We start from the raw sequence: 68,167 nt of genomic DNA, 5'->3' as shown, positions 1-68,167 counted from the left end.
TGGCCCTGCGACAGACTGGTGACCTGTCTAGGGTGTCCCCTGCCTTCACCTGAGTCAGCTGGGATAGGCTCCAGCCCCCCCCCCCCGCGACCCTAATGAGGATTAAGCGGTGTATAGATAATGGATGGATGGATTATTCTACTTATGTCTGTCTATATATCTATATTTTTGGTGCTGTTCATATTTCTGCATGTAGCATAAGGAATTTCCCCTCGGGGATCAATAAAGTATTTCTGATTCTGGAAAAAAAAAGAGAGAAAAAAACTCTGTACAGAGCTTACTATATTAACCTCCAGGGATGTGCTTTTTTTTTTTTTTTATTACTTTAGCACCTATTTGCCAATGATGGCTGATATATTTTAAACCTCCTGTTGTCTTCATCTACGGGCACCAAAAAATATTGTTTCTTTGTCTGAAAAAAATCCCCAAATTGAGCAAAACATTCCCCAAACTTCTGAAAATTTGCAAAACCTTCAGGAAGAAAATTCAAATAATTCCTTAAAAGTTTCCCTTTAAAAGTTTTATATATATAAAAAAGAAAAACAAACAAATTTGGCAAGAAAATTCTTGTAAATATTTTCAAAAAATTGAGTAAAAATCTTCCAAAAATCCTAAAAATATCTAAAGTGATTACACATACATCAGTAAAACTTTTAATATTTTCTTTAAGAACATTCACAAAAATTTTTTTGTTTTTGCGAATGTTCTTAAAGAAACATTTTTTTACATTTCTTTTTTTCCACCAAAAAAATGTTAAAAAATATCCCCAAAATTTTGAAAACGTGGACAGCAGACGTTTCACTGTGAAAATGTTTTTTTTCCCCCAATTTTTCAACTTTAAAATGGGTCAATTTGACCCACAGGACGACACAAGGGTTAATTGAATGTAATATAGCTGAAGATAACTATTTATCCAACTTTAATTATGTATTTCTGCTTTGTTACAAACTTCTTACACATCCTGTCTGGTTACACACCACGTCCTCTTTTCACCTCTTTATGGCCTACATACTTTTCATCATCTCTTGGGTTTTCTGTGAAATCTATGAAAACACCACATCATCCTCAGGGCAGATGTTTCCAGCGTTGAACGAGGACACGTAAACAGGTACATTTTCAGAAATGTGAATAACCTAAATTTCTGGAACACACATGCACTAGACACACACACTCCTCAGTCACGCCCCACCCAGGGTGTCTGCTCAGTTCCGGGCCGTGGGGCAATTAGCAGTAATGGCAGGAAGCTAGTTAGCGTTATCTGCTGCCACGGCGGCCTCCACTGGCACTGACAGACTCTGGACCGGTCACGTAGAGACACAGACAGACAGTCAGTCAGACAGGCAGCCTGGAAGGGAGGAAGAGGAGGTGGACCAGGCAGCAAACCCTCAGTGCAAATGGCCTGAGAGAGCATCTATACTCGTCACCTGCTGAGCTGCATCTTAGAGCAGAAAACAGACTTGAGGAACCAGGAAGAGCTGTCCCATTGAGTCGAATTTTACACGTTTAATAATCATCAATCAAGTCGGCACAAAGGATTCCCCAAATTTCGTGCGTTCCCTACAAGAAGAATGACCTATTGTCTCATCCGTGTGCCACTGGCTTGTCTGCATCGTGGCTCCTGGCTGCAGTTGAGATGCTTCTATTGTTTCAGCAGCACGTCTCTCTTCCTGTATGCATGACACTATACACATGCCTAGCACTGAGAGGGTGGGTGTGTTTTGTGGGGGACGACAGGGATGACGGTAGGAGCAGGGACGAAAAGCGTAAGAGGATGTGGTTAGGGAGGCCCAGAAAAGACTAAACAAAATAAACAGCAGAAATCCCTGCAGGAGGCTCAGACACAACAACAGACATGTAGGTTCTACCAGCTTCAGGTCACATCGTCAGACTGGCAGGCGCACAGAGCTGGCACAACTCAGGGGGATTGTATTAACGCAAGATTTAACATCCAGCAGCGTTGTTGGGATACAGCGTGCCAATTAACTTCAAAGAATTAATTAAAAGGAACAGTGATATTTGTTGGAACTCAGAAGGTGGCTGATCCCAAATGACTACATATAGTGGGACAATCTGGTTACTGTGCAATTTCATGTATAAATCACAAAATATTTTCTATTTGGAATGGTTAAAATTTAAAAAAAAATCATCCCTGTAGCCTAGATTTTCATAATATGTTTTGTTTCCAATCTGAACTTGTTTTATTTACACTTCAAATTATGGTTTTTGAATGAGCTATCATTTTAAAAGTCAATATGTAAAAGATAGTTAACATGTTTAGATGGAGAGCAACTGTAGTGGTGAATATTTTCTTTCATAAATGTGCACATGAAGAATGAAAGTAATGTTTTGTACCTATAGCTTTAGTCGACAAAATATGGCTAATCAATTTAGCTTATCTTTTTTGACGAGAATTTACAAAAAGAAAGACTTTTTTATGTCAAAGTGAAAAACCTCCCAAATTGGAATTCTCTTTTAGACAGCATCAAGGATTCTCTATGTTTTGCTGCATTGTTATTTTTTTCTAAGTTATTTTTTTGGCCTTTTTGCCTTTTTTATAGCACACAGTGGAGAGAGAGAGACAGGAAACATGAGGAGAAGAGTGAGGGAAAGACATGCAGTAAATGGCCATAGGTTGGACTTGAACCCATGCCTCAGTGACTGTAGTCCTTGTTAATGGGTCGCCTGCTCAACCTGTTGGTATTATGATCCTGCTCCAGCTTCTGCCCTCCTTTCCCCTTCTTCCCCATTTTTCCTCCTTTCTCCCTTGGGTTCCGATCTGTTTCTGTTTTGTCCTGTCTCTTTGGTTCACTCTGTCTGTCACCTCTCCCTCATGTCTCTCTCTCTCTCTCCCTGTTTCTCCTGCCTGCATTCTGCCATCAGCTAATTACTGTAATGAGTGTCAGTTGCAATAATCAGATCACTCCATTCACCTGTTCTCCACCTCACCTCCACCTATTTAAGCTCTGTTCTTTCATTCACTCCCCGCTGGATCATAGTTACCCACATGCCTTCATGGACTCTGTTTCCCTTCCACTGGATTTCCCTCACTTGGACTCATCAGTTCTTCTTCTGGATTCTCGCTAGCCCTGTTTTTGTCTCCAGCCAGTAGCTCCAGTCTCGTCTCCGTTCACCCCAGATTTCCTGAGCCTGCTTCCTTGCCCCTTTTGTTGTCAGTTCCCCCCATCTTGTAAGTACCCCTCCTTCGAGTAGTTCTAGTTTAGTGATCTTCCGTTTTTGAATTCATAGTGTTTGTTAGTAGTGGTTTGGTTTAGTTTTGTTTCCTCCCAGTTCAGTTCTCCATTTATGTATTGTTTTAGTTCTCTGGTGTAATAAAAGCCTTTGTGCAATGTTTGATGTCCATCAAACCTAGTGTCTCTGATGGCCAAAAAGCTCAATTTTGTGCTCATCAGACCAAAGAAGCTCCTTTCAGTTGACTTCTGAGTCTCCCACATGCCATCTGGTGAAAAAGTAAATACCATAAATCTTTAAGTGGTGAAGAACAGGCAACACTTGTTATGAACAGTCTCTCCCTTCTCAGCAGCAAGAGCTTGTAGCTCCTTCAGAGAGTCATAGGTGTCTTGGTGGCCTCCTTCACTGGTCTCTTTCTTGCTCGATCACTCAGTTTTTCAGGACAACTGGCTCTATGCAGATTTACCCATATGCTGTATCATTTCCATTTCCTAATGACTGATTTAATTGTACTCCAAGGGGTGTTCATGAACTCGGAAATTTTCTTCTATACATCCGTTCACTTATGCTTTTCAATACCCCTTTCACAGAGTTGCTTTAAGTGCTCTTTTGTCTTCATGGTGTAGTGGTAGCCAGGGTTATTGATTCACCAGTCACTGAACCTTCCAGATGCAGGTGTCTTTGTACTACACTCTCTAGAGATACATTTGATGCACTCAGATGAGCTCAATTTCATTAGTTGTGGAACTACTAGCACCAATTAGCTTGAATTATGTGAGACATTTTAAAGGGGTAAATACTTGTACAATCACTTATTTAATTAATTGATATTGTTTTGTAAAAATCCACTCTCATTTTGACTTATAAAAGGCTTTTTCTTTTTGTAAATTCTTGCCAAATTAAATTAATCATGTCCTTACATATTGAAAAGCAATCAAACCAGACACTTTATAGGCACCGAATTCAAAGATTTTCAATCCTCTAAACAGTAGCTCGCTGCTGTGGACCCAGATCTACTGTGTTAAGTGGACAATATTATTTATCTGAGTTAATCTGATAAGTTTATTGTGTGTGAGAGATGCGATAAAGAAAATGGCTTTACCGTATGTGTTTATGTGTGAAATCCTGTCTTTTCCCCTTCGTCATCTCCCCAAGGCAGCAGCTCAACAAAAGAAAAGGCCTCTGTCAACAGCAGAGGCTGAGATAAGACCTAATAAACACTCCAACAAACAACTTACAGTAATGCCGCATGGAGAGGGTACGTGACATTTTCTCAACACTTCCCAAACTCTACTCTGATCATTCCTGTCCCGACAGTGACTGACTTCTGGCACATAAATATATAAATGCACTAAAGCTGTTTTTGTTGTACACTTTGCAGAAATTTTAATGGGTTGACTTTCCAACCAGAGTCAGAACTCCAAAAGTTCCCTATTTATTCTTTAAAATACAGTGCATTTTCCTCACTCTTTGTACAGCAGAGCTAAATGAGAAGTTGTGTGTGTTTGGAAGAAAACATCCTTAACGGAAATTCTAGTAAAATGTCAGAGACTGGCAAAGAGCTTGCAGCCTGTTGCAGTGTTTGGACATGAATTCATTCACTCATGTGATGGCATGCAAAATAAACTATAAGTCAAATAAACAAGGCTCCATTCTGGTAAAGTGGTATTTGTTTTAGTAAGCTGGAATGGGGTCAACAATTTCCCCTGCAGTTCAGAATGTCACTGGTTATTTATATAGTTTATTGTCAACTCCAAGCAGTTTTTTTGTGTGTTTTGCTCCTGTCACATTTTTACTTGCCATCGATTTATTGTTTAATTGCAATATAAAATCCTGCAGCTGTATGGAAACAGTTTACAGAGGGAACTAACGTGTCTTTTGTCCAGTTATAGTTATGTAATCAACACATTTTATCAAGTTCCCACAGTGGCTCCACTAGCTATAGATATTTAATTATTTACATTTTTAGTTGTTTCCATACTTGTCTCGTCTCTGCTCTGTGTAAACACTGCCTGCAGTTCAACAGAAAAGTCACTACTAGCTGTTTGATTGTGTTGAGGAGCACAGATTGGTTTTGTTTGTTTGTTGTTGACAGAGTCCTTTTGGAGCTTTTTCACAAATTTTTAAATGAGACGTTTAGAATGAAGTAAATTTTATGAAAAATGTCAATTTTCAGCTTAAACTTGGTTGTTTTTCTTGACTGAATCTCATGTCACACACAATTAGCTCAAAGAGTGTCTGAAAGCAGGAAATCAATTGAATTCTTTCTACAGTTACTTGGTGTCATTTTGTCAACTTTTTGAAGATAATATACCTTTCAAATCTACCTGTGGGTTTTGGGGTTGAGACGGTTAAATAAATTGATTCTAAATGGTTTAATTTGAATCATGTCTGAACAAATTCGTCTAAGCCACATGTACAGAAAAAAAGGAGAGAAACTTTGTTCAGTAAGGACCAAACTGAATCCATGTACACAGAATGAGCTTGTCGGTTTGCTGATGCTCCTTTGCTTTTATGCAAAAAATAACTGATTAGTCTGAGGCCATATATAAAGATGATTAATTGTCGATAAACTGGCTGCAGCAGCCTACCATCTGTCTTCCTTCTATTGTTGCTGCTGATTGTATTTTGAATTTCAGTGACGTACGGTTACATTGACAGAGGCTGCCATAGTCTAATCAAACCACGGCAGCGTGGTTTCAGATGACAGACTGATGAAGAGGTGATGGAGTAAGGAAGAATACTAATTTTATCCCTTTTCTCTTCCACTTTTTAATTAGAAAGCAGCCCTCAGATGCTGACATCATTCAGCAGCAAACAACTCTATTTTTAAGCTGCTCACATTTTGGCACAGGAGCAGGTTTCCTTACCAGCAGCTCATCACCAGATCACGTCTACTTGATGTAAAATGGTGTAAATGTGCCAGCGGTGTGCTTTGCAGTGTTCAGTTCTCACACTCTGATGTTGCCGGCTGTATTTTAATCACAGCGAAGGAACATCAACAAGCTGGATCTGCCACAGCGGGTTTGGATGTTCTCGATGTTCAGATGAAAGATGTGGTAAGAGATTTAATGGCGACATTCAGGATTGTTTAGACTGTGCAGCTGTTTGATGAGGGACTTGGCGTTGGCCGAAAAAACATCTTTTTTCGAGCAGCACCGTACTTTCAGTCCTCACCATTTACATACGTACCTTTTTTTTTTGCAGTCATGAGGATGTCATTGGGGTGCCGTGACCCCTGAACTTTGACTTGCACAGCTGAGTCTTTTTTCCGACGTGCAGATGTTCAGAGAAAACCAAGCAAAAAGACAGATGGACTCGTCTACCACCTGTCTCTGTCCTCTGTTAACCCACTATGAGTTTCCTGTATGGCACAAGACGTCAGGAAGAGACAAGCACCGAGCAGGAAATAGTCAGAGCCACTCCCATTATTGAGTAAAGAAACGTGAAGGTACCGGGGTCTGGCTAAACGCTGCAGCAGTCCAGAATATCCACACGCAATGCACGCAAATGTGGTGTACAGGAGGACAACACACTGCAGGGTTTGTTTATTAGTTATTTATGTGACAACAATGGCTGGCGTAAACAGGTTTGGATGACCTCAGGCCGCCTCTCTTACTGTCTTTTCTGAGGATAAATATAAGGGGAATAAATATAGCAAGAAGCTGCATGTCTGTCACTTTCACACTGACAACAATAGAGAGAAAAGAGGAAATATTCCTTTTGTTTAGAGTCCGGTCTGTGGTTATTTTAGTAACAGTGATTATGTTACAGCACAAAACACGACTGGCTGCCAGGAATAAGCACAACTTTGCTTACTATGCTGGCAGTGATTATATCTTACTGTTATGCCACTAAATTTGCAATACTTAGAAAAGCTTAGCGCTGGTAGTGTGTTATAATTCATGAATTATAACACACTACCAGCATATTATATGAATATAATTCCTAATCAAGTAAACTGAAGAATGGGCAAAGGTCTTCTTCTGAAATGTTGCTTAAATGTGGGATTTTTATTTACTTTGGCACAGGAGATTTGTGGTTCAATTCCTGGTCAGGACGCAGTTGCCCAATGAGAACAAGGTCCTTAGTGCTACCACCTACCTACCTTGTGTTGTACCTACTCTCAGATGGACATCACTTTGGATAAAAATGTCTGCCAAATTAAATTGGAAGCTGTAATTGTAATTTAGGTTGTTTATAAACTGGAAATCTTCACTCATTTAACTACTTCTATCTGTCAAAAACAATATTTTAGAGATCTGAGCAGAGATAAGTGAAACTCAAAAATGAGCCGATGGTGTCGACATTCAGCCAAACAACATCAAAAACTTTTCTGGTGGATCTGGAAGAAAATGTATCCGTTACATCGCTCCCATGAATTTTGATTATTTCATAGATTTATTAAAATTCTTCTGGAAATAGGACAAAATCTGCTGGGTCAAAAACGGTATTTCGTATTCATGTCGGAACTGGTGGGTCCACGATTTACAATGTACGTCGTTTTATTGTTACTGGTAACGTGGAACTAATTGGTGAGCGAAGCGAACAAATTCGTTGTCATGCGGTTCTATAAGACGGCTTTGTTTACATTCTCTGGTTGTACGCTACCTTGGATTGTGCTACATTCGCTAAATTTTTGCCCTTTATTATGGCTCCCAAGCGTGACCAAGAAGATCAAACTGTAAAAACAGTGCAACATATTATGTCATCTTCTTGTAAAATGACTCATACATGCATGACAGTCATTGGTATTCATGACTTTCCGAAGAACCGATCAATATCGTGATGCACCTAATGGCATTGTTTACATTTTCGCTAAAGCTCGTCGTGGGGCCGTAGGAACAGAACTCTGACGTAAGTCGAGGACCCCTACAGAAAGCAATGCTAATATATGGTTGAATCTCTCTTGGTCATTTTCACGTCAGTTAGACTCTTTTGGTTGTATCTTGGATCACTCCTCTTCAACAATAATTCAAGTTGTATATTTTTGACTCAGAAGATTTCGTTATTTTTCCAGAAGAATTATAATAAGTCTATGAAAGAACCAAAATGCAGGATAGTTTTTCTGTGACAAAGACATATGTGTTTTAGTGATTCCATCATAGAAAATTTAGAGTTATAAAAGTCACTGGAAACTCAAGACTGCTGTGGTCTTTACACGTGACTGTATACGCATTGTGCGCATACAATAGTTCCTTTCAGGATTCTGCAGATAAGATTTGAGGATCCAAACAAGGACAAACAATAGTTTTCTCAGTAGATTACGAAAGATGGCAGCTGCCTTCACCCCAAGACACAGCATCGTTTAGGGTGAGAATGGAACAGGAACACAGTGAGGAAAAAATATAATGTAAAGTATAATATATAAGTATAATGTTTTGCTTCCCTTTCACTACCTGGCTAGTTTTAGACTGTATTGTTTACCGAGGATCCCGTTAAATAAACCAAGCTGAGCTCATGGTAAAGACACCAGAGAAGAAGCACAAACACACTGTTGGCTATGTTGTGTTCAGGGTGTGTCTGCTCCAGTCACAGAGTCTGTCTCTGTCTCTGCCTCCTTCCTGTCCGTCTCGTCCTCATGTCTTCACTGCTGCATTATTGTTGCTGTGTCACATTTTGTCCTCACACATTATGTAAATGGATTATACCATCATTATAACTAATTTTAAGTTCAATCAGCTCAGAAATTCTCCTGCTGATATAAAGACATGATGGGATGTGAACATTCAAGAAAGTTATCTTAAAGTGAATCGACTGTTTTGTCAAAGTAGTTGTTCAGTTTAAAGTATTTATTTAACATGGAGAAGTTACAGGTGTTGAATGCAATAAAATATGAGATGTTGCTCAATCACAGTAGCTGTGTTTCCATATAACTGTCAAACAAGTTTGAAGGAAAATTTTGAAACACCACAAAGAAAGAAAGAAAGAAAGAAAGAAAATTGCCACATCATGGATTGCTGTAGAGCAGAAAAAGCTAAAAAAAAAAAAAAAAAAAAACAGAAACAGTTATTTGGTAACTGCCAAGAAAACAAAAGGAGAAGAAGAAAAAAGGGAAAACAAATAAAACTTTTGCTGTGTATGCGAAAAAAAAAATGCCGAGAAGTCTTCAGGAGTTGATTAGATTTGCAAAAGCTAGTGTTGGAGAAAATGTCAAAAACATTGAAGTGCATAACTTCAAGGAAAGGAGAACTGAAACTGCAGGGAAAACTGCAAGGAAAGTTGTTTTGTAGAATTTTGCTGTTTTTACTTTTTCCAATGTGATATTAAAAATACGTGATGAAAACAGGTAGCGAGACCTAATGTCAGTCTTTTGTAAATAATCTATTATAAATATGACTGTAGTTGCATTAACATCTATTGAAGACACACAGTAAGTTTCCATCATGTCTGGTCAGTTTAGAGAAATATCCACAAATGAATATTGCACATACAAATGCATTACAGAAACATGGCTACAAAAGTACTGCCAAGTCAACAACTTGACTTTAGGGTTACTGTATTTCTTTAAACCAACACTAATAAAGTAAGTTATCAGACTTGACTGTGCCTGTCTTTAGGCTTGTGTTTGTGCATTTTAGGGTGTGTTGGAAGAGTTTGTGGCTGCATGGGCAGGTTCTGGCACGAAGAGCTCGGCCGATTGTTCTCATTTTGTTTATTTACTGACGACAAAGACAAAGACAGGGACACTCAGGCTCAGTGGTGGAAAGTTGTGTGTTTTTGTGTCGTGTGTCCTCATCCAAGAATGTCATCTTGGGTGAATAAATGCAAAAATGACAACAAATAGTGTTCCTGGCTCATGTTTTTAACTCAAGTAAATTCAGTGTGGCATGATATTAAAATCTGTCTGGTGCTACTTCCTTTTAGTTTCAGTGGAGCATGTTTTCCTTTTGATCTTCAATAATTATCAATAAAATTATACCTGATCTACAAATAGAAAGTTCTTGTCTTCACATAACTCAAGCCACTGTCTCAGTCAGGCTGCACAGGGAAAATTTAAAGCTGCATTATTCAGTATTTTTGGCCACTAAGGGGCCAATATTTATTCGGAGATGTGTTCTGGCCACCCAATGAATGTAAATTGCAACCATTATTTACTGTCTTTTTAGTCTTTCTTTTCAAGTTATGATGTTAATGCATTTGAGTTTAATAAATTAGTGTTTTAAGGATCGTATGCCTCAAAGTTCAAAAGTGGTGCGATAGCTAGCATCAGCTAACTAGTTCGCTAATGTCATAATTTAAATTTTGAAGCCTCTATGAGTCTCATGGTCTCTGTGTGACTATTTGAAGGTGTTTGATTACTTGCGATTTGTTGTTTTAGAGTCTCAACCTGCACTAGCATGCTGTTGACAGCCATATCAATTAAAACAAGAGTATTCTGTGAATTTTTCGTGTAAAAACAGCTGAAATGAATGAGCAGCTGTCGGTGCGTGCCCACCCTCGTTAATGGCCCTCATTATGAGCACACTCCGTTCTAATGAGCCATAATAACACCTCCTGATAATCAACCTGATAGGTGGCCCCTTTGGACTCTCTAACCCTTGGTTGGCTCGCTGGACGTTGGTGTGGGGACACTGATAGGCTATCAAGGGGAAGGTGGGAGGGGCCGGCTGGCTGTTGGCCAATGGAAATGATAGGACCCAGAGGAGCAAATGTGAGTGGCAGCAGACGCTAACACCATGTAGATGAAAGAGCAGTGACGTAAACTGAGTGTGCGTTTGGGTGTTTCAGTCTCAGAAAGGTCATCTGTGTTGACCTTTTAATCCCAGTCGAGTGTGAAGCATCAGTCATCATTACTTTGGATAATAATCCAAACGGATGTAAAGAGGATTGTGATTAACTTTGTTAGTATGAGCCACTCAGCAGTAAGTAATAAAATGAATAATATCTGAATTTCATTGAGTTCAATTCAGTTTTAGCTTCCTGCTGTGCATGCAGACTCCATGACTTCCCTTTCCTGACTATTTACAATACAGTAACTATATTAAGAGTAACTGAACATACGCTACATTTTATCTCCAAAATATTAAACTGAAGACGGGAAATTGTTCACGACCTAAATTTGAAAGACATTTACATTTTTACCTTTATAAAAATCTGGTTCAGTCTATTAAACTGTCTGGTTCTGTGCCATCAAAATCTTTTTGTGTGTTTATTCTCTGTACTGACAGCTCTGGGTCTCAGATGTTCACCATCAAAGCTCTAAACTGTAGTTAGATCATAGGTTTGTTGATAGATGACTGATCAGACAAAGCTACTGTACTACTGTTGGTCACCGCTGAGTCAGTCATGACTTCTCAGTTTTCTGGAGGAGCACAGAATGTTTTTTGTTTTTTTGCAGAATCTCATAAGAGCAAATTATTTATTTTTGGCAACATTTTTAATGAGACATGTAGGATAAATGTGCAGAAATGTACATCACAAATGATACGTTTAAGGACAAACAGAAAGTTAAAAATCCACAGGTTCTTTCTGTTTTTACAGTTTCTAGTTCAGATGATGGCGTTATTTTGGCTTTTAACAAAGTAACACACCTTTCAATCCTGCTAGTGGGTTTAGTTGTCAGAGGGTCAATGTTAATATTCTGTATTTTCTTATTTATGACTGTACTTTTATGTCTGCTGTGAAAAGTGTGTGTGGGACATGCTTGCATGTTGATGTGACAGTTACATGAAACAAAGTCATTTGTACAGGAAAAAAATTTGCCTTCAAATTCCACCTTGTTACTTTCTACACATCACTACCTTTGATCAAGTTTTACTTTGATTAAAGAGTGTTTTGAGTTGGCTCGCAATTGACTTCTTGCACAAAACCCTGGACTTGAATTACATGATGAAATGTACTTTGCCAGCAAGTAAATTGTCCTTCTTTTCTAATCACAGTGCACAACCTGTTTTGCAAAGTTAAGAAAATGTTTTCTTTGCAGTAGAGTGGACATCACTGAGGTTTGCTGATTTCAACATCCTGTAGGATGTATGGTTTTGGCAAATGCGAATGGTGACAGCGTGGTGATTCTGGCGTGCCGTATGTGCAGTTTGGTGCACGTGCTTGAGAAGAATGTGACCTCCTTTAAACGAGAGAGGAAAAAATGATGGAACGATAAAAATATCTTTCTCCATCTCCTCTTTCCCTGGAGGGCTGCCTCCCCTGCTTTCATCCGGTAGCCTGGAGGGAGAAACAGGGAACAGGGTGGAGAAGGTGAGAGAGAGGGGGAGAGAGGGGGAGGAAGAAAAGGAGAAGAAGCAAAAAGAAAACAAAAGCAGGTAAAAATCTAGAAAAACAGAGATCGAGACAATGGATCAGTAAAGGGACGACTGAGTGCAGAAAAGGAACAGGACAGGGATGATGTCATTCCGTCATCTTTCTCCTCATGAATGACCAGCAGTCACTGTTGGAATTAGAGACGACAGTTTTTTTCTCTTTACCCCACCCCTTCTCATTTCAGCTCCTCTTGTGCCCCTATATAACCTCTGATACAGACCCCCTTTCTGTCAGAGTTGTCTTAGTGGACCAGAAACAACAGGTGTCTAACAAGTGTGACACTGAGCTCCAGATATTTCAGATTCTTTTCTAATTTCTTACATTTTATTCGTTAATTAGTTTGAGTCGAGTATTCAGAGTTCCAGGATCAGTAACCTTCTGCCAGGTGAACATGACAAACCAATCGGCTCTCATCCTGAGGACGGCCTTGCTGCTCCTGCTGCTGGTGGTCAGAGCAGGTAAGATCTGTAGACAGTCTTCATGAGGTTTGTAAGAAATACAGTGTTGTAATGATATGTTTTGATACGCAACACATTTATGAAAGGCTGTGCACAAGTGTAAGCAGGAAATAATTCAGGAAATTGTCAGTATCAGATTGTCTTTGTCACAAATCCAAAGATTCTGTCCCTGTATAAACAGGGAAAACATCATTTTCAGCTAGATTCTGCCTGTTTAACAGCTGGAAAAAGAGAAACAGTTGACATCTTTTCAATTTTGGGACTCAAAAGTGTGATTTCTATTGAGTTCAAGATCTCACAAGACAAGAATTAAAACTCTTGTCTTGTCCACAACGTGTTGGAGAGATTCTGTGGGATTTTCCAGGGTGTTCAAGAGATTAGTACAGACAAATACTGTGGATGACAAAATGTTAGGCCAGAATGTCACAACCATTTACAGCCAATATCTCATACATATACAACTCCTGTTCTGTTCCCTTAGACGCTAAGATGGACATCATTTCCAGTAAGCAAGATGTTCAAGTGGGAGAAGAAATCTTACTGTTGTGCAAAGGTGAGTCAATTATATTTCACATGAATGAAAGCATTCAACTTAAACCTTTTCTGACTATCTATTCTAATCAGCTTTAACTTCTCGTTAATGTTTAAAAATAAACCTCCGCATTCGTTTTCTCTGATCTCTCTTCCCCCTAGCTGGTGGAGACGGAGATATAACGTGGCGTAAGGATGGAGAAGACATAGATGATGAGGACATTGTGCAGAAAGTGGATGAAACCTCCTCTAAGCTGTTGATTAAGAAGGCTACGATGCAGGATGCAGGCAGATACACCTGTCTGTGTGAGTTCGACAGCGGCCACAAAGATGACATCCAGACAATGCTGTATGTTTATGGTGAGCAACAGCAATAGTTTTATATCTAGACAAAAATCTTGTTAAACTGAGCATGTGAGGACGTTGTGCTTTACTGCATTAAGAGTAAGCATCCAAACCTTTTGCTTTATGGTCAGAGGGTCCATCATTTGGAAGCACCACGACCTACCATGAGTTTCTGGAGGGCACAGATGGGACGGTGCCCTGCCTGGTGGCCGGAGAGCCGGCGGTGGATGTTCACTGGCTTAAAGACAAGCAGGAAATCTCTTCTAATGGTAAGACCATAACTTATTATTATTTTATGTTTTTCCACACTTTGTGAGCTTTTTACTCCACAATAAATGTGACTATACGATAGAATCCAGTAAAGCCTGTGTTGGTTTTGTATTGAAGCTCCATTTAGTACTGTTGGATGCCTGATTATGTGGCTGATGCTTTTTAATGGATGGATGGATGGCTTTAAAGCTGGATCAATGTAAATGGCTCTAGTCTGTCCAGTTTATATCAATGCACCACAATATTCCATAACAGTAATGTAGTAAGTGGGTCATTCTCCTTCTTAAAGGTGAAAGAAATGAAGAAAATCTGTTTATAAAAAGCCTCACCATAACCTATGATACATGATTAAAAATGGTATCTAATACTCCAGCTTGTATTTGGTTAAGCACTTACTTTATATCCATACAGCACTGCTGTTTTCACACTCTGAGTAAGGGTGGAAAAAGAGCATCTAAGTGGATGTCAGCTGAGATATACTGAATGTTTCTGATGCGTATATCAGTGCAGCAATTTTATTTTTCTTGTGCAGCAGAAAGGATGCTGTTATTTTGTCCAGATGCAGTAACACCACTCAAAAATGGGTTAAAACTTCTTGTATGTTTGTCTTTGTCTTTACATGTCTCTTTCAGGGGGGAGACGTGTGCGTCAGATGCCTGATAACTCACTCCATATTGAAAAAGCAAAAAGAGACGACACTGGGACTTACGTGTGTCGTGCTCAGATCAGAGGAAGGCCAATCTATCAGGAACTCTCTGTCTCTGTTGTCATTAATGGTTGGTATCTGTTATTCACTTCCTAATAATAATAAATCTGCAGCTTTTGTAAATTCCCTAACATATGGCTTCCTCCTGCAGCTCCTCCTACTGTGCGCCTCAGAGAGGAAGTGAAAAAAGTACTTGCCGGACCTGAAACCAACGTCTCTCTGCTGTGTTTGGTGGATGGTCACCCAAAACCCAACATCACCTGGACCATGTAAGACCGGATTATTACATACAAGCATAGTATGGCCACATTCTGCTTTCACCTATTTCATATTTTAGCAAGCTTTTGGTTTGCAGTTAATTTTTTTCCTTTATACTCCTTTTTTTTCAATTACAATCTTGGTTCAGTTTCCCATCAGCAAGAAAACTGGGTATTTTGTTGCTGATATTCAGGCTGCTACTCCGGACTCTATCTTCCTAATGTGATGTAATCACTTTATTCCAGTGGGTGGAGCACAGTGCACGTGCATCCAAGGACAAGGTTTCTCTATGTGTAGGCATGCATGCAAAACAGAGGTGAAGAAATTTCCTTATCAGCGTTGTTAATGTGTGGCCTCCGTTGTCTCCATCTTTCTTTCTGTCTCCCTCTTCTGGCCTCTCCTATCTTAACATCTGCATCCTACTGTCCCATATTCTGATTCCGTAGAAATAACAAACCACTGTATGATCAAATAGCTCTTTTGTTTTTTCTGTTCCCAGGCCAGAGAGTTTTGACCCTTCCCATCATCACTTCAACTCAGACCGCAGCCAGTTGACCATATGGTCTGTTGCCAGAGCCGACTATGGAGAGTACATCTGCACCGCCACCAACAAAATAGCAGAGAGCAGCGCTACTTTTATGATGCATGTCTTCGGTTGGTTGGATTCTGCATGTTGTGCTACAGTCACAGCTTCGTTTCTTTGAAAATCCCATTCATGACAACGGATGTGCTTCATTTCAGAGGCCCCAGAGGTGTTTGTGTCTGTAGAGGAGCAGCGAGTGTCGGTGGGTGAGAGTGTATCTGTGTCCTGTAATGTGTCCGGCCATCCTCAGCCTGAGCTGCACTGGCTCAACAAGCACAATGGACGCACACTGGTAAGAGGACACACAGACTAAAACACACAACGATGTATAATGGATTTCCTGCAATAATTTGTACAGTTAAATTCAAGATTAACCACTATTTACCATCTATTTACAGAAGCTTTATTGTGTGATATGTACAGTAAATATTCTTGTCTGAGCATGAGGCCAGACTTCTATATGATAACCTACGGTAACTAAACTCTCCCCTCTTCCTCCTGTCAGGATTTAACCACTGGTCGTGTCCGTGTGGTGGACGGAGTGCTGCTGATTGATGAGGTGATGCCCTCTGATGGTGGATTGTATTCCTGCATGGCTGTCAGCCTTTCAGGAAATGCATCTCGAGATGTTGCAATATACAGTAAGAGTCTGTTAAATGAAAGAAAAGTACATTCATCCTTTACATATAAACATGCATAGTATTTTACAGTTTCTTGAGATTTATTTTTGCCCTCTAACCCACAGCTCAGCCAGGGCCTCCTCACTACTTCTCAGTCTCTCCGGGTCCCACCTCGGTCCTCTTCTCCCTCAAGATCCAACCCAACAATGGAGGAACTCCAATCACAAGTTTTGTCCTGCAGTGGAGGCAAAATCCAGCAGAGCAGTGGAAGGAGACCACAGTCCCAGCTTCAGGTGAAACATCTGCCCTCTATAGAGGCAGCTGCATCAGTCTTCATTTATACTTCAATCTACTTGCATCTTAGACTTACATAAATAAAAACATAGTAGCACTTATTACACACAGTAGCTGATGCTGTGTTTCACTAGCAAGGACCACACCACTGATACGAAGCTTGATTGGTTATTGGATGCAAAGGATCATTATGTTGGTGATGACTGAGATGAGCTGATGTAGTGTAGGGGAAAAGCTTAGTCAGAGATCAGCAGTGGCTCCCGGGCCAGAGGACTCTGTAGGAAAAGGAGCAGACAAGAAAAGCAGGCAGAAGTACAGAGATGGTGCAAAACAAGTGCGAAGGGCAAAGTGGTAAATATAGGTGCACAACAGGAAGTGGGTTGATTGAGGAGTGGTCCTGCTCCTGAACCTCATCTAAAAATCTTTATCTCCATTTCTTTCTTTTGTGTGTGTAGATGTCTTAGCTGTCACCGACCTCAAGCCGTACACACTGTACTCAGTACGTTTGGCTGCCTTGAATGCAGTAGGACTGGGACAGTTCTCGGAAACAAGCAACGTTCGCACTCAGGGAATACGTAAGTCCTTCACATGCTTTCAGTAAAATTAGCTACAAACACTGACAGCACACATAAAATCAATCATTCATGCCATTTATGTGTTGCTTTAACTGGACAGAAGTATGCATAAATCACTTATTGCTGTACAGTGTGCACTATGCATGCCGCTGTATATGTGGTATGTATGTCCAGCAAGAAAAGCTTTACCTTCTCATTGGCTGTCCCTATTTTTTTTCCTTTCTCACATTTTCATCCAATCATCCTCTGCTGCGTGCCTCATGCTGCTGATGACACCATGTAATCCGCTGTCATCCATCTGCAGAAGGTAACGAGCTCACAGTTGTATTGATTTACTAAACTAGGAAATTATGAACTGAGAATATAAATACAGCTAAATGCAACAATTAGGTGTTAAATCTGGTTATAAATTCCCTCCTTTCTCTTGCCATCTTTCCTGTAGGTGAACCAGACTCCCCAGTTCTGTCATCTCCTGGCATGAAAGTTGAGGGAAACTCCTTCTCCGTCCCTCTGAAACAGACGGATGATGGTGGAAGTCCTGTGCTGCACTTTAATGTTCGATACAAACAGGTGAGAGACAGCATCAGTTTGTCTCTGTATGTGCTTCTATCAATGAAATTCCTCCTGACTGATTCTTTTGTTTATTTACTCTCTTTAACCAGGATAAAGACAAGACTGAGTGGAAAGAAATGCAGCTGCCATCCACCGCTGACTCTGTCTCCCTTAAAGATTTGGCTTTCGGCTCAGACTATCAACTGGAAGTCACAGCTATCAACACTAATGGTTCCTCTTTTCCTGCCACATTCAACTTCACCATTGCAGAGCAGCCAGGTATGCAACTGACCAACCTCTACACCACACACTGTAGTAAGAATAGGATTTCGGCACAGACTATTACCTGGAGAGTGCAGCTATAAATGGCTCTGAGTTCATGTTTTCGTTAAATTTTGCTTGTTCATTTAGCTCATCTACAGTTATTCTTTTGTCCCTCCATCACAGTGAGCCGCAGCATGACTAAAGGCACAGTGGTGAGCATCGTCATGGTGATCTTCCTGCTGGTGTTTCTGGTGGTAGACGCCACCTGTTGCTATAGAAACCGCTGCGGCCTGCTCATGACCATTGCTGTGAAACTGTTTGGACAGAAGGTTCCAGGCCTCAAAATGATTGAAGAAGGAGACGGAACCACTAAGGGGTGAGTTATAAGGGTGTAGTACATATTACAGTGTATTTCTGTCTGTGTGTATAAGCATAACTCAGATATTTATGTGTGTTCTGTCTGCAGAGAGGTAAAGCTGAAGGGTATATCCACTCCAAGAGGCAGCATTCAGCAGGTGGGTACACTCACCAAGGAGGTCGGGCAACTCACAGAGGTCACATGTGATAAGGCCCCCCTCACCAAACATGAGTAAGTTAAGAATAAACCTCCTTTATATGTATTTATACCTTGATTTTTATACCAGTTCAGTTTCAATACAGTTTTTTGGTCTTTGCAATTAAGTAATTAGTTCGTACTTACAGGAAAACACAACCACATAGACAACTGCCGGCTGATGCATGAGACCAGAAACTGAAGAACCAAGAATCAAAGTGTAAAAACAAGTGATTACGTACTGTGTAGACAACAAGAAGAAGTCAAACAATCCCCACAATCCACTGTGGGAAAGAGTGTGTGTTAAACACAACTGGGCTCATCCAGACCTCTGTGATGTTGGACTGAGAGGACAGAGGTTCTCCTCACACTTCAGCAGATATAAAGACTGACAGACAGGAGATTTCCATTTGTGCTATTTTTTCTGCTCCAGTTTTGAATAGCTAAATGTCCTTTTACAGGGTGATCTTGATGTCTGTATCTTACAGGGTAAAATTATCTATATGATCTTCACATCGCTTTTGTAAAAAATTTCAACAAATGTTTACTTCCTGCGGTTGAACGTTACACAGACACAAGGTCTTTTTTCAAATGAAGTTTTATTGTTACTAACTGTTTCACTGTGGCAGCTCCACTAACTAATATCAATAATTGAACATTTTGTTTTTTATTATATAAAACTGAACCCCAATAATGCAGATTTAGGAACCATTTAGTCTAAACTAAACCTAACTAATGCTTAATGCAGAGTTATTTGTGCTGGTATTTATTGCTTTAATCCAGATTATAATCAAAGGAGCGACGTTCTTTATGAGAGGCTTTGAATTAAAAGCTGTATTTTATTTTGTGTTGCCAGCTTTGCTGTTAAGCACTTTCCTGTGAAAAGTTTTGAATGGTCAGCTGCTTACATCGACCACTTAGAAAACTTTTAATGAGAAGCAACTTTAATTTTGAAGTACCTGTAATAATAATCATGTAAAATATAATTACACCTGACAAAATGGATTCATGTAAATTATTTTGTATTTATAGCCGTATTATAGTGATTTACAGTAAACAAGTACATTCACATGAAAATATTTCCAGCATTTAACAAATATGTAGCTTTTCTATTAAGAAGATATAGATGTTTGTAGATTTCCTCAGCATTCTGACTTTGTTGTACTATTGTATTTAACACTGTAAATACATTGCTGTGTATACACATGCTGCATCTTTCATCGTTGTGTTTGATAAATATTGGACTGGAAAACAGCTTTATGTCTTTTTATGATCCCCGAATGAATGCTTTTTCTCTCTAGTTTTAGTAGAAACTCAATCACATACAAACACAGAATATGTCTTTTGCTTTAATGACTCAGAATTATCTTTACTGTCTGTACAGAGAACTGGAGGAAGATTAGATTGAGTTCCTTTATAAAAAGACAAAAAGCCCAGCAGATGATTAACTGTAAAATCCAATGCAGGTTTTCTGATCACTTTTAAATTTCACAGTTCACTCCACATCATGTTCAAAGTTAATTTTAATGAGCTACAACTGCCTGTTCTTTGTTTTTGCTGTCCTCCATATTAGTGCCCAGTCACCCTGCTGATGACATTCAACATCCTCCCTACATTCAACGGAGTGGAGAACAAACACACACAAACAAACAATACGTGTTGATCTAAAGGATTATATGATCGATAACCTGCAGCTGAGTGAACACGATGAACCAATCAGCTCTCACCTTCACAGTTTATTTAGATTTTAGAAGCAAAGATGCTGTAATCATATGCTTTGATATGAAGCACACAGCTGTAATACTGAGACTCCAATTGTTGAGTTTATGTTGGTCTTTTGAAGTGTAAGCACTGAGTTTCCTGAGGAAATAACTGATACCTAACTCTTTTTTGTCCCCAAACTAAACTTCCCATCTGTGTATAAACAGGGCAAACAGCGGTTTCAGTCGATTTCTTCATGTTTGATCTGCTAAAAAGAGATAAAACTAGTTCTATAAACAGCAGCCAACAGCTAAAACAGAATAAACTGTGTGGTGTATTTGGAAAGATCAGGGCCAGAAAACAAAGAGCAAAACCATCATTCAAGATGTGAACCTGACCAGCAGCCGAGAGATGTTTTGTTCAGTAAATATAAAACTAAATATAGCAAAATGACCAGTTTTAAAGCAGAAAATAGTATTAAAAATGCAGTTTGACACTGTTTCTGTATAGACAGGTTACTTGTGAACATTCTAATTTATTTAGTTAATTTTATTGAAATCTCAGAGATGGAGACGGATATGTAAAAACCTCGAGGAATCACACTAAAACATGACTGGACAACAGCAGATATAATTGAGAAAACACAGATTTTTTTGTATTTGGTGAACTAACCCAAGATATGGACATTTTTCGGTCCATTACTTCTATTCTCTGGAAGAAGATGAGATAGAAAAAATAATATTAAACAACTTAATCAAATCAAGTTAAGTTTATTCATGCAGCATCTTTTAAAACATTCCAACTTGATCTAAATGCTTTACATAAGATGGGGAACAATTAAAAAAATCTCTGAAAACCAAGCTAGAAAACAGGCTAAAACTATTTAAAAAAAAAAAAAAAAAAAGCAACACAGAACAAAATCAGGCTCCGTCCCAGACCTTAACATGACTGAATGTAGACATAATACTCTTACACAAAAAATACCATATTCTTTTTCTACTATTGTACATTTGAAAATGGCAAATAAGATTATAGGATAAATATAACATTTATATTATATATTAAAAATACTGGTGTCAACAGTGGAAAAACAAGCATTTCAATGGAAGCAGCAAACATAATTAGAATTATCAAGCAAACGAGACAGGAAAGAAATAAAAAGTAAGTAAAGAAATGAAAACTGCATCATTCAGTCAAAGGTCAACGAAATAATCCAGTAATAATCTGGTAATTCTGGAAAACCAAACCTCAAACTACAACCTTTAAAGTACTTTGAAACATATATTCTTACTACTAACTATATAATTAAAAGAAATAGAATGACTTTTTCTTGTCCATATTCTGGAATTAATTGTTTAAGCATCTCGGGCAATACCACAGTTCAACCACAAGAGGGAGCACCTGGTTTTTGAAACAATGATAAATGTCATAAATGATTTGATTTAAAAAAAAAAAAAAAAAAAAGCCTGTACATATCTGTCCAGCACGTAAATAGGAATGAATACATGTTAATAAGGCTATTACTTGGTTGTGAATCATGTCGTAATAGTGGCAGAACATGTGATAGAAATCATGTGCGGTGTCCCATGTCAAAAAAGTTGCTTGTTGACACTTTTTACATAAGAGGTTAATATTTCGAGCCTGTGATGTTTCAACCTCAGCATTGTATGTGCAAGTGACTTTCTCATAATGAAGGTGTCTGTCTGCACCTTTACACACTGGTCGTGCAGGACTACAACAGGGACGGGGAATACTTCATAAAGTACTTGATCTTCTAAGATTTGCACTGAGCCCGCTAATCAGCTGATGTTTTAAAATGTGTTCTTCACTGGCTACTAATAACATTTTAACACTTCCGGGGCTGCAGATAAAAGAATAAGGAGTAAACCGTCTTTCTGCATCTAAGTGACACAGCAATAATAAATGCACAATCGTATCTTGTCAGATCTATATTTAGAATAGCATTGTTATTCTTGTCAGAATTCTGCAGCTGTAGACCTATCCTTGTTTGTGACTCCCCATCTGGTGCCATCTCAGCCCTCTTATTGTGAAAGCAGCTGCAGATATTGAAAAGAGATCCTGCATAAGGTGAACTTGCTTGGTAGCACAGGCCTCAGAGATGACGGACTCACATTTAAAACATCTGCCGACCATTCGAACTGTAAATTATGAAAGCGGAACCGGACAATTGCCTTTGGATAACTCACACTTAATCTTAATACGAACATCAAAATCTTTAGATAATGAGATATGCCGTCACCTCCACCACATGTGACTTGGTCAGTGGTTTCACATTGTGACACTGTTTCACACATGAAGAGGAGGAAGAAATTATTCAAACTCTTTAGCCAATATTTACTTTGCATGAGTATAGGAGGAAGTTGATGGCTTGTTGGGAAGGAATGACTGCATGAGTCAAGGCTGAGTCAAACTGTCAATAAAGACTCACTGACTGAGGGTGTGGCAATCAAGACTCTGAAAGTGTTGAGTGCATTTTACTGTTCTACACTTCAATAGTTAAGTCACAAACATTTTTGCTAAATAGTTTATAGAATCCAGTCATATCACCACTCTTTATTCCAAGTGTTTTCTATTGCGGCTGGTTTTTCCTCCAAGCATTCTTTGTGCAAGAAAAATTGTCAAATGACCTTTTTCACAGCAGTCATTTTGACATAAAATTGTAAACTATGGAGTTACTAATCCCATTAATGAATTCTCTGTACTGGCAGCTGTGAAAAAGGTCTAGTAGTTCTATTATGATGGTATTCACAGAGTATATTATATATAATATCAATTAGACTTATTTGGAAAACACTTCTGGTACTTAACAGAATTTTTCATTTTCAATATAGTCTTAATTATACTATACTTATTGAAATAATGTCGTTATTAAGGTGATACATCTTTGAATTATTTGACATTAAAGTAATTTGCACAGGGATGTATTCACTCCTGCTGAATATTGCAACTCTGTTCCAGTCTGTAGATTTATTTCTCTTAGAAATAAAACATGACGTCCCTATTTGAACATCATCCATCCATCCATCCATCCATCCATCCATCCATCATCTATACACTGCTTAATCCTCATTAATGTTGCAGCCTCCTGTATATCATTGCTTGTGTATTTACAGTATTTACATTAACAAACAAACAGACAAAAAAACTCAAATCAAATTCAAGCATTATTGTACCTTGCCTGGAAATATGTTAAGTATCCCGTTTTCCCAGAGAAAAGAAAAAAGATAAGATAAGACAAATTAAGATAAGATAAAATAAAATGTTATAATCCCTCACCGGGTAAATTTACATGTTGCAGCAGCTGGATATAGATCAGGCATGAAAGAAGCAGGACAAAAATTTGAAAAAGTACAATAATGCTAAAAAAAAAAAAAAAAAAAAAAAAAGACATAGCATGATGAATTTACATATGGACAAGCACGGCTATGACATGGTGTGTTTACATACTGGTATGTGCATGTATGAGATGATGAATTTACACACACACACACACACACACACACACACACATATATACATACGTGACAACGAATTTCCATATTGATATGTACAGATATGACTCAATTAATTTGCATATGTATAGGTACGGCATGGAGCAAAATGCACCCTAATTTCTGTCTATGCAGTCAAAAACGTTATTGGAGCAAAAGACAGTTAAACATGATGTTGTTGCACAAGAAGAGCTGTAAGATGTTTTGTTGATTGATCTGGAAGAGAGAGCTGCAGCTGGAGAGGACACATGTTGTTGACTTTTATATGTGATGATAGTGCATGTAACAGCAAACATGTAACGAGGTTAACTCACCAACCATAAGTGAGCGTCTGCTATGAGTATTACTACAGTAGTGGTATTCATAGCAGCAGTTCTATGTGTGTTAGTGCTGTATTGTCTCCGCCTCCTTCCTGATACGTTCCTGCTGACTGGCAGCACATGACCAGGCGTGTTTACACCTGCAGACTGACTCCCATCTCTGAGCTCAACGGTGACACTGACAGGGAAGCTGGTTGTTTAAACCGAGGTAGGAATCAACCCCGTGGTGAGAGTTTATTATTGACGGGACACTCACTTATAGTTGTTGAGTTATCCTCGTAAGCAGGCTGCGGTTTTCATTTAATTAGCGGGCTAACTTGTCTTCCGTAGCCGCAGCTGCTAGCTTAGCATGCTAACAGTAGTTTAGCTCGCCGCAGCGGCATCACCTCCCAAAGCAGGTTAAAGGTAAATATTAAATTATAACACCGCCTATAAAAAGCTTAACTCTGTCTGTTTTACAGAGCCACCAACGCAAAATGTGTTTGTCTTTAATGTCATCTTTTTATATTCTCATTAACGTATAAACTGGACTGGCTGAGTTAGCTAGCTGTTTTTATTTGCTGTGACTTATGTGTGTTCAGTTTATATAAACGGACCATGATGGCTTTTTGGCTGGAAAGTCTATTAACTCAGCATTAGTAGTGTAGTATTTGCTTATATGAAGCCACCACACAGGTTAGTTTCAACTGTCATTTAACTGTCACCTGTTTTTCCTGCTTCCATGTTAGTCTGTTAGTGAATGAGCAGCAATAATCAAGGTTGTGTTTGAGGGGATTCTGTGCTTTACTGCAAACTGTCTCTATAGTGACACACACAGGGATGAATGTTGTACCAAAAAAGGATTGTGTGCTTTTTGATAGAGCTTTATTGCCCAGATTATAGACATATACAGCTGCTTTTATCTGAATCAAACAGTTATAACATGCAACATAATTTTATGTCCTTGCAAATAGTAAAACTCTGTCTTTGTATAAAATATAGTGTTTCCTCTAGTCAAAGAAATGTTTGCAGTTCATAGCATAATCAGGCCAGACATTTAAGATGATTATATGCAATAGTATATGTGTTTGGAATGTGTAATATAAATTACAGATTGGTTTTATTTTAAAAAATGAAGAAATGACCTCTTTTGCAATTAATCTTTGGGTAAAATCTTTAAAATTAAATCCACATAACTGAAATCAGTCCTTTTCATGCATTAATAACATTTCGGGTCAATGAAGGGGGTGCAGTCTCTTTTTGACAAGTACAAATGTCGACATTTCAAATGATTGGATTAGTTATAATGCAGGATACGGAGCAGGTGAAATAATGCGGAGACATAAGTATGATTTCTACAGTCACTTTTTTGGCAGATAATCACTTTTTGGCATTACACCCTAGTTGGACACAGAGGGATGACAAAAGAAAGGAGAAAAAGTGTTTTTGTAAGGTGTTGGTTTACCGTGTAACAACAGAAGAGCTTCAGTGTGTCTTGGCATTGATTCTCCAAGTCTCTGAACTCAGACTTATCAAACTGTTCAATGACACCTTGTGTCCTATGGATGAGACATTGTCATCCCGATGTTAGATTTAATATTTATATTTATTTTCTATCCCATTGTGATAGAAGCATGTTGTCATGGGATGCAGGACAACTTTGTGCTGATTTGCAATGAACCTTCTCCTCTATAATGGGATTAAAACAAACTACGACCTAACAGAGCCACTGGATCTCCTCACTGTAGGGGTTCTAGGTTCTGTTTTTACCTTTAATTTGTCACCTGTATGTTTATGCTATCGTAACAAACAAGCATATTTTTCTCCTGACTTAGTAATACTTAGATTTTAAGAGTTACTATTCTAACAATAACAGATAAATCATCTCACTCTCTGAAATCATGTAGAAGTGTCAATACAAATAGCTAATTTTGAATAAGAAAATGGCATTCTGTTGAATCTTTATTTGCTGCAAATGTATATTATATTAATTTTATATCCACATCTTCTGTTCCTCAGCTCAGGACAGCCTCTGCCCATCAAAAGAAAAGATTCATCCTCACTGGCTCCAGGAAGCCAGTCCTGTTAGTGTCCACCATGGACGAGACAGGCGTAGAGCGTGAGTACCTTCTCTTGTAGTTATGAAGGTGAAGCATGCATGTTTTCCTGCACACAACAGTTGTCTCAGATTTTCTCCAGCCATTTGTGTTTCCTTCATTTTTCTCTTCTTTTGTTTTCTGCTGTTTCTCCTCTAGAGGTGACCCTGGCTCTGCTAGATGCAGCCAACGATAAAGACTCAGAGGTCCAGGAGCAAGTCAGAAAATCTATGTTGACTCTGGGAAAACAGCAGCCAGACCGAGTGCTAGCCATGTGTCAGGACTACCTCCTGAAACATCCAAAGGTAAAACCCTGGAAACATCCATTATTATACGTTTAGTTTAGGCTACAAAGCAAGGCAGCTATTAAAATGTGCTGTGATAAGTGCTGCTGTTATCGGTGCTCCAGCTGCATATTACCAAGCAGAGAGCAAATAGGTCTTGTAGACTCGGTGCATGACTACATGTGCATGTAAATATTTACCTGTGTTGCTACTGCTGGTGTTATTACTTTGTGTCAAAAATACCATCAGAGAACCTCAGAACTACATCAGTCTCACTGAATTTTCTTACTGATCGAAGTGAGCTGCCTATGAAGTCTTCTATTAATCCTCCCTTAACTTCATTTCTCAAATACTGCCCTTTTAATATAATTTCATAAAGCAGGATTGCAGCAGACAAAGTGAAAAAAGTGGTATTTAAAGGATGTGCTTTTAGTAAACACCCCAGTAACCCAGGCTAACAATAGTCTGCTGCTAATCTGTTAAACCTGGTCAGACTTAAAAAAGCCTCTCGGAGCCCCCAGCATGTGGTTTGCCAGCCTGTTATACTGAAGAGGTCAAGATATTCCTACTGGAGGTTTATACTTACAGAAAATGTAAAAAATACTACCAGGTGTTGTTGTTTGTGCTTTTCTATCACAGAGAACAAGGGAGCAAATTGTAATTGCTGAAATGCTGAAGTGTTTAAGTTTTGCTTGTAAAATTATTACAATGGTTTTATTAGCAAAATACTTACCGGTTATTGTTCTTTTGAGGCCATAGAATAGGTACAGTTATTTATAAAGTTTGTCTTATGATTAAACTCAAAAATCACAAATTGAGTGGCAGAAGACCCCTTCAGTTCAGTTCTTTGTCTGCTCTTAGTTTATTTTTGTGGTTTGTTTGTTTGGGTGCATATTTTCTACTTACAAATTTGACCATGGAGCTCTGAATCAGCTCAACTCTCTGTGATGCTGCAACATCTTATCATACCGTCACAGCCACAGACCCTGTGATTATCACTTGATGGCATCATTGTACTGAGGAAATGTCTTGGGAAACATCAGTGACATAGCACTAAAGGAGTGCTTTTTACCGGCGGTTTCTGTGTTTGAAACCTCATCTTGTTATTTCTGTCCACCTTCACTTGTCTGCTATTTTTTCCTCATGTTTCTGTTCTTCTTCATCCCTTCCTCCTCTCCTCCCCTTCCTTCTATAGTTGGTTGTGGGCCACAGAGTTGTGATTCTTCAGACTATTGAGCTGGTTGTCGGCTGCAGGATAGAGGAGATCAGCTCTTCCAGAATAAAGAGTATTATCTCTCTGGCATCAGATGAGATGACGCGGTCAAAGGTGAAATGTGTTCTTCTAATTATTCATAACAAAGTATGCGCCACCTGCATCTTAAAATTCAGTCACTCTTCCTTCCGTTGTGTTTATTGTTGTCCTGTGTTCCTGGTTCTCTTAGGACGTCATCCCTGACTGGCAGCAGGCGGCCAGTAATATCTTGGTTGCCATTGGTAACAAGCACATCAATGACATCATGGAGGAGATACTAAGCAAGTTTCAACCAGGGGTTCTGCCACACTTCTTTGTGGTCCAAACACTAGCTAACCTCTCGGATTCAAATGGTAAGAAACTATGTACAACCCAAACAAAACTCACGTGACTTTTCAAGGCCAGAAGGAAGACCACAGACTGAGCGGGAAGTTCGAACTTTGGCTCACAAAGCAGGCATTCAGAGATTGCTTAATGAAAAACATGAACCTGCTAAACCTGCCCAGAAACAGCATTTACAGGTCAAAGATTCTGCACAACTCCAGAAGCTGTTTGTTTAGGAGAAGTCTTTCTGGATTGTTAACAATGAATCAGAAGTGTTTATTATTGCTGGTACTGACAGCAATGCATTTTTTCCCAAACTTCTGTCCTCATTAGTGTGTTTAGAATTCTACACAGACGGTGTGGGTTAGCAAGTGGACACAGTTAAAACACCTTTTGCCATTGTATCCTGCTTTTAAAGTGTGGCTGATGTTATTTTACTAAATATAAACTTGGGTATGTGATGAAATGCCAAGAGCTAATGCATAAATCTTATTATATTACAAAATAAACCTTGCATCATCTTGACCTGTCTCACATATTTTTAAATTGCTGTACTTTTTGGTAACAGCTAAAATACCATTATAGAGATACCTTCGAATTGCATCTATTTTTTATCCACACTGTGATTTCAAGATACTCTTTATTTAGTAAAGGTATTGTGTTTTTGTACTGTGTTAAAATAGGATTCACCAGAATTACTGAAATTTTCATGCTTTAACTATAACTTTTGTACATTCTCATTACATAAAGAGTACAGTATATGTCTCCTTGCCTTATGAGGGAAGTGGTTAGTAAAAAAAATGCCATTATTTCTGTGCTCTTCTCATTATTCTCTAGTTTATGGCATGGTACCCTTCCTCAATGCTATTCTCGGCACCATGTTGCCCATGCTGAACATGGCCAAACAGGACAACATGAAGTGGGTCTTTTCTTCTGGTAAGAACCGGTTCTAATGATCCCTCCAAAAAATCAAGAATGTTTGCTGTGTTCATATTTTGCCGGAGCAAATGCAAGAAAAATTGACATTCAAAATTTCTACTTCCTCATTTTCTTTTTCTTTGTGTTTTATCACCTCATGTTTTTTTCTCTTTCCCTTTTCTCTTGTTTCCGTCTGTTGTGCTTCTCTCCTTTCAGCTCTGTGTCATTTCAGTGACAGCATCTTGGAGTACCTGGCAAACCTCGACAAGGCTCCAGATCCAACAGTCAGAAAAGACACATTCTCCGGTGAAATCTATGCTGCTTTTGACATTCTCTTCAATAACTGGTTACAAAGCAGGGAGCCTAAGGTAAGGTCACTGTTGGTTGATACTGAGGGTTAGACGTAATATCTGAATTACAGTGAATTATGCAACCTGCAGAGACAACCTACATTTGTTATTAAGTCATGTGTTCAGGAAGATTTAAAGGAAGTTCAAGTAAGAAGGGAAGCTAAGGTATTCCGTTTAAAGCGTGATATTTTGTGTTTTAGGTATAAAAATATAATTTAGACAAAAAGCACTGCGGCACACTGCAAAATGACACATACAAATCAGAACAAATCCTTTCATGTCTTACATTAATCTTTCCAGGCCCTGACAGCCAACAGAAAATCCCAAAATAGTATTTTTATTATAGTTGGTTTTCCTAAAACTCATTAGAGACCCTCAGGTTCTTAGATCTGGGTAAGAAGATCATCATTCTTATTCTTTGTGTTAATGCAAATATGCTGTTAGAATACACCTGGTTCCATTTCCTGTTCCCCAATCAAGTGAAACCACTGGTAAACCACTATTTGCTCTGCCTTCTGCTTTGAGAGAGCCTGTGAAAGTACATTTTCTCTGGGATCATAGTAGCATTGTAGCCACACAAGTTACTGTGTGTGGTTGTATTGAGTCTACACTCAAACAGTGTTTACCGAGTCTAAAAATTCTACCACTGTGCTGCCGTCCTGTATTACAGAAGGCAGGCAAATCATTACAGTTAATTAAGGTTCATTGGAACAGTATTCTCTTTAAGCAATTTCAGTTGAATTAACTCAGAAAGACACTGTCACAGAACATTAACAATAAACACTTATGTTTGTGGTCTGGACTTCATTCCTCATGTCTAAAAGAAAAATGTAGAAATGTGAAAACATGTCAAAGTGGATTTCCAGTTTGTTAACAATTATGTACAAGCTGTATTATCTTTTAACTTCCTACACCAGATGTTCCCCTTCTTATTTCCCTCCTGACTGCACACACCTAGTTGATGTTAAAGTAAATCTACTTCAGGTTATCTCTGCCATGTCTGATACCTCATCGCCTGTGTGTTTTCTAACTCTGTGGGTTTCAGTTGAGGCTGACGGTGGCCGAGGCAGTCGGCTCTATGTGCCATCTGATGGCCAATGATAAACTGGAGGAGCAGATTCCCAAACTCATTCCTGCTTTCCTGTCCTTGTACAAGAAAAACAACGAGCACTACATTATCAGCAAGGTGAGTACAAGCTGCAGCGTCAGTGCAGGACACTGGAGTTTGTGACGCAGATAATTTGTGGTTAGCTGGCTTTTAATTAGAATTAATCTTTTGTTTCTGTCCAATAAGGTGTGCCTGAGCAATGCTTGTGGTTTTTCATGGAGTATTTCATGTTCTTAATCTGAACAGAGTCTGTGCCAAGTCATAGATGCTTCTGTCAACATGGGCAGCAGAGTGCTGGAGACACAACTGGAAAGTCTGCTCTTTGCATTGCATCAACAGGTATGAAGGTTGCAGCTGTAATTTTGAGTGAACCAAAAGACTGATGCATGACACAGATACTTCTAGAAAGGGTTTAAAAATGTGGAATACAGTGAATGATGGCAAGATATTTATAATTTCCTAAAGGTTACAGTGAATTGCCAGACAAAAAGTTGGATTATGTCATTAATTTTTAAAATAATTTAATGAAGATATCACAAATTGTTGTAGAAAGATGAGTTTTATTGTTACTGCACTGGGCATACACAAGAACAACCTATTACAGTGATCTGTTGCTCTCCAACTAGAATCCATTCTTTGACTTTTCCTGTTAATCCATACAACAGCTCACTATATTAAAACCACAATTGTGTAGCTAAATACTGGACTGGGTTATGTCTTTTGGTTGCTGATCTACATATTTTTTTCTTTTTGAAGTGTCAAATGATAGTCAGAGAGTCACTGTAGTCAGATGTTTTCTAAACCATGTGACTCAGCTGACACTTTGGTCGATGTTATGACTATTGTGAAATTTTACCACAAGTTCGTCAATGATAAATGTGTGTGTATGATCCATGTGCACTTCAGGGGAGGGCAAAGAATATTGTGAAGCACTTTATAACTGCATTTAAACGCTGCATTAAACAAGTTTTCAAAATTCAGATGGTGGCTTTAAGAAATATGATCTTTAATGAATTCTGTACTGAAAGTAGGAAACTGGCTCTGCCTAAAACTCCTCACTGTTAACCATGTCTGATTGGCTTCTCTCTTGGACAAACAAAAATAGTCATTGTCTGCCATTTATGCAGTTATTTTCCTGGTTGTTGTTCTTATTATTACTACTTCACAGACAGAACCATGTTACAGTGAGCCAGTTTATCCTAATTTGAATATTCTACAGTTTGATTGACAATGTCTGTTTGTCTCCCTCAGGTGTCTGCCCCAATTGATTACAATAACCCTCCCACTGTCAAGAACCACAATGAGGTCCTACGTTGCTTCAGTTTGCTTGGTACAGATTATTTTGTGTTTATTTCTGAATCAAATCTAATTTCTTTTACATGGCACATTTAAAAATAACCTGAGCTGTATCAGTCTGTTGATCACTGACTTGTTCTGGCATTAAAATGTGCTATTTTCTGAAACAGTGACAGGAGAAGATCTGTGTTGACCAAGCAAAGTATGTTAGCTGTTAAATGTTGTCTAACAGCACCAGGCCTCTCTATCTATTTTAGTTCTATGGAGTCACAAGAGCAGTAATAAGATCATGCATTAGTCTGCTGGACTCAGTTTCCAACACAAGATAATCATATTACCTGGGACAGTCAATCGGCTTCACTCTGCCTCTCTCGTCTTGTTTGTCTTGCCTGTGTTTAGCAAAAGCAAAACTGGATCTATGATGTTTTTTGGGTTGTCTGTACATCCATCTGTGTGTCTGTCCCACTCTGATGAATGTGATATTCCTTGAAGACCTGGAAGAAATGTTTAAAAATTTACCACAAATGTTCACTTGATCTCATTGTAAGTTTTGGAGGTCAAAGGTCAAAGCAGTGTGACGTCACAAAACATAACACAATAATTTATTTGTTGAGCCTAACAACATTTGATGCAAATTTCTAAGCAGATGAAATTATAACGTGATTAAGAGCAACTCTGGATAGATTTGCAAACTGCAATTTGACGCGCAAATAAATCAATGCAAGATGGTAACTCTGGTTTTACTTCTGTTACAATCTGTACATGTCAGATTAAAATGTATCTTCTTACTTCCACTCACTCTCCCTCTAGCTAACGCTTTCCCAGACCGGCTGGTTATGTTTGTACTTCAGAAGCTGGAGAACAGCAATGAGCGAAGCAGAACGGGCTCTCTGTCTGTGCTTCGTCACCTCATCAACTCCGCCAGTAAGGAAATATAACACATCCTAGCATGACAGATTTTTGTATTTTGCTTTGCTAACTCGATATTCAACTATGTACCTTAATGTTTGTGTTATAGCCTCTTTGATGGAGACCAAAAAGCTGCTGATTCTGGCCAGCATCAGGCAGCCAATGGCTGACCACAGCAACAAGGTAACACAGATTTTTGTTATAGTCACTACATGGCTAAGATAATCATAACGTTGCTGTAACATGCATCATGTCTGACTGTATTTCTGTGTCTCAGGTGAAGAAGCGAGTGGTTCAAGTGATCAGTGCAATGGCTCATCATGGCTACCTGGAGTTAGAAGGAGGAGAGCTAATGGTTAGATTCATAGTTCAGCACTGTGCTTTACCTGACACGTACCAGGTATGGTGAAACTTCTTTATGATTTCATATTTTTTTGTATATTCATGTATGGTGGGTGGTGTTATTATATGTGTATATTACACAGGAAGATAATAAGGAAAGCAAAAGTCAAATTTTCTGTTCAAACAAAACTCACCAGGTACATTAACTCAGCGTTCAAGCAAGCACATACAACTGCATACGTTTGTACAGTACAAATACAGAACCAGTAAACTTTAGTATTGTACGTTCTTGAGGTCATTGCATTGTATGTAGTAAAAAAAAACGCTTACCTCATAGTTTAGTGCAGTAGCTGACATCTTTGCAGACGCTGAAGCTTCCAAACACCACACATTAAAGATGCTGCAAACAGATCTTACACATCAAGAGGCTGTTTGTTCAAATTTGAACATGTTGCATTACAGAGGAGCTACTAAAATGGCTATTCCAATCTGTGCATGTGCTTGTCCATCACCAGCGAGGTCAGAGGCCCACAGATCCAGAGGAGGTGACTAATGAGGCTCTGAGGACGATGTGTGACAACACTCTTCATCTCCTGACCACCACTGTTGGACGACTAGCTGATGTATGTACAGTGTCCGCTTGTCCACCCATCTGTCTCCCTCCATCTGATTTGTTAATAGATAAACACATAAGATCCATAATAGTGTTCCCTTGTTCAGAGAAAATCTATTACTTACAAGTGTGGAGGAAAATTTTATTTAGCATAAAATCATGTAGGAAGTTTGGTTGTCTCAAATATTTGGTTTGGAATTCATTTTATTTCAGCAGGTGAGGTTTATTGTGTATGTGAAATGGATGAAGATTGCTGAGATACTTAACATATACATGTTGTTGTTTCAAGGTGCTCTGGCCCAAGCTGCTGTACTATCTGACCCCTTCACAGTACAGCAATGCCACGACTCCTCTCTGTAAGAGTCTCATAGTTCTAGGCAACAAGAAGAAGAATAACCAGGAGACCAGCTTCAAAATAGACTTTACACAGGAAGGTAGGTGGAAAATTTACAGACATTTCATTTCAGCAAAATGTGACAATAACCTGTTGTTGATGGTCTGTGTTGGTGTAATTGTGGAAAAGATAGCGTTTGAATTTGGGATTCGTCAGTCCTGTGTGATCAATTTTAAGCTAAAAGTGTCTTTTTCTACTCCTCCAGTCAACCTGCCTTCTCCTCAAACACTGATGATCAGACTGCTGGTAAGTGAAGTCGTATATTATTGAATCTCTGGTGAATTTAACATGGGGAACTGTACTAAAAACAGAGGCAAAACTGCATTTCCTTTTGCAGCTACAATGTAAAATAAAACTATTAAACGTCCAGTCTAATCACTGGCTGGAGCAACAGATTGTATTAAATGCAATGCATGACTTGCAATTCCATTTATTATGCCAGTAGTTAATATTAAGTTGTCAGGCCTGATTTCCCCTATAATGATTCAGTCACAGTCTCAACAATTATTACTGTAATATGTGATTTATCGAAATATTTATAGCTACTTTAACTGCATATTCAGCTTAGAACAGAGAAAGGAGTAACAGAAAAATCCAAATCAGGATTTATTTCGTGTCAGCCATGAACGGTATCTGTTTGCATGTGTGCATATGTTTCTTTTTTGTTGTAATTTAGGTGAATGCAGTGTTTCCATTCAGCAGCAGAGGTCATGGAGCTCCATCACTTTCTCTCCTGCAAGTCCTCAGTGTCAACATTCATCCTAAAACAGAGACAGTCTGGGACAAAGAGATTCCTCCTCTGCTTTCTTTACTAGAAGGTATGGAAATATGTGGACATAATATTTTTATGCATCTAATTATAGTGAATAATGACTTTTGAGGAGAGCTGTTTTCCTGCAGTTACATCAGAGTTAATACATAATTGTGCATTAGAAGGGTGCAGGTTCCTGTACAGCCGCTTTCTCCACTGTAGTGAAGCGTTCTGACTGTGTGTTGTTGTTAACAGAGTCAACGCCAGAGAGTCTGGATAAGAAGCAGTGGAATGAGAAGCTACTGAAGGTAGTGTGAATCTGATTTTATCCCTGCTCCTATGTGTCCATAAAATGACATTTTATGTGTGAAGATACTGACTGATGTTCACAGCTGTTATTAAGCAAGTCAGTAGGCAGCTTTTCATACAAAAATACTGCACAGTCAACTTTGTTTGTGTGTATTAATATGGAAATGTTGAAGTTTGACTTGATTTTGTGATTTATCATTCTAAATTTGCTAAAATTGTCCCCAGCTCTTGTCTAAAACCCTGGCAGCGATCGATGATGACAAGTGGACGTGTCAGTTGGCAGCTGAGTCAACACGATACCTCTCTACATATAACAACTTCTTAGAGGAAAAGGTAGGTGCATTATTAACAGTTAAAGTTTTTTTTCACCACCAGTTTAGAGTTGCTAAGACCTGGCAGCAAGTCTAATTCAGATCTTAGTACAAGCCATATTTACACAAACATTCAGTGGTTCCTATGGCCTCATTAGACAAAGTCCATGTAACTTAACACCACAAAATGTGTTCAAAGACAACTGCATAGTTAAACCCAACTGCAAAGGGATCAAATGTAGAAGCTGTTTGTATAGCAACAGCAAAATCTTGAAAATAGTTATGAATTGTATAAAATACTTCTGATGAAGTGGAAGTCATTTAATGATACCCTAAGGCCTGCTTCATATTAATTCGATCCGATTTGCCTCCATTTCACTCCTCCCAACTATTGGAGAAGAAATCTCCTCTTGGTTAGATTTTTTTTGGGTAATTTGAGTGATTTACACAACCAGCCTTCAACTTCCTGAACTGAACAGATTAATTGGGGCGGTCCAGATTAATAAGAAGCATTTTATATATTTATAAGTTATAATCAGGATGGTAATGTTTATCATGTTACCTCCTGAAGCATTGTTGACATTGTTGCCGAGCAAGGCTGAATATTCTGTTAGCTACTAATATTTCTTAAATCTCCAGTCTCACCTCTAGTTAGCCTTCTGCTTTTGTTTTTTTTCTCAGTGCAAAGTGTTGCTAGCATTGCAGCAAGTTTTTGCACCACAGTCTCTGTTTTGCTTAACCCTAAGAGGTTTGCTATCACATTCATGTGTTAAAATTTCATAACATTTTCAAGACGTCAGAACAGAAAACTAGTGTAGAATCATCAGATTCGACCTTTTAGTTTTTTAACGTTTTTGTAAAATGACAATGACAAAGATGTTGAAAGAAATGCGATTTATGCGCCACATATCTCATGCCTTTACATTTTTGGCACTTTTCTTTCCATACATGCTCATAACGTCATATCTCCAGTTTTACATGGTCTGTTGACATCAAACCAAAACCAGGAGAGAGTTTCAAGTCTACACTTTTGAACCTATGTTTACATTTTCAACATTCAAAATGCTTCGTTGAGCATCTTTGTGTTTTTTATTGTAGTTTAATTTTTACATTTTTAATTTTTAATTTTTTCCAATTGTGCATTATATGTTTTGTGTGTTTTTCATGCTGATGTAGTAGATCGAACTGAAATATTAACAGTCTGATCACATGGGGATGTTGTGCTGAAAAAAGTGATACCAAACATCAGCATGGTAAACATGTTTTTATGTGGTATATAAAAGCTAAATTAAAAATATTTTTTAAAAAAACAGCCACAACAGGCCACGACCTCTTTGGGTTAAATCTGCTTCCTCATGAGATCAGGTGGTGGTGCACTGCTCCCAGACTGCTCCCTCTAAACATGATAATCTAAGTGATTTCCTGTGTGTAGCGTGTGATGTACCTTTATATTCTTGTAGGGTGTGCATGTCGGAGATTAAAGAGAACAGTATCTGTGAAGATTCACCTTACGTGTTTGATGCAGGCTGATTTCAAAACCTGTTTTTAGATTTTAGAACACCTATAGTGTGAGCCTGACCCGACATGATCTTGCAACATGATAGAGGGGAGAACACTGACATAGAAAATATACAAGAACGGGACTTAATACGGCAGTAACACAATTTGCATTCGTCCCCATCTTTAGAGCTTCCTGTATCGGTGCATTGGAGTGACTCTCCAGCAGAGTTTCAATAAGGAGGTGGTTAAGAAACAGCTGCAGGAAATTCTTCTCACAGCGCGACACAATGATGCAGTGGAAAGAGAGGTACCTGAAATACAGATGTCATGACCGTTTCTCTCACAGACAGCATGCCACTGATTGTTTTTTTTTATTGGTAGTTTCACACTTGCACAGGTTTAAGCTTTAACTTTTTGATTTCTGCCATCTGTTTCTATCAGGGCATTGCTATGGGCATCGGTCTGTGTGCCAACAGCCACTTAGAAGGAACTCTAGCCAAACTGGATGAGTTTGGCAAATCGGATGCCTTCAAGAAATCACCAAGTATCTTCAACCTGCTCAAAGTACAAACAACTGTACATCTTAAAGGAAAATTATATTTAAATGACAAATTTCACTTAATTATTTTTTGTCACTGTTAATGTAAAAAGAGCTTCAGCCTCTCCTTTCATTTCTTACCACAGGAGCGTAATGATGTTGAGGTAGAGAAGGTGAAGAGCACGTTGATCCTGTGCTACGGTCAGGTGGCTCTGAACGCTCCTCCGGAAAAGATCCTGAACCGCATTGATCAGGACATCCTTCGCTGCATCAGTAAACACTTCAATACTAAGGTAATGTAAACGCACAGGAAAAAAGTGAAAGATTACATAGCAGACCTGGTTATTATAGAGGGCAGGTTTGGGCAGGATTTTCAAACTGTGATGATACTAATGAGAGACAGGGGTTACAATCTCTCATTTCATGAAGCACAAGCTGAAAAACTGGTGAAGGGTTAGGGTTGAAGGTGTGTTGGTGTATCTAATCTGAACAAGCAAAGTTCTGACGTCATGTGCAGTAAATTCAGTGCATTTTAGGAAAGAACAACCCTGCTTTTGATGCAGATTAATTCCAGTGCATATTATATTAGTATATTCCAGTTGAATCCCTTGCTTTGCACAGTATTTGAATTAAAGTGCTAATGCTATATAGTTGAAATGAGACATCCATTCAATATCACTATATGCTATGGCTTTGTCCTCATTTTGGCCTGATCAGCAGACATCTAGTGTATGGTTGCTAGTAGCAACTCTGCTGAGCTACGAGGTCTTTTCAGTTAATGCGATTACAGATTGTTGCTTCAAGTACATTTTCCTATCTCTGAGTTGATCCATTCGCTTTGAACGCTGTTAGCATGTTAATTTAAAACAGGACTAAATTAAAGCCGTCTCTCATCCAGCTAGTATGACTCTTGTTCAGTTCCTTATTAACGACACACCATTAGCAGATAACGTGATCAATCTGCGAGCCAACATTAACCATTTTCCAATTTGGTTTTATACAGTGGAAACATGTTTGGGTGATTCCTGTTTACTGGCAATAAATTGATTAACTTAATACAACATTTGTTATTTCCATCATTGGTTTTTGTCTTAAACAAAACAGGTCTAAAAATGTATAGACTCTTGAATAAAGTCATAAAAAGCAAAGAGACGGTTCATCGTTTAATCAGGAGCATATTAGATTTAACATTTAATCTCTCAGGTGTCGGGACTGTATTTGAATGCATGCTCATTACCTTATCACTTCTTTTTCACACAGGTTCTGGGGATTAAAGTAGAGACAAAGGTATCGTTACAGGAATGCAGGGAGTCTGAGTTTTCCTTCGTTGTCTGCTAGTTAACTGTCTGTAGTTTCATCTTTCTCTCCTTTCTCACTGAATTTTACTCTCTGTTCAGCACATTTGTGGTGATGTTGTCACTAAAATCTTACCTGAAAGTCTGAATAATAAAACAACTGCTTTTGCTTTAAGCTTTAATGCATCTAAGCTGTAGCTATGTGAAGCTTCACAGTGGTAGAGCACCAGACTTTCATGTCCTTGGAGAGCGTTTATGAACGATTAATCATTAAAATGTGGTGGTGGAACCCATGTTGGTTCTGAAAGCACAGTTTGAGGACTGTGTTTTATTTTTCAGTTATTTCTGTTGGAGCAAAATGGCTCATATTAAAGCTGCATATGTTCTGTTGCACAGAAATTGATCATTTGGGAACAATAAAGAGCAGAAACTATCGACCACCACTAATGTTGCAGCTTTGGCTATAGCTGTGTCATTTTAATGAAAGAAAATGCTCTACCTTGGTGAAATGTATGGTTAAATAACTGCCTGATAGAGGCTGAAAAGGTGAAATTTTAAAATGTTTAACTTCCATATTGACGGAGAATAACTGGTGAGATCAGTTTGTATTGATTCATTTATAATGAATTCTAATTGTGGCCAATTTTCACCACTGGAAAGAATTAAAATGTCTTAAATCTCCATCAGTGAGGAAATCAGAAATCTTTTACAGTCACCTTTATAGCCTGGCCTTTAGTAGACCCAAATGTAATTCAAACATTTTAAAATGTGTTTTTCTATGGTAGAAACTACTATCAACTTTATCACCTGCAGCTGATAAAGAACCAACATTCATTCTGTGATACTCAGCTCCTTTTCAATGAAGTTAATGTTAAAGAAACACAGATTTGGTTCTGTAATAATTAGTATAACAACAATGATTCAGGGCTGCACAGTGGAGTAGTGGTTAGCACTTTCGCCTTGCAGCGAGAAGATCCCTGGTTTGCGTCCCGGCTTTCCCGGGATCTTTCTGCATGGAGTTTGCATGTTCTCCCTGTGCATGCGTGGGTTCTCTCCGGGTACTCCGGCTTCCTCCCACAGTCCAAAAATATGCTGAGGTTAATTGATTACTCTAAATTGCCCGTAGGTGTGAATGTGAGAGTGATTGTTTGTCTTTGTATGTAGCCCTGTGACAGACTGGCGACCTGTCTAGGGTGTCCCCTGCCTTCACCTGAGTCAGCTGGGATAGACCCCCCACCCCCACCCCCACCCCCACCCTAGTGAGGATCAAGCGGTGTACAGATAATGGATGGATGGATGGACAATGATTCATTATTCATGCGGTTTTAGGCTGTTAATATTTTGCTTTTGCCCTATGCTGCCGCAAGCTGTGTTTCCATAGAGATTTTTTATTATCTTCAAGCAAGCTGACGTGAAATTGGTCAATCTTGTAAATACTATCATCACTTTCACTGTATTCTTCACAGTTGATTGTGTTCATTCTTTCTGTATGTCTTTTTGTGCTTGATGTTGGATTATCCTTGAATTGCTCACCAATGACTCACCCACGGTGTGAACGGGCTTTTGTAATTTCTTGCTGAGTTCTAACAGCTTCTTATGTCTCTAGGCCTCCAGCTGTCACTTTTTAGACCAGAGCCTGCAGATGGTTCGCTGTTGTGGCAATCTCCTCTAATCACACAATACCGAAACTTCTCTCTATCCATAGGCATGGACGATCAATCTGCAATATTGTGATTGGATTGATTTAAATCATAGTGAACTGAGTGATTTTTGTATTACTGGAGTGATTGTGGTTTGTTTTTGCTTTTGCTTAGCGTTTCGTAGAGTTGCGTCTGCTAAGGGGGCTGCAGTGCACCTTGTTCTTTGCATTCATGACAACTTCAAAAATATCTTCTGACTCAAAATCCTTCTCTGTGCATGTCTTTTATCTTGTATGTCTTTGTGCATCTTTCGTCTGTCTGGATTTTGTGCATTTGTGTGTGTTGCCCTCATCCAGGACCTGACTATGAAAGTCAGTTTGGTCCAGAGTGTGGGGCTCATAGCCAAAGCCATCAGTGAGTGTGTGAAGAAACAAGGCTTCATCTTCTCTCGCAAGCAGGAGCTCATCGCTGTAATGCTGGTCAGTAGTATGAAGACAAATAAAGGGCCAACTTTTAGATTTTATTCCACAACAATAGCAAATTTATAAAGATGGAATTGCAAACAATTCCAAAAACTAATCTTTTTATTTTTTTTTTACCTCTGTTCCCTGCGTTTTGTTTACTTTGGTCAGGATTTTATCAAAGCAGAGCCAGCTGACTTGTTGAGGACTCCAATACGCCATCTCGTGATGAATACCTGTGCTGCCCTCATGTATCCTTCACTTCAGGAAAACAGCTGAACTTTGCAGTTTCATACCACCAAAATGATTTTCAGCGATGATTGTTGTGACTTTTTATTTTAATATGTATACAGAAGTCACTTTTAAGTCTTTAGTTCTGTATTACTTTGGAATTAACAATAATATCCTAGAGATGACAACTATTGCCTGACAGGGAATTCCTTCTCTAAATTTGAATCAGAGCTACCGAACCACATGGTAGATGACAAATATAGACGCTCAGTTGACCTAAAATGAATGATCACTGATTGTGTTAATCACACAAACCTGTGGTGGAGGTTGGTTCATTTCCCAGCGTTGTATCTTTGACCTTAAGTGCTTCAGGCCACTGGACCCTGCACTGAGTGAGAATGAGAGCTTTGACTTGCTGAAGGTGTGTGTGAACAGTGTGTTTTCTCTGCCACCGGAGACAAACACTCCAGAGAAAACTAAAGAAGAGGAGATACTTGACCCCAAGCAGAGAAAGGTGAAGTAAAGTCGACAGTTAGTTAAATTATAAACCATGTCCCTCAGTGATCCACATTAACCCATGTGAACTAATGTGTGACAATTTTCAAATTCTGTCATGTTGTGAATCTAAGATGTTCTGGAAAATCTGTGCAGGCTTTGTACAAAGACACATTAGCTGCTCTGCAGGAGCTGCTGAAGAGTGTAGTGGTCAAAGATCCCACACCTGATGGCTTGCAGAGTGTCTTTAAGGTGAGAGCTGCTGTTTTAGTCTGATGAGCTTTTCTTTTGTGATGCCATTAATTCATGTATGATAGCAATATCTATTTGAGGCTATAGCTTTTTTCTCAAAATGGTACAACTTTGAGAAGTATTAATTTTTGTTTTATAACACCTGAGCACTTGAAATATAATGCTCCTTATCTGTGAGAGGTTTATTATTTTCATTTGTGCCTCTGTTTACACACAAAGTACTGACATCTACACCAATTTCACAAACACAACTGATTTATGTCCCCGTCTCTGACTTCTTTATTTGTTATTTATCTGTCTAATTATATTTTTGTGAACTGCTGTACATAGATAGTCAGTAACTTGGCTGCCTGTATTATTCAGTATCTTTGTGTTGTCTGATATATGTGTGTTATTGTCCTGTGCAGCACATTGAATCATGGCTGAGCTCTGGACACGACCATGAGAGAGAGAGAGCTGTCACAGCCACAGCTCACGTATTGGCGTACTATCTGGATAACCTGACTGTCAAGGTACACAGACACACAAACACATAAATATTGTAACCTTGTTAAACAGGATGCATATGCAGTTACACATGCCTGTACATACAATAAAAATGCTTTATTGAATCAGTCATCAATCATTTGTAAATTATATAATTTGCTTTCTCCTTCACCGGCCTACACACAATGTTTAGTTGTAAAACTGTGCTGTGATGATATGAAGTCAAATGTGTGTTCATATTAATTCTTACAAGCCTAAATTATTACAAAACTAACATCCATTATCCTTTAATCTGTATTTCCGATGACCGCTATTTTACCTTTTCTGTGTTGTCTAGAACATGGTCTCTTTCCACAACCTTGGAGCTCTGCTGGGTCGACTCTCTCCTCGCTGTTCTGACCCTCGCCCAGCTGTACGCACATCTGCAATCGACTGTATATACACTCTGCTTTATATACAGCTACGATATGAAGGTACAGACGTGTAGGGCCCTGACCTTTAACATTTAAACGTTATATTTTAGAAGAAACCATTATTTTATTGATGAAAGTCTGCCTGAATGTTAGGTCACGGCCCTGTCTGTTCTGTGTTATAAAGAGTTTTGAAAAGAAGCAGTGTAGAGGTAGGCTAGTCTGACATCAGTCTGCTAAGAGTTATATGTCATTGAGCAGCTTATTTCTATTTCCAGTATTTCTATCAATGCTTACGTAGTTCATATTCAACTCACATTTTCTGCACAGGGTATTGACTTGACTTTATGTTTCCTGTTTCTAGGATTCTCCTTAGATTACAAGGATGAAGGAGTGGACTGTCTGCTGCTCTTCAAAGATCGTCTAGAGAACCCTGACCACTCAGTTCTGTACAAGACCTGCTCAGACCTCACCAAGGTGCACTTTGTACCACTCAGGAATCTAACTTTGTTATTATACATGTCAATTCTTCATTGTTTTGCCTTTACTCTGTACTACAACTGTGTGTAACAGCATCTTTTCCTGTGTGTGTCAGGTGATGAGTAAGCGTCTGCCTCAGCAGCAGCTCACGACATTCGTGTTCATGTTGTTTGAAGGGCTGGTCGACAGTCAGCCGAACTGCTGCAGAGCTTCATCTGTCATCCTAAATACTGTTTTGAAGAACAGAGGAGGTGGACTACAAGATCTGGTAACACTCAGACACTTACACAGCCCTTTGCATCCATAATGATATATAATATAATCGTGTAGATATCAGTGTACTGGATTATTACAAACAGCGCTTATTTGTTTCCATGTCTTTGTCTATATTGTATGGTGGGTGTGTGGTAGGTCCCAGAAATGCTGGAGGTTCTACATGTGCGTCTGCAGAACATCACAGAAGAGCAGGTGAGAACATACATGATTATAAAATATTCATACATCATACCTGGGATTATTCATGTAATATTCATTAATAACATTTATTATTCAACAACCTTCTTATTGTATTGTTATGTTGAGAATAACAAAACACAGATTTTATTACATTTTTAAGGCTTAATTTGTAAGACTGAAGAGTTTACTGCACAATTAAAACCTATTATATATATATATATATATATATATATATATATATATATATATATATATATATATATATATATATATATATATACATATAATGATTATCTGTTCATCACTTCTGTATACATAATTGATTTATAATAAGATCACAGAAAAAACTGTTTGATTCCACTGGTGCTTAGGTGAGAGTGGCGGTGGGACAGACAGTACTGATCCTGGCTTCTCAGCATCTACAGATTGTTATCAACACACTAGTTAACCAACCGCTTCCTTATGACAGGTATGAATACAATGATCAATAAAAATCTATGAACTGCTGTAGCTCTGCTTGGCCACATTACTCTCTAGGTTGTCAGTTGCTATTTTTTTGTATTCACTGATGAAAGAATTGGCCAGATTTTATTGGTGCCAAGAGTTTTTAGGAAAGTATCACTTAAAGATGCATAAACGTGAAGTTTTTTTGCTCCTTTGTGCAGCTGGACCAGTGAGATGTGGATGGCTTTGGGAGCAGACCCCGTCGTAGCCAACCAGATTATAGAGATGGTGATGGAAAAACTTCTCATCATGGCACCCTACGTAGACAAGAAAGAGTCAATGATGAGAGGAGGGTCAACAAAGGTGGCCACTAATCAGCCACTGGCAGTAAGTGACAAACTGACAACTATACTGATATCCAGTTACTTTTACACACATCTTCTGTGCATTAATGGTGATGTTTGGCACAGTGTGTTCAGTTCCTCATCATAGATTTTTAAAAAAACAAACTTGCAAACAATGAACAGAGGATGATTCTCAAGTGTCCCTTGTGTGTTTCAGTGTCTGTGTGCTCTTCATTTTCAGATGACATGTGGTCTGAAAGAGCTGCTATTAAACGGCCAGAGTCAGGAGCCAGCAGTCAGTGTGTTTCCTCAGCTCTTCTCCTGCCTCACAGTCCGACTGGGAGCAAGCGTTGGAGTCTCTGCACCAAAGGACAGCAACACTAAACACGCTGCCTCCATACATGTAGCAGGGTAGACTTCTTTGTCTTTTTCATCTAGTAAAATATAGTATGTTCACTTTTTAAGGGTCTAACCATGGGTGTATGTGTGTCGGCTAACAGTTTATCCTTTTTTCTGTTCCAGGGTTGCAGCTGATGCGCTGAGGATTTTGTTAGCGCGCGCCCAGTTAGATGAAGTAATGAAAAGACTGGATGAAGATAACGCCTGGGATGCAATGAGGGAACCCAGCACACACGTTAACGGAGTCACACTACTAGCAAGGTATACTCACACACACACACACACACACACACACACACACATACACACACACACACACACACATTAAAATAGGTTGATATTTCAAAGAATTTCTGCCAAACTACTCAAAGTATTTACCAAAAATTGTGTGTACATGTTCATCAGGGGTTGCTGTATGTTAGGAGCCCAATTCTAAAAATGAAACTCAAACACTATCTTTCTGCCCAAACCCTGTGTCCTGTTAAATTTATCTAATTGAATTCTGTATATACTATATAAATCTGGCTATGTTTGTCTTGTCTGCAGGGCGATGGCTAAACATGCTGGTCCCAGGTTGCCTGCAATCGTGGAGTGTTTGTGTCCATCTCTGAACAACATCTATGAATGTCAGAGAGTCACTGTCACTGCTTTCTTCTCTGAGGTGATTTTAAAATATCACTACCTCCATTTAGCTTACATTGTGTATGAAAGCTATAAAACCACAAAAGGATTATCAGATTATGACAGTGGAGAAAGTGATTTTTATTTTTTATTTTTTGCTATCTCATTTCCTGTCTCCAGCTGTTGAGCCATCACGTGGTGACAGAGTTGATGCTAATCGATGTGTTAATGAACAACATGATGGAGAGGATATCAGACCCCTGCTGCACCGTCCGCATGCTAGCTGTGCGAGGGCTGGGCAACATAGCCGTGGGATCACCTGAAAAGGTGCGGACACATAAGAAGACACCTACTTTAGGTATCACTGCATGAACTCTGCATCACTCAGCTTTCTTTGTCTTGCTTTCCTCCTATACTAGGTGAATAAATATGCCAAAGAGTTGCTGGCAGCCATGAGTTCAGGGATGGAGGAAAAAGACGATCCGGGTAAGTAAACAGCAGAGTTGTTTGTTAGAAAAGGTAAATTCTACTGTAATGTTTACTTTAGCTCAACTGATTCCTAAAGCTTACGGTCTACTGGTTTGATGTTTTCCTTTCATTCACCACATCCATCATGCTTTTCTTCCACATGTTCAGGAAGTCTTCTTGGATTAGTCACTCTTTATACATTTCTGCTCTCCTCTGCAGGTAAGCTGATCACTCTTGAGGCGATGTCTGGTCTGTCTAAAGTTCTCCTCCACCTGGACAAGAAGAATGTCCACTTACTTGTGGTCTACATCTTCATGAAGATTAAGCCATTCTTGGAAAGTGTAAGTTTGGTCTTTCAATGTAACTCTTACAAATAGTATCTGTGCTTGTGTGTTTTATATTAACCTTCTAAACAAACAAAAAAAGGAAAAGAAACTTTAAAAACCAAAAAGAATCATCAGATTTTTAACTTTCCGATGGTCCTTGATAACAGAAAACATAATCAAATCTAAAGTTAAAGTCATGATATCTGTTTATTCTACATATTTCATTTCAAAATTTCCCCCAAAAAATATTCACTTTATCCAGATTTTGTGAATAAACAAAATTTTTGATGTCCCTGTGTCACCAGGAAGCCATTAATGACTCAGCTGTGACCAAAAATCACGTAACAAAAATTCTGTAACTTTTTGGCTGAACTACAGGTTGTGTTTACACACAGAACAGAAACAGATAAATATGACGACAAATAATAAGTGTAAGTAGTTAAATATCTAAAGGTAAATAACACCTGTGGGCTCAACAACTGAAAACTGTGCATATTGATTCCAGGTTTCTTCAATTTTTGCAAAATAACCTTTTTTTTCTTTTTATTGATTCATGGGATTATGGCTTTGTTTTACTCTCCAAAAGACATTTTTGAGTTCTGTTTATGTTTAACAATGGGTTTCAATAGAGGTGCAGGACTTATTTTAGTAGCAAATAAGCCTAGAGTGAGCAAAGATGTCAAATAATTTAGATTTTTTCAGCCTTGGTACAGTATGGCTTTATTTAAAACATTCAGATCTGAGGTCAGTTAGTGTTCTGTAGCTTTATTCAGTCATGTTTGTTACATTTAGACACATGCAGCTCTAACTGTACCTTATGACTCTGTGTCCAACAAGGAGAATGACGATATCCGCTGTGCTTCCATCCTTCTGATGGGGAACCTGTCCAAGTTTGGCTCAGGAGAGCCGGTGTTCAAAGACCAGATCCACAATGTTCTAGTCAGTCTGCTGCTCCACCTGGTCGACCCAAACCCGAAGGTCGTCAAGGTACAAAAGGAAAACACACATAAACTTTCAAAGCAGACGTTTTTCCTGGCTGTGGATAAATCTGACTTCTAGAGGGCAAACTCTTACATTGTTTCATTCAAAGATGGATTTTTTTCTTGCATGTTTGCAGGCCTGTAAGTATGCGATGCGAGTGTGTGCTCCTGTGGTGGGATCAGAGCAGATCACAGCCATGTTTCAGAACCACCTCCATGATGACAAGAGTTTGCACTATGGAGAGTTCATCAATGACCTCACGAAGTACCTGGTGAGAGACAAATTTAAGATTAGCTAAATGAGGACAATTGTGTGCCTTCTTACAAAAGGCCTAAGTTTGCAGTAAAAGTCCAGACTAACAGTGTTTTTTTAGGATCAACCACATAGAATAATTATGTTGTTAACCTGCAAAACAGATGGTTGTTGTTGTTTGTTGTTCAGTGCATGTTTTGTGGGTTGTAGATTCAGGACTTTCCTGGTATGCTGAACTTCTACCACATCTCAGTCATCCAGTTCTTCAAGAGCAACTGGCCTGAAGTCAGAGCAGGAGCAGCCATGTTCATCGGTACTGCAGCATTTGAGCTTCACATTATAAACCTTGGTTCCTAAATCCTTTATAAACAAATAGCGGCTACTCTATCAGTTTGCTGGGTCACGTTCATACAATATGCACATCAAGCAGTTTATAAATGAGATTCTACATGCTTTAACCTAATTATAATGGCAATGTTTTTAACATCAGGGTTCCTGCTGGGGAATCTTCAAGAGGAGCATCTCTCCCATCTCAACATGGGCACCATCACTAAAGGTGATGCAAAGAACTACTCTGATATTCAAAATATCACATCACACTCCCTTTATTGACTATGTTTTCATGTGTTTGTGTTCATTCACAGGTTTAGTGATGCTGCTCCAAGATCCAGATCCTGTGGTGAGAGGGAAGGCTGCTGAGGCCATGGGACACTTCCACTGACACACACCTACATACAAACATCAGTTCTTCATTTAGGCAGTAGTGGTAAGATATTAATGCAAATTAAAAGTATATAGTAAATATATTTATGATTTCAGTTTACAAACACTGTGTTAAAATGTGCATTCATTATAAAATAATCCAAAAAATGCAACTGCAACATTCAGTAAAGCCAAAACAGGGACCAAAACAGGAACAAGGGTGGAGTCTGGTTAGCAGTGTTACGAAATCAACCAACAAACAGCGAAAATACACTTTCATATACATACGTGTACATATATTTAGCCGTTAGCATCTTTATTTACTTGCGTCTTTTAAAAACTTTACTCTGGTACTTGAAGGAAGCGTTAATTCTAAACTATTTTAGTGACCAAGGACTGTGTTGCCCTGTAGCGTTTGGAGATCTGTCAGTGTGGGAGTATACTGTGTCTCTCTGAAATATATCAAGAGGTTTCTAATGCAAAGGTTCAAACCCATATGAACTTGAGTAAAAGGTTTTTTAGAATAAATATAGTTTCTTCAAATACTGTGTGTGCAAATGGCATATTTGAAGTACATAACGATTTCATGTGATTCTGGCTGGTAGCTAAAGTGTGTGTGTAGTCATACTAGCATTTTGTGATGATGTCAGTGGTTTGGTTCCTGACATCCTCTGTTAGAGGTAGTTCCAGTGTTGTGGGCTCGGTTTTGGTGTACTAAAGACCTTCCCTTGGCTCCTTCAGTCAGCTGTGAGCTTCCTTCTTGCTCTTCATGAAGACCCAGTGATGCATGTTTAGATCAGTTAGATGTGTGATACCATGTAGGTGACTCAACATGAATAAAAATACAAGAACTGCAGCAGATACCAGACTTAGTTAGGATGCTTTAAGTTTCATAGTTGTGTCTGGAGGGTGTAAGTAAAAGAATTTAAAGGTGGTCTCATTGCTGTGTTCATATCATCGAACTGCCAGATCAGCCAGCAACAACCAGGCAGTATTTTCAGTTTAATTAAGGTTTTTAAACCCCTCTGATGTACTGCTGATGAGTTTACCTCCATTCTGAAACCATAATGATGCTTATTCTAAACCACTGCCACCACTACATCTACATGGAGCTACTGGATACCTCCTGGTGTAACAGTTATTTCTTTTGTCAACCTCATAAGGTTGCTTTGACCTCTGTTTCATCTGCACTCTGTTTATTGTTCAGTTTCACTTCATGTGCCACCAAGGTTTCCATCTATTAACCCACCAGAACGTTGCCAAACCTTCTGTTAGCCATCATTAACCCACCAGCCAAACTACATCAACTCAAAGAGGTGCACGTTATTTAGTGTTACTGAAATGAGACCAAATAAAGAACAATTCTTGCTCCTAAACTAGCCACATTCAGCCAGGCCAACCATCACTTACCAGTGTTTTTAGGTAAAACCACCCAGTGTAACAAGCTAAAATCAGTGCCAAAAGTTTATTAATATCACATGTTGTAATAGCGCTAAAGAGTTGCTGTTAATAATTTTTTTCTCACTTTGAATGCACTTAATGTTGTTTCATTTTACATAGTTGGGTTTTGGTGGTTTTAGGGTACTGTTGTGGGTTTGCAGGCCCGTACCGTTGTGTAAATATGTGTGTGAGTATGTCTGTTCATCTGTCTATACATGTAACTTCAATATTTATGTCTCAACTCAAAGTCTGTCCACAAGGGATGGAAATTCATCCTCATTTGAAATAATTTGGTGACAAAAATGTTGATAATCAGGTGAAAGCGATACATCGTTTGTTGTGAAAATACCTCTTTTTCTGTTGCACTTTTAAGCTCTGCCATGCAGTCCCTGATCTGAGAACTGGCCGGCGAATTTCCGTTGTGAGTTTTATGTTTCTTTTTGTTTGTTTTGCACATCGATATCTGAGAAAAACTGCTTTCAAGTTTTTGTCTTCAACTGTAACAAGTCCAGTGTTTGAAATGGCTAGAAAACGCTCCATTTACTCAGTTTAACGCCATAAATGTATCAATCGTGTACGAAAGGCTGCTTCTGGATTGGTTTTCATTGTCTTAAATGCTCTACACACAGGGACTCTTGGCTTCTCGCACTTTCTAACACTATGGCTTGGTTGAGGGTTAATGATGAACATGTTCTTATTTGTTATAAACTTTGTACCATTGATATGATTTTTCATGTCTGTTTTTTAACATGTTAAATGTTGTATAATGTCAGTATGAATGTAACATGGAGGTACGGATATTTCAAATGGCTAAATGTGTGAATGTGAGTATGTCACTTCATGTCCAGACCAAAAGAGAGTGTGGATGATGGCAATCAGTGTATTTAAAATAAATTAAAGCAATCAATTAAAACATAGCTGACCTGTTTTTTTTTTTTTTTTTAAAATTAGTATCTTTAATGATTCTCTCACTGTAGTGGTTTTTATACTCAATAGTTATAGATTTTTGTAGTATAGAATTTTATATATCTTTTGGTGTCTTTAAACTCCCTGAATGTAAACTCTGGTTCTGTAATTGACTCAAAGAGACCAGTAGACATCACCCAAGTCCCACTTCTGCATCTTTTTGCACTTTTGAATTGTTTAACTTTTGCTTCACTTTATGGACAGAACACGTGTCACTCTTTGATTTGTTTTTAAGAAGAATTTGGTCACACATTTCTTTAAAACTGCATGTCCAGCTGGTGTGTATTTTTCTCTGTGTCCATGTGGGTGCAGTGAAGAGCAAAGTATAAAAATCATGCAATTAAATGCAAGAAAACAAAATGTTAGACTCTAATAAACACTTTTCTTGCCAGATGCCAAACCCTTCTGATGGCACACGAATAGAACACAGTATTTCTGTGTATTAGATGTAAGTGCTGTATATTAGTAAGCATTCCATTAATTTCATGTTATTGTACTCCTGTTGATAATGCATTAACGTAATGGATTAGCTGTAAGTTAATTCAAATGGAAGGCCTAATGGTGATTAAATAAAACTGCTGGGCTAATTGCAACATATTTTTCTCGCTGTTCTTAATTAAACGTATTAAGTTCTTTACTTTCTGTCATCCTAAACTAGAGCAGTGACATCGTGTGTATTTGTAGCTGTCAGTGTGCAGTAAAAGCAGCAGAATAAATAGGAACCGCTTCAGCTCTTATATAGGAGCTTGAGTTACAGACAGTAAAAGCAGTATTGTGTGTCAGACAAAAGGACAGCCACATGTTACCAGGTGACATTCTTTCAGCTATATGTTGTGTTTGTCTTTTTGTGTGGGAGATAATTGAAGAAAGGCATGTCCTTGGCTTGTGTTCGGTGGTCATGTGCATAGTTTCCAATGTGTGGTGTTTTTTTTTTTTCTCACAAACTGATGCACATTCAACTAAAAACCAATAATTCTGTGCGCTTTCGTTTATTGTGTATGTACAATAGAACTTTTGACTGGAGCAAATCTACTGCCTGTAAACATAACATTCACTTCAGGGACGTTTACAGACATGTTGCTCTAATCCACAGTGCACAAAAGATGGACTTGGCCATTGTGGCATCACCCATCGGGTTGTTGACGACCGTGGTGAAGCTTTGAATTTGGCATTAGGTGGTTGCTATCTTGGTCTTTTTAAATCTGATGTAATGACACACACCAGTACAGTAGCAACATGTCAGTTACAAGGTAGCCCCGCCCTAAAAGATACCTTGATTTCTCTAAATGGGACCATAATAGCACCAAACTGTATTAAAAAAAAAGACTTGAAACTAGCATTCGAGACTGTAAACTCGTTTTAAAAAAGTGCTTACTGAGGTGAAAAATCAAGTGAGAAGTAGGGTTATTTTCTCATAGACTTCTATACAATCTGATTTCTTTTGGCAAACAGAGGAGTCGCCCCCTGTTGGTCTTCAGACAGAATGGAAGTGTAAAGCACTTTTATTATTCAGTTTTTAATTTTATGCTGTAAGATGTTAAATCAATTTGCTACTATGTTGTTTCAGTTGGCAGCTTCTTTTTCAATTCCTATACTTCCAGAATGCAAATGTTTGCAATACTTCATTTTCAATATAAAGTTTTTTTTTTTAATCCTTTAGAACCCAGCGTAGCGCCGGCGCTACGTTTTGCATATTGATTTTTGATTGGCTGTAGATTTTAAACCAGATAAGATAGATCCATAATTCTTTTTGCATATAAAATCTGGGGAGTTACACTAACATTTCACACATTCACCAGGTCTCAGGGTGCTTTTTCGTTGCAGTGATGGGTTTGTAAAAATACACAATAAAGCGCACACAACAAAACTCTTTATAAACCAGACCACCGGTATTTGGAGGACTTCTTACGTTGAAATAAGCGTGATCACGTTGTGGCCATGACCTGTCACATGATTCTTATGTGTCCATACCCGAGAGGCTCCCGTCCCCATCAACAGGAAGCGACGTTGCTGCCGTGAGTAGTAGTTTTTCAGCCGACAACTACAACTGTAGTTTTCGGCTGTAGCCTGCACAGATACGAGCTCTCACTCGTTTCAGTCCCACTTTTTTTTTTTTTTTTTTTTTTTTTTTTTAACAAAAACATTCAGACACACAGCCCACACACACACACACCAGACATCCACCACGGTCCGTGTACGGATCTGGTAATTGGATTTTCCGTTCTGAAACGGGTATTGAAAAACAAAAAATGAGTGGTTATTTGATTTTCGTTTAAAAATACAAAAATTAAAATTGAAATACAAGGCGTTTTTCCTTTTCATGATCAAAAAGGGATATACGATTTTTTTTTAAAAATGCTTTGATTTTCGTTTTATATTTAGAATAACAAGAAAGTAAAATCAGTAAGAGACAGAAACGAAAAAAGGTCCGTTTTTTCATTTTCTGAGACCGGAAGTGGTCATCAGCAAGTGTGGAGCCAAACTGGGTGCATCGACTGTACATACATTTTTTTCGTGAGTTTTCATGGTCAAAATGAGAGATCAGGTGGCCGATCTTAAAATAAATCAATATTGATTTTTTTTATAGAGCGTTAAAGTTTTGCGAAGCCAGGGGGCGGGACTACTTGATTGACAGTCCGGTCTGGAATGATTGACAGGTCCTATGGAGGAGGCAGCAGAGACTCTGTTCTCCTCGTTTGGATTAATTCTGATATAATAACTGTTGGTTTATTTATCGGTGCAGCAGCAGAACATTTTCCACAGACAGTTTCTATGCCCGTTGGCTTGTTTTAACCAGTTTTCTACCTTCGGCTGATTCTACCAGCAGACACTGAAAGGACTCTGATAGTTCGGTAAGTAAATGTTTATTTTCGTATTGGTGCCGCTTTTAATGCTCTTTATATGCAGCTTTAGTGTCAGGTATAATGTGTGCCATGCACTCCAGATGTTGGTGGAGTTTGTTTCAGTGTGTGTTGAAGAAAGTTAGCATAGTAAATATTAGCTTTAATGTTAGCGATGCTAACCGAGCTAGCTGCTCACTCGTAGCCTGATAAAAGCTAACGTAGCATCAAGCTAATGTGTTGAGTTTCATGTAAACAGCTGAAGTGCATTGTGTTCCTGTAATGTGGTTCATTAAGTTCATTAAGTTCAACTGTGGCTGGTTGACATTAATGTAACATTCAGGAAACTTAAATGTGATTAAAACAGTAACGTTAATGTTCTAGTTGTCAGTAATCAGCTTTAATTTGACACTAAAACAGACTCTGATAAGTTTAAATGACATCAGTTTCATTAATTTGTTGAAAATTGTCTCATTTGTTGTTGTGATGTTGCTGCTGATTCATTAAAAGCAGATGATCCGTGTTGAAAATACGTTTAGTTCTAGTATCAGAAGTACAAGAAGGAAAATGGAAGTTTAGTTCTACTACATCAAAGATTTCAGGATTAAAATGACTAAATGAGTCTTTATGCCTCAAACTTTATTTTTACAATAAAGAAATAATGAAATAATCACAGATAATAAAAATATAAATAGCAGAGATAACCTGAGAGAATAATTTCCTGAAAAGTCTCTGAAGGAAAAGAAAAAGGAAAAAGAAAATGACTTCTTTCTGATCACATCTGTTCTGCTGCTCGCAGTCTGCTGCTGCTCACATTCTTCACATTTATAGTCCACTTTTAAAAGTTCAGCAGACAGGTGCTCTGCTTTGGAGTGTGACGATGTCGTCGGTGATGTGGAGAGTTAAGTTTCCGTTTCACCCACAGCGTGCTTTAGGGCAGCCAGGTCGGACTTGATGTTTGAAATACTGACCGACAGCTCAGATTTAACTGTCTGTAGTTCCGCTTTGATGGGTGTTAAACTTTCACTCAAAGTCGCCAGGAGCTGGGTCTTTAAAATAACCGCCGTCTCGTTACAGAGTGAAAGTAGCAATTCCTCCTTAAGGTCAGAGATTGCAGCATCTGAGGGCCTCTTCAAAAGAAGACGTAGCTGATGAAGGCATTCTGGAGCAGGACCAGAAAGACCACGACCAAGCAGCCTTGAGATCTTAGGCAGCATCTCCCTCAGGTGGGTGTCAATGGTGTTCACGGTCAGGTCTGTGGTAATCCTGTTAAAAAACAAAACCGAAAAAAATCTAGATGATAAATCAACATGTAACCAAAGCACTCTGTGTATAATGCCATAGTATAGGATGTATTTCAGAAAATGTCAAAGTATAGTATACTTTTCAAGAATAACATAGTATGGCCTGTAGTTCATAGTATAGCATGTCAGCAAAAAAACCCAACTGATTATTATGTGGTTCAAAAAGCGCAAAATGATAGGATGTTGCCTAAAATTGTCATGTATGATATGTGGTTCAAAAAATGTCATAGTGCAGTATATTGTCAAAATAGTATGTTTTTCAAAAAAACAGACTATATGTCGTGTAAAAAATGCCATAGTGCACAAGTAAATGTATAGTAATTTTTAAAACTTCAAATTCTTACATGTTGCTAAAAAACAAAAAAACTAAAACAAAAAAAACGTCATAGTAATATGTCAATTTAAAAAGCCTATAGTATAGAGTGTCGCCCAACAAACGTCATAGTACAGCATGTTGCTCTAAAAACCTCATAGTATAGCATGTTACCCAAGAAACGTCATTGGATAGCACGTCACTCAAAAAATGTCATAGTATAGCATGTCGCTCTAAAAACGTCATAGGATAGCATGTCGTCCAAAAATCGTCATAGCATAGCCTGTCGCTCAAAAAACGTCATAGTATAGCATGTCACTCTAAAAATCTCATAGTATAGCATGTCTCCCAAAAAACGTCATAGTATATCATGTCACCCAAAAAACATCATAGTATAGCATGTCGTCCAACAAACATCATAGTATAGCATGTCGCTCTAAAAACGTCATAGTATAGCATGTCGTCCAACAAATGTCATAGTATAGCATGTCGCTCTAAAAACGTCATAGTATAGCATGTCGCTCTAAAAACGTCATAGTATAGCATGTCGTCCAAAAAACGTCATAGTATAGCGCGTCGCTCTAAAATCATCATAGTATAGCATGTCGTCCAAAAAAACGTCATAGTATAGCATGTCGCTCTTAAAACTTCATAGTACAGCATGTCTCTCTAAAAACGTCATAGTATAGCATGTCGCTCTAAAAATGTCATAGTATAGCATGTCGCTCTAAAAACATCATAGTATAGCATGTCGCCCGAAAAACGTCATAGTATAGCATGTCGCTCTAAAAAAGTCATACTATAGCATGTCGCTCTTAAAACATCATAGTATAGCATGTCGCTCTAAAAACTTCATAATACAGCATGTCGCCCAAAAAACGTCATGGTATAGCATGTGACTCAAAAAACGTCATAGTTTAGCATGTCGTCCAAAGAACATCATAGTATAGCATGTTGCTCTTAAAATGTCATCGTACAGCATGTTGCTCTTGAAACGTCACAGTATAGCATGTCGCTCTAAAAACCTCATAGTATAGCATGTCTCCCAAAAAACGTCATAGTATATCATGTCACCCAAAAAACATCATAGTATAGCATGTCGTCCAACAAACGTCATAGTATAGCATGTTGCTCTAAAAACATCATAGTATAGCATGTCGCTCGAAAAATGTCATAATATAGCATGTCGCCCAAAAAACGTCATGGTATAGCATGTGGCTCAAAAAACGTCATAGCTTAGCATGTCGCTCTAAAAACGTCATAGTATAGCATGTCGCTCTAAAAACATCGTAGTATAGCACGTCGCTCTAAAAACGTCATAGTATAGCATGTCGCTCTAAAAATGTCATAGTATAGCATGTCGCCCGAAAAACGTCACGGTATAGCATGTCGCTCTATAAATGTCGTAGTATAGCATGTCGCTCTAAAAACATCATAGTATAGCATGTCGATCAAAAAACGTCATAGTATAGCATGTGTCTCAAAAAACGTCATAGTATAGCATGTCGCTCGAAAAATGTCATAGTATAGTATGTCGCTCTAAAAACGTCATAGTATAGCATGTCGCTCTAAAAACGTCATAGCATAGCACGTCAACCAAAAAACGTCATGGTATAGCATGTTGCTCTAAAAACGTCATTGTTTAGCCTTTAGTCCACAAAACGTTATGTCCCGGCTGTCTGAAGTAGGTGAGGAGCAACACAAAAACAGTCCAAACGTTGGTTTCCAGAGGGTTAGACGAGTATTTATTTGAAAGAGTAAGTTTACAACAACATGTGAGGGGGTTAAAAGCAAATGGGTGTTAGTAAAATAAAAATAAATAAACAGAACTAAAAGTGAACTTCATGTTGACATTGATGGGCATTCCAACCAGGAACAAAGTAAAAGATAATCAATACGAAAAAAAACCTCTTCCTCTTCACCTCTTAAAACCCCAAAACACACCGCAGTAGCACCCTAAACTAAAACTACCAATTGATTCCCTGTTTTCTTTTCTGAACAATTCAATGATCCCTCTCTATCTCCCCACACATCCACCAACCACTGGAACACATCTCCAAAGTTCTGCCGGGCCAGCTCAGCTTCCCTTCAGAAGAAGTGCCGCCACCTGACAGATGAAGGAGCCTTTTGAGAGGCAGTCGGCATCGTGATTGGATAGGGCTGGGCGATAAATCAATTTTATCAATTAATTCGAGTTGTACTTAATGTCGATTTGTTTTTATGAAAATCAATTTTCTCATCAACATCCGCCACCAACACCTTCCCGCTGGGCTCCCGTAGTTCAGAGTGCGCCCCCCTCCCCCTGGCGCTTGATACACAGACAACATGGCGGCGAGCGGCGCAGATCTAAAGGCGTGTGTCCACTAGATGCGATTTTTCCGCAACGCACCGCATCTGAAAATTGCACGGACGGCGGGCGGTCACTAGCGGACCACAACATGGTCACATGACAGCACTGAGCAACAGCAGGCCGATACGTGGTCACGTGACCGAGCTTTCAGCTGGACAGTCCAGCAGACAAGTCGGATAAACACAGCGGCTCGGCCGCAGATTTTCCCTTTTATTTCAAAAACACGTCAGTGAAAAATATTTCTGAAAGCGTTTGAAGCGAGAAATAATCTGTGCAGCAGCTGAATCTGTCCTCTTTTTTTGTCACCGACGCCTATTTTAGAAGTTTGAGGACAGTTTCACGATGCGTGGAATCTCCGCACGCCGCATGCAATTTGCATAAAGTAGAAGTCAGTCTACTTTATGCAAATGAGCTGCAGCCCTCTCCAGGTAAAAATGCACAGCTACTGGACCAGCATGCCACATGCGGCGCATTTCCAGCTGCGATCCAGTGTGTTTACCCGGAGAGGGCTGCAGCTTATTTGCATAAAGTAGACTGGACTCCGGCGTGCAGAGATTAGGTAGGGGGTAAAAAAAAACAAAAAACGGTGAATCGGGATTTTTTGTGAAAAAATCTGAGATTTTTTTTTTAGGCCATATCGCCCAGCCCTATGATTGGACTGTACTTTGGTCTGTTCCAATCCAGCTTCAGCTCCAGAGACGGCAGGCGGGACGAGTCAACGGAGGCCTGGTGGATGAAGGCATGCAGCTGAGTTACAATCCAGGAAACAACAGAGGAGGAGTGCAGTGGCCCAGAGCCAGAACAAGCAGAGTAGCACTGTATGTCTCTCAGGCCTTGTCCACACGTAGCCGGGTATCTCACAAAACGAAGATATTTTTCTACGATTCGGCCTATCATCCACACGAAAACGCAGATTTACGTCATCAAAAACGATTCTTTTTAAAAACTCCGACCAAAGTGAAGATTTGCGAATTCTCCGTTTTATGCGTCTGCATGTGGACATCAGTAACCGGGGTTTTGCGTTTCGAAACGTGTTCGTCACATATGCGACCTGCGTTTACATTCGGTAACAGTATGGATGCTCTCACAAGGTTTTGGGCGCTGTTTCTTGTACGGGCGCTTTTTACTTGCTTGTTTTTACAAGCCCAGATACTGTTCCACATTCAACAACACAGGCGAAGGACGACGTTAAGGATGGTTATTCTCCACCACCTTGCTAGGATTTGGGGAACTACTGCCACCTAAAGGTCCGGCATGCTTATGAATGTGCTTAAAAACGCACTTATGCGGTTAGGTGTGGATGAAGTTTTTTTTCTAAAAACGAGGTGGTGTGTACGTAAGTTTTTTTCTAGACGGAGGGGGCAGGATATTCGGTTTTACAAAAACCCTGCTATGTGTGGACAAGGCCTCAGAAAACATCATAGTATAGCCTTTGGTGTGAAAAAACGGCATAATATATATCATATATTGTACAAATAGCAAGTCAAAGGAAAGAGACATACATTGTAGAATTGTAGTAATTGTGGGCTGACTGATTTACTGATTATCAGTATTTTATTTTTTACTGATTTACGGTAATAAATACATTTAAAAATGGCGCTACTTTGGCTCTGAACCTTAATCTACCTGTGGTCGCTCTGTCTTCTGGAATGATTTGATTGGTTATACGTCACGAATGAAACTCCTTTAACTTAACATCTCTAAACAACAAAAACGTATCAACAAAGTTTTCTGTTAGAGTTTGTGTTCTTCTAAGTTTAACTCCAAGATTTTAAATACTTTCATTTACTGCAAATGAACGACTCCCAATGTCTCAGTAATAATCATTATCAGCCTTAAAAACCCACAAAACACCCCTCTATACTCGACCACACTTAGTACAGTCCGGTTCCCCCTTCTATAAATCTGCTTGGAATCGTCCACTTCCTGTTTGTCAAAGTGGCCTTCTACCTGGACAGGTTTTGTTGGAGCTCATGCAACAAACATTTTGGGTAACTGCACTTTAATATGGATGGATGACACTGAATTAGAGTCTGTTTTCATGAGACTGAGTTAAGATGTGTAGCTCTGTCATTAAATAGGAAATTATTTCTCAGAATTCACAGAGAAAAGTCTGAAATGTTTGCTAGGTTAGCGTCCCACATGTTCTTTGGCTCAGCTAAAGCTAACTCTCTCCAACTTCTGGATCTCTTGAGTTGCTTGTTGTTAAAATATCTTGCCGTTGGTGCTGAAGCTCAGAAAGTCTGAGATGTTTGTTCAAAATAAGCTCATTCTCAAGTCTTATCTGAACTGTCCTGTTTTGTTTGAACTTTCCCTAAACTTAGGAGTTAATGACAGAGCAGCATATCCAGACTCAGTCTCATTTATGTAGAGATTAAACTTCAGTGTCATTCATTGATGTTAAAGTGCAGTTTTTCAAATGTTTGTTGCACATGCTCTCGACCAAACTAGTCCAGGTGGAAGACGATGTGAAGAGAAAGCTCCAGAGGATGAATATCACACATTTATGTTGGAAATAAATGTCCTTTAATTAGACATTGTCATGCAAATGACGTTCAAATCTTTGAGTGTTTTGTTGATGTTGGTTTCTAAATGTTTTCTGACACTCGGCCCCAAAGATTAAAACCTTGTACGGCTCACAAGCTGCAACAATTCACACATTATCAACTATCTTTCTGACTAAACTAAGATAAAAAGTGAAAACTGCCTGATTCCTGCATCACGAATGTAAACCTTTTTGGTTTTTATGACAGTAAACTGAATATATTTGGGTTTGACATTTTATAAACCAAAACAAGAAATGAATTAGTGGAGAAAACAATCAACAGATTAATGGACAAAGAAAATGTGTTTTCCAACATATATGGCTGAATTACTCCAACATTACAAGATACGTACAATTTGAATTCAATTTTATTTCTATAATGCCAATTACAGGTCAAATTGTCTCAAGACGCTTTATTTGTATAATTTTTTGTATTTTTTAAAAATATGACAAAGTAAGAAATTTAAAGCTCTTCACTAATCCAATTTATTATTTGTTTTTTAAGAGACTAATGGACAATTAAAATAAGTTTCTCCACTAAAACTAATAAACATGAGGTCAAATAGAAGGAAGAGTTTTAAATACTGCAGTCCCACGATGACAAGAATAAAGTTTGTCAACAAAAACTAAATCTGCTGGTGGATTCCGTTAAAGTCCTAATAAATGATAATAAAGTGTGATACTAAAGGTTTGTGGTGCTAAAAATGTCAGAGTAAAGATATGAAGTTGAACATCTGGATGGAGGTTGATAAAAGTTGACCTTTCATTTCTCTGGAGCGACTCCATGGATTTTATGGATGGTGGTTAAAGACCTGCTCTTCTAGTCGTCTTCCTTCTAGTCGCTGTAAAAAGTCAGTCCATCCTGGCCGACTTCAACACCTCTTCGTGACAACTTGTTCTGCCTCCGACCTCGTGGAAACTCCAGAAACTCGGGAAAACCCGTGGAGACTCAAAGAACTCGTGGAGACTCGAAGAACTCGTCGAGCGGGGGAAGGTGTGGTGGGCGGTGGGGGGAGGTGGGGGAGTAGAGGGGGGAGGCCGCCACCCACCTTCCCGCCTACTCTCCGCCCTGACTCCGCCCAGACTCCGCCTTGGCTCCACCCATGTGGTGACTTCAGCAACTACGATGACAAAGGGACGACGAAATTATGTTTTATTATCTGATCTGTAGCTCAGTGAGTTAAGGATTTGCCTATGGAGCTGCAGGTCGCTGGTTCAAGACCAGACACTTCTTAAATTTTCTCAAAGTTCTGACAAAGACAAAGAAAGAAAAGGCCGGTGCGGGTCTCGAACCTGCGACCTACCACTTGGTAGTCCTCTTCTTATCCCCCTGAGCTATTCGCTCAGATACAAATTCTTCTTTTTTTTGCGCATTTATCATCTATTTTTTGTCGTTTTCGAGTTTTTTTTTAACTCGAGTCTCGACTCGACCGTTTTTCTCAGGAGGTTGGACTTCAGCCTTTGTGCTGGAGGGTGGAACCCTCAGTTCCAAGACTTTCCAAAGCCTCCACACCTCCCGAGTCCTCAGGACCTGAGCTTTCACACAGTCTGAGGGCTGAAATTTTCTAAGTCCCACAGTAGTTCTCTGTTAGTTTGAACCTTCACACAGTCCAAGGACTGAAATCTTCCAAGTTCCTGAGTAGTTCTCTGTTAGTTTGAACCTTTAGACAGTCCAAGGACTGAAATTTTAAAAGTTTCTCAGTACTTCTCTGTTAGTTTGAACCTTCAGACAGTCTGAGGACTGAAGTTTTAAAAGTTTCTCAGTACTTCTCTGTTAGTTTGAACTTTCTGGTTAACAGAAGCCTTAAAACTTGTGACCATGAGTCTTGATTTCACATTTAGACCATCCATCTGAGTTCTTCTCAGACCTTCACCTGTGGGTTTTTTAGAAATCCTTAACAAACTTTGATTCTCTTCACTGAACAGTAAAGCTTGTGGAGATCAGAAGGTAACATTAATTTGATCAATGCCTTCAACTACTAGTAGACTTTATCTGGAAAGCAGTTTTCTGAAATGAGTTCTTAGTAAATCTGTCCACAATCAAACCAAGAACATAGAAAGAGGAAATGTTTGAAGGAACAACTTGATGTTTTCATTTCAGACTAGAAAACACTTTAATACCTTTATCTGTTTTTGCTCTTTTTCATCCTTTTATTGTCTCTTCTGTTTAATTTGATCGTCTAAAGTTTAACTGGTGTCTTTTCAAATGTTTTGTCTTTCGTTTAATTCTTCTTAAATGTTTAGTTTTGCTCTTTTCTCACCTTTTATTATTTTCTAATGTCTGATTTGATTTCAAAATGTTTTATCTTTTTAATGTTTAATTGTTTTTTTCAAATGTTTTATTGGCTTGTTTGAAAATTTCCTTTTCTTTCCCAATGTTTAATTTTTCGATTAAATCTTTAAGGTTTTTCTTTTTAAATGTTTTACTACCTTTTAATTTTTAATGTTCTTTTTAAATGCTTCATTGTATTTTCTGTTTAATTCCTATTTAAAGTTTTGTCTTTAAGATTTAATTTTTTAATTAAACATTTAATTTTTTTAATTAAATGTTTTGTCTTTTTAAAGATTTAATATTCTTCTTGTTTAATTGTATTTTTTAAATGTTTAATTATCTATGATATTTCATCTTTAATGTTTAATATTTTTGTTTGAAAAATTTTGTTTAATTTCATAATTACATTTTGTATCTTCTGTTTAATTATCTAATTAAATATTTTGTCTGTTTAATATAATTCAATTGTATTTAATGTTTAATTGTCTTTTTAAAAGTTTTATTGTATTAAATGCTTTTTTCCTTTGATTTAATTGCTTTTTTTATGTAGTTTATTTCTTTAATTTTTTTTTCTGTCAAGATTTTAACCCCAACCTTAAAAATCAAACAAACCCTTAAATCACAATGAAAATACTTCTGTTGTCACAATCATGAGTTAGTCAATTATTCACTTTATCAATTCAACTTTATTTGTTTATCACCTTTCACACAGATGACAAAACTAAACAAACAAAGAGAAAAAAAACTATGCTAAAACTATGATTAAAACTCAAAAACATATTTTAAAAAAGATTTAACATGGTAATAAAATCTGTTGTGTCCAGGGGATGGAGGGAGTTTATTGAAGTCTTCTTGGGCTCACATGGTAAATCATTTAAAATATAAACTTGATATTCAGTCTAAGGAAACTAGAAACTGCAGAGAAGAACCAACAATATCTCCTGTTTTCTCCTTTAATGAGTCGACTCGTCTTGTGTTTTCAGACCAAAGAACTACAGACTCTTCACAACCTGCTCAAACTCTTGGTACAGGACCTCACCACACGGGTCAAGAAGGTTTCCATCTCATTTCTACTCTGAAGCTCACCTTCTCCTGCTCAAACTGCTGACAAATGTTTCTGCTGCTCTAAAGTCTGGTCTCCAAAACTTCCTAAAAACTCTCAAAGTCTCTTCTGCTGCAGGTTGCTTTGTAGAACTGTTCCAGAAAACCTCACTAAACCACATGGAGGGGCCTCAAGATAGTCATCCAAATGAAACCGAACAAAAACCAAACTAGTACAACCCAAACACTAAAGTCTCCTGCAGCCTACCAGAGAACCTCTGAGAACAGAGAATCAGGACAGGAACTCTTACCTTCTGGACAACCAACGCTGGTTCACAAACAAGAATACAGAATGTGTCTGACCAAAAACCTCTAAAGACTCACTACAGCCAAGATAAAGACACAACTCAGCTGGACCAAATCCACTAATCACTGCACACAATAGCACCATGTGCTAACTGTGGCTAAAGAACCACATTTACCAAGACAACTATCCAGTAGAAAGCCCTAAAACACACCAAGAAACACATTAAAGATGATTTTACTGCTGGAAGCTGCAAGCCAACGCCTAAAGAACAAACTGAAGCAACAGAACCAAACCCGGTTCAGTGGTGAAGAGAAGCAGAGGAAATGTTTGACTGGACCTAAATAAAGCAAGAAGACAGTGAGCTGCTCAGGTGTTCCTGATAACACCAAGCAGCCACCTGGACAGCCAATAGGAACACAGCTTCCTGGAAGTCCAGAGGGCTGGCTTAGTGAAGGAAATTTAGTTTAAAGTTGAAGCAGAAAGTTAACAAAGAAAGTTGAAAACCACTTTCTGATACTTGAAATCTCTGAGTTTTCACACAAAGAACACCTGAACATGTCAAACTGGTTCCATAGTAGAACCCTCATTGTAAAAACGTCATAGTATGGTGTGTTGCTCAAAAAACATTACGACCCGGTTGTCTAGGGTCGCCGAGGAGCAACACAAAAACAGGACAAACACTGGTTTCCAGGGGGTCAGGCGGGTATTTATTTGAAAGAGTAAGTTTACAACAACACAACATGTGAGCCGAAAAATCACAAAGTCTGTTTAGTTCAGCTGAAAATATCAGTTTTTGTCTTTTTTATTGACCAAACTTTTCAGGAAGTAGAGGAAGAATAATTAAAGCTCTCATGTAGAAGTCCAACTTATTTTGGATCCTGGTGGAGAGTTTAATCTTAGAGTTTGTAAAGCTGTTGAGTTTTTAGAGTCACATGGATTGTTTTGACATTTAATAACCGAGTCCTGAAATAAAATTACAGTTGTGGATTTCTGTCATTTAGTCTGGACTAAACAAATAACAGCAGCATAAATCTTAAACGTCATTATGAGGAGTCTGGAATGAGGTTTCTCACTTGATAATAATCAAAACATGAAATTTAGGTTGGTTTAAAGGAATATTCTACCTTAAATCTTTGAATGTTGACCTAAAAGGTTGGTTTCAGGAAGTATTCCACCTACAAGGTCCTCACACATCCACCTTAAAGGAACATTCCACCAAAAATCCTCGGACATGCACCAAAAATGTTGGTTTAACTGAGTATTCCATCCAAAATCCTCATAGAGACCTGAGGGGCTGGTTAAAAGGAATATTCCACCTAAAACCCCAAATATAGACCCGGAAGGGTGGTTTAGAAAAAAATTCTTCAACGTAGACCAAAAAAGTTAGTATGGAGAAATATTCCACCTGAAATGTAGACCTGAGAAGTTGGTTCAGAAGAATATACTATCCTAAACATCCTTAAATGTAGACTAAAAGACGGTTTGGAAGAAAATTCCACCTAAAATCCGCCAATGTAGACCTAAAAGGTGAGTTTAATGGTATATTCCACCTAAAATTCACTACTGTAGACCCTGGAGGTTGGTCTGATGGTATATTCCACCCAACATCCTTGAACATAAACTTAAAAAGTTCATTCAAAGGAATATTCCACTTAAAATCCTTCAATGTAGACCAAAAAATCTTGGTGTAAAGGAGTATTCCACCTTAAATGTAGACCTAAAGGATGGTTTAGAGTCTAAAATCTTCCAATGTAGACTTAAAAGGTTGATCTGATGGTATATTCTACCCAACATCCTGGAACATTTACCTAAAAGGTTGGTTTAATGGTATATTCCCAAAAGAACCCTTGAACATCAGCCTTAATGGTATATTCCACCCAAAATACTTGTACATATACCAAGAAGTCAGTGTAAAGGAAATGTAAACCTAAAAGGATTGTTTAAATTAATATTTAAATGATTATTTTCATTATTTAATAATCTGTTATCAGTCAGAACCCTGGCAAACTTATTTTCATCAGTTTTTTAGTGGAAGTCACAAATAAAGGAGCTCTTGGTTTTTCCCGGCATTAGCGAGTCAAAAGCTGCTGTTTCAACACAGAACGTTCACATGCATCCACAAACCTCTAAGCACTCAAACATCCACAGACAGGAGGCCGGCTGGACCGAGGCTCGGCGGCGTCCTCAGACCCACGAGTCGGGGAGTCGGTGAACTTGTTGGTCCGGTTTGAAGGCCTCCATGTGGTCCAGTAGAAGTCCATGTAGTCGGTGTTGGCTTTGAACACAGCGACTGGCCGCCATCAGGTGGACCTTCTCGTCCTCGTAGGGCTCCTCCTGTAGCCTTGAGGGAACCACAGGAACATTCAGTAGCTGTTGGAGTTCTTCCTGTCAGGCTCGTGGTAGAACGGCTCTGAAGAATCTTGTACTTGTCTTATCTGGAACAATCTAACAGCCTAAACTGTTAACAGCGGTGTAAAGAAGCAAACACAGGCATAGATTAGGACTCAAACTAGATTTATTTTAGAAAACAAATCAGCTTAGAGGCATTTGTTCACACATGTGGCTGAATAGGAGGCCGTCCAATCAGGTTAGAGGTCTTCACTCTGTAGGTTGGTTGTTTGGTGAGACTCTTGGACCTCCATCAGCTGACGTAGATGTTTGATGGTCTTCTTCTCTAGTGCCAGATGATTCATCCATGAATTCAGCAGCTACAGACTGAAATGAAGCTCATGCTGCTGTTATTGAATTCCTGTTCCAGATCAAATGTTCAGAGCTCACCTTGAATGCAGCCGTCTGCTGTCTGATAGTTTTTCTCATTGTAGTCTTCAATAAAGTCTTTTTCCTCATGTCAGGATGTGGTGAGACTCTTTCTCAGTCTCTGCAGACGTCCCTCATTGTGCATCTCCAGAGAAGAAACAGAAAAACTGGTCACTGCTTCAGCATCAAACGCTCTCCAGCATTGAGAGTGTTTTAGGAATTCATTCATTGTGTTGTGAACTTTGAAGGAGCAGAAACTTTACAGCTGCCAAAGATATGAGCTCCAATTCTGGATGTCTTAGGAAATGAAGTTCATCAAATGAACACTTGATTTTTGCTGATAACTCATTAAATTACTGAAGAAATCCAACATAAAAACCTGTAAACTCTCAGGCAGCTTTTGTTAAAGTTTGTCTATAATTCTATCATCATGTTCTGGAACCAGAACTCTGCAGAAGTTCCTTCAAACAGATACTTGTGTGTTTCTATTTAAGGCCTCAGGTTTGAACGTACAGCAGAGGATTAGAAAGGAGTGATTTTAATGTTTAAATCAGTCCAGCAAATGTTTGGAGTAAAAATGATTAAAATTCTGATTTAGACAGATTTGTGTCAAATAATATTGTAGAGTCTCACTTAAATATATCCAAATTAGTTCAGTGTATTTACATTTTATACAATATTTGATTTCTTAATCTCAATACCGTAGGGTCTGACCATAAATATTATAATAATGATGTCAATTTAAATAATATTTTAGTGCAGAGTCATAAACTTTAATCAGCTAAACTTGCATAATAAATATCACTATACAATCTTAACCTGAACATTCATATTATTGAGGTAAATTTGCATAAATCATGATATTCTAGAGTCTTAACTGGAATATTTCTAACATTAATCTTTTTGTATTGTGCTGATAAACAACAATAACCCGACTTTCAGATAATATTTGTTGTCTGTGATTGTGAGACTAAATTCCTTCACATTCTGGAACTGGACTGCATTTCCCAAAATGGAAACATGGAGAGAATTTAACACTCATGTATCCATGGCAATGCTAACGTTTCTGCTTCTTACCAAAGTTCACAACACAAGTAAAGATTTTAATGTAAAACTTCAGGGATGACTGCTAACCATAAGTATTCTGATCAATACATCATGATCAATATCAGGACAGATGTTACAACTCCAGCTGTTCCATTAGACTGCAGTTATTCAAGTTATTCAAGTTATTAAAACATCACATTCCTCATAAAAACTAAATGGGACTTTTATTAAATAAAGTGTTGGTGAATAAACAGTGTAAAAAGTGCAAAGCAGCTCCATTAAATCAGGAGATGTGAGACTTCCACAGCATGGATCACCATCTGCTGGGTTGATTCATAGCTGAATGTCAGAATGAACTGAGCTAGAAAAGCTGCTTTGAGCTGCAACATTACGGTCTGACAATCCAACACCATCACAGTTTTCATCTGGTTGTTTTGCTCCAACATGCTGTGAAGTTCAGTTTTTACCTGAATCAATACAGAGATTCTATTTTCAACCAAGACTGGAATAAAAATTAGAATGTTATGAGGTTATTAATGCAACTAAATCCTTTCAGATGGAAGGATTTACTTCTAAGTTCTAATTCAAGTTTCAGTTGGAGCACATTGCATTCACAAAGAAAAACAGTGAAACCTTCATAGCAACATTTAATAAACCTAAAGCTTCCCTGCTAGCACATTGGTGGAGTTTGTTACTGAGCATCTGAACCTTAAATCCAGTGAGACGACCATCTTCAGTCCAGGCCAGTCAGAGAACTTCAAGACCTTCCATCAGCTGGACCAGATGTGGCATCATCTCCCTCTGAACATCTGGATGACAGGAGAAAAGACAGAAATCAAACACAGATCACAGAAATACAATTTACTCACTTTCATCATTTTATAAAAGTAGCATGAACTTTATTAAAACTTGACAATATCAGTAATGGAAGTAAATGTTTTTATCTCGTGTTGAAGCTAAATTTAAAGTCAATTTT

General features: G+C 38.5%; 2 protein-coding genes across 5 annotated transcripts; both read left to right on the top strand.

Moving 5' to 3' along the window:
- The first annotated feature begins 12,677 nt into the window (after positions 1–12,677).
- Positions 12,678–19,711, top strand: ncam3 (neural cell adhesion molecule 3). 2 transcript variants are annotated; one of them, XM_055013342.1, is made up of 16 exons: positions 12,678–12,908; positions 13,390–13,461; positions 13,602–13,799; positions 13,916–14,053; positions 14,687–14,830; positions 14,912–15,029; positions 15,518–15,672; positions 15,760–15,893; positions 16,107–16,242; positions 16,347–16,514; positions 16,971–17,090; positions 17,533–17,660; positions 17,753–17,921; positions 18,090–18,282; positions 18,373–18,421; positions 18,609–19,711. In XM_055013342.1, the coding sequence occupies exons 1-16, from the start codon at positions 12,842–12,844 to the stop codon at positions 18,624–18,626; spliced, it is 2,007 nt and encodes a 668-aa protein (XP_054869317.1). In that variant the 5' UTR covers positions 12,678–12,841; the 3' UTR covers positions 18,627–19,711. The 2 variants fall into 2 exon arrangements, with proteins under 2 accessions (XP_054869317.1, XP_054869316.1); XM_055013341.1 differs by having other exon boundaries at positions 12,679–12,908; positions 18,373–18,495.
- Positions 19,712–24,096: 4,385 nt separating this feature from the next.
- On the top strand, positions 24,097–50,366 carry mroh1 (maestro heat-like repeat family member 1). 3 transcript variants are annotated; one of them, XM_023294493.3, is made up of 45 exons: positions 24,097–24,200; positions 25,991–26,090; positions 26,227–26,372; positions 27,547–27,678; positions 27,794–27,956; positions 28,765–28,863; positions 29,062–29,213; positions 30,241–30,381; positions 30,550–30,642; positions 31,555–31,633; positions 32,410–32,523; positions 32,618–32,691; positions 32,786–32,908; positions 33,366–33,473; positions 33,753–33,897; positions 34,063–34,103; positions 34,534–34,675; positions 34,864–34,916; positions 35,143–35,250; positions 36,916–37,035; positions 37,170–37,292; positions 37,413–37,559; positions 38,527–38,553; positions 40,558–40,680; positions 40,834–40,913; positions 41,266–41,407; positions 41,545–41,640; positions 42,048–42,152; positions 42,464–42,599; positions 42,901–43,013; positions 43,132–43,284; positions 43,428–43,484; positions 43,844–43,941; positions 44,138–44,303; positions 44,502–44,671; positions 44,783–44,920; positions 45,206–45,320; positions 45,461–45,607; positions 45,700–45,766; positions 45,968–46,089; positions 46,912–47,061; positions 47,192–47,326; positions 47,518–47,620; positions 47,798–47,863; positions 47,952–50,366. In XM_023294493.3, the coding sequence occupies exons 2-45, from the start codon at positions 26,069–26,071 to the stop codon at positions 48,026–48,028; spliced, it is 4,911 nt and encodes a 1,636-aa protein (XP_023150261.2). In that variant the 5' UTR covers positions 24,097–24,200; positions 25,991–26,068; the 3' UTR covers positions 48,029–50,366. The 3 variants fall into 3 exon arrangements, with proteins under 3 accessions (XP_023150261.2, XP_023150263.2, XP_054869748.1); XM_055013773.1 differs by lacking the exon at positions 24,097–24,200 and adding an exon at positions 24,238–24,397; XM_023294495.3 differs by lacking the exon at positions 38,527–38,553.
- The last annotated feature ends 17,801 nt before the right edge of the window (positions 50,367–68,167 follow it).

The sequence above is a fragment of the Amphiprion ocellaris genome, chromosome 9, assembly GCF_022539595.1.
Source record: "Amphiprion ocellaris isolate individual 3 ecotype Okinawa chromosome 9, ASM2253959v1, whole genome shotgun sequence".
NCBI lineage: Eukaryota > Metazoa > Chordata > Actinopteri > Pomacentridae > Amphiprion > Amphiprion ocellaris.
Note: the sequence above shows the minus strand (reverse complement) of the source record. Positions and strands in the feature narration are given on the sequence as shown.

Coding starts and splice junctions, on each gene's coding strand:
- ncam3 (XM_055013341.1), top strand. CDS start 12,842: ATGACAAACCAATCGGCTCTCATCCTGAGGACGGCCTTGCTGCTCCTG. Junction 15,030..15,517: donor CCCAACATCACCTGGACCAT/GTAAGACCGGAT, acceptor TTCTGTTCCCAG/GCCAGAGAGTTTTGACCCTT. Junction 16,243..16,346: donor TCGAGATGTTGCAATATACA/GTAAGAGTCTGT, acceptor TCTAACCCACAG/CTCAGCCAGGGCCTCCTCAC.
- mroh1 (XM_023294493.3), top strand. CDS start 26,069: ATGGACGAGACAGGCGTAGAGC. Junction 27,957..28,764: donor TAACCTCTCGGATTCAAATG/GTAAGAAACTAT, acceptor ATTATTCTCTAG/TTTATGGCATGGTACCCTTC. Junction 47,621..47,797: donor AGGAGCAGCCATGTTCATCG/GTACTGCAGCAT, acceptor TTTTAACATCAG/GGTTCCTGCTGGGGAATCTT.